This window comes from Acomys minous, assembly GCF_964271855.1.
Source record: "Acomys minous genome assembly, chromosome: 15".
NCBI lineage: Eukaryota > Metazoa > Chordata > Mammalia > Rodentia > Muridae > Acomys > Acomys minous.
In genome coordinates this window covers 56,187,232-56,255,001 of record NC_140497.1, presented here as the reverse complement: position 1 = coordinate 56,255,001, position 67,770 = coordinate 56,187,232, and the positions used below count along the sequence as shown (strand labels likewise).

At 45.4% G+C, this 67,770-nt stretch overlaps 2 protein-coding genes, 1 long non-coding RNA gene and 1 pseudogene across 5 annotated transcripts; 1 reads left to right on the top strand and 3 right to left on the bottom strand.

The window, feature by feature from the left end:
- Nucleotides 1-10,855: 10,855 nt before the first annotated feature.
- On the bottom strand, nucleotides 10,856-12,079 carry LOC311584409 (spermatogenesis-associated protein 31H1-like; the record flags this gene model as incomplete). Its single annotated transcript, XM_084758682.1, has 1 exon — nucleotides 10,856-12,079. One exon carries the CDS (start codon nucleotides 12,077-12,079, stop codon nucleotides 10,856-10,858), a length of 1,224 nt encoding a protein of 407 aa, XP_084614808.1.
- A 93-nt stretch (nucleotides 12,080-12,172) lies between these two features.
- On the bottom strand, nucleotides 12,173-27,748 carry LOC311584408 (uncharacterized protein; the record flags this gene model as incomplete). Of its 2 annotated transcripts, none has more annotated exons than XM_084758680.1 (5): nucleotides 27,561-27,748; nucleotides 23,091-23,121; nucleotides 22,431-22,485; nucleotides 21,733-21,830; nucleotides 12,173-20,751 (listed from the first exon to the last, which is right to left on the bottom strand). In XM_084758680.1, exon 5 carries the CDS (start codon nucleotides 15,704-15,706, stop codon nucleotides 12,173-12,175), a length of 3,534 nt encoding a protein of 1,177 aa, XP_084614806.1. In that variant the 5' UTR covers nucleotides 15,707-20,751; nucleotides 21,733-21,830; nucleotides 22,431-22,485; nucleotides 23,091-23,121; nucleotides 27,561-27,748. The 2 variants fall into 2 exon arrangements, with proteins under 2 accessions (XP_084614806.1, XP_084614807.1); XM_084758681.1 differs by having other exon boundaries at nucleotides 15,538-20,751.
- LOC311584410 lies at nucleotides 27,746-33,620 on the top strand. The gene is made up of 4 exons (XR_014774857.1): nucleotides 27,746-27,982; nucleotides 29,328-29,535; nucleotides 32,578-32,663; nucleotides 33,452-33,620. It is a non-coding gene; the product is annotated as an uncharacterized lncRNA (long non-coding RNA).
- A 1,941-nt stretch (nucleotides 33,621-35,561) lies between these two features.
- Nucleotides 35,562-44,299, bottom strand: LOC311584172 (F-box/LRR-repeat protein 19-like; annotated as a pseudogene). The gene is made up of 6 exons: nucleotides 44,262-44,299; nucleotides 40,698-40,842; nucleotides 37,653-38,311; nucleotides 36,534-37,524; nucleotides 36,248-36,270; nucleotides 35,562-35,812 (listed from the first exon to the last, which is right to left on the bottom strand). The product of its transcript is annotated as an F-box/LRR-repeat protein 19-like (transcript).
- Between the last annotated feature and the right edge of the window lie 23,471 nt (nucleotides 44,300-67,770).

Sequence of the window (67,770 nt, the reverse complement as noted above, 5' to 3'; positions counted from 1 at the left end):
CTACATTTCATGTACGATATAATTGTGTAGAATATAACAAACTATAATAAACAATATTCTTATAGCCACTTTAGATCATTTTCACCCCAAACTGGCCCTGAGTAGACACCCATCCTCACAGTGACCTCTGGAGCTTTCCCTTTTGTATCAATTTCACAGTCTATCTTTGAACTCCTAGCCTTATGGGCCAGTATTTACCCATGGAGGACATTTCCTGTGACATGCTCTGGGAGCCTGCTCCTGAGGGGACTAAACTCCAGGGCATTGACCTGCTACTCTCACTAGCTTTCAAGCCATATGCTTTCTTTATGCTGATTATTTACATAGTGCCTCACACTTACCAGGTGCTCAATATATGGGTTTTTTTCATCATTATTGGGGGGGGGGAATCTTTTGTTTGTCTGTTTGTTTTATTGTTTTTCAAGACATAGAGTCACTGTGTAGCCCTGGTTATCCTGGAACTAGCTCTGTAGACCAGGCTGGCCTCGAACTCACTCACAGAGATCCAGCTGCCTCTGCCTCTGCCTCCCGAATTCTGGGGTTAAAGGTGTGCACCACCACCACCTGGCCCAGGTTGAGGGTGGGGGTTCTTTTTGAGTCAGGATCTTATTTGGTAATCCAGGATGGCCTAAATCTGAGACTCTCCTTCCTCAGTCATCTAAGTGTGCCAACCTTCTTTATGCTATTCTTACAAAAAGGAAATGTAAGTGAATACAGACAGTTCAGTACAGTGTTTATGAAAGACTGAATTAAAAACATTCTCTTTATTCAAAAGCATGCATGCATGCTTGCACTTGGGAAAAACCCAGCACGTGGGAAATATGAGCCAGAGTTCTAGGTCAATGGCTGGAGAGAGAACTCAGTGGTTTCCAGCACCCACATGGTGGCTCACAACTGTCTGTAACTCCAGCTCCAAGTGATCTGATGCCCTCTTCTGGCCTCCTCAGGCACCAGGCACGCGCGCGTGCACACACACACACACACACACACACACACACACACACACACACACACACACACACACAATCATGCAGAGAAAACACGGAGACACATAAATTAAAATAAATATAATAAAAAAAGAGTTCAAAGGTCATCTTTAACACAGCAAATTTGAGAGCTGGGCTGCACTAAGACACTATCTGCACACAATCTAAACAACAACAAAAGTCACGTCTTAGTAAAATCCAAATGCACAAAGTAATGATGGTTTCTTAGGTTTTCACTTAGCCAACTAACCAAACTTCTGAGAAGGCTTCCTACTTACAATCATCTACCATGCTTGTTTAAGATTTATTGATTATCCAGTTCTGTCTCTGTTCTAATAATTGCATTATCTAGTTCTGTCTCTAAGACAAAGTCCTAAAACGGCCAACTTCTCGACTGTCAGAACGGCAAACTCTTTCTCACACAGTACTGCTCTAGTTACGAGTCCACAGAGCAGCTTTGGTGTGTAAGCTGTTACTAAACACAGAAACTCATGTAAGAGTGCTAAAATGCCAAAGCAGTGTGTAAAAACAATGTAAGTCTGATGAATCCAATAAAGAAAAAAAGTAAAGACAAACCTGGTGGCTGATGGGGTTTCTCTTACTTTGTTTTTCTTGTAATTCATTTTTATCATATATACTACAAAAGTACCAGTAAGAAGCTAGATAATTATTTTCAATTCTGCTTTTTCATCAAAAACCTCTGAGAAACATTTACTGACTGTTCTTCAATGCCCACGGTGGTAGGGATATGAAGATGACTTGCTTTTCTTTAACGTCCCCCATCTCTATTCATCTGGCTCTCTCTCTCAAGAATCACAAATGCAATTCCTTTATTTCCCAGTGTTCTCTGGATTCTGCTAAGCTGGCAGCGATATCAGCATAGTCCACAGGACTTACCACTGGATTCTCTGACAGACCCAAATGCAGCCTCCCTCTCAGCACATCAAACACCCTGGCTCCAATGAGAAGACAAGCACTCACTGGTGACCCTATTAGAGGAGTCACCAGACCTTACAGTATGTATGCTGGCATCATTCACTGGAATATGTTGTCAAAAATTCTAAAGCTAGCATAGAATCGTGCAGACCAGGATGGATAGTTTAAACTCAGTGCTTCTACATCTTTCTTAAAATCTTATTAGTCCTCTAAGAAGTCTGTACACTGTGGTGGGATCATCCTCACCTCCTCCCCGAATAGTCCTGAGCCACCTGCCTTTCCCTACCCCCCATACCCGTGTCCTTTCTGTCTGTTGTTTGTGCACCCATCAAGTCCAGCCCGGGCTGCTCATGTGCTCTTGAATATGTCAACGTCACTGGAACATGGTGGCGTTACCAGGGGCTGTACTCTTCAAAACCACTGACCCCACCCAGCAGCTCTAGATTTTCAGTAGCTCCTCAGCAGCAGATGCAGGGAGGCGATGTGTGATTTTGGGCCCATTTCCCCTCTCCATGCTAGGATTTCGTCTGGCTTGAGAACAGCCCCAAAATAAAAAATAACAACGATCATAAAGTAATGGCCTGTGACATCCTGAACTTATGACCAAAAACCTGTTATCTCATCAATTCTGATAATTTAGCTATACTTTTAATTTTCCATTTGAACTATACAAGTGTCCTGATTTACAAATTCCTTTGGTTTATTATACAAGTATGCACAAAACATACATAATAAATATATTTATTGAAAACCTGTCAATGATAATTCTAAAAGGTATATTTATTTCAGAAAAATATAATGAATACTAAGGAAAAATAAAAGATGTGGTACTATGCTCTGACATCACTGTACTAATAACCCGTGACTAGCAAGCCACCCAACTAGTGATATTGTAAGAAATAATTCTACAGTGCTGATAACTACATCATACTTTTAGTTAAGAGCTGCAATAACTTTCACTCTTGTATCTGTTTAGTGACATGTACAATGAAAAAATAATAATTGGGATTTAAAAGAGTAAAATAATAGCAGACATAAAATAAATTTATTTGATTTCTGCCTTAGTTCCAACAATAATATTAAATTCCTTCCCCAATACTGCTTAACTTTTAGACATCTACAAATCCTTGTCAAACAACCTGTTGCTGAGATTTAGCCCAAATGCAGTAAGCTATCGCACCATCATCATCATCATATTACTACTAATAATAATAATAATTTAGCCAGCTACTTCCTTTGAGGTATTCCTTTCTTACATTTCTTTTATTTTAGGGGGTGTGCATGTCACAATGTATGTGTAGAGGTCCGAGGACCACTTGATGGGTCAGTACTCTCCTTCCATCAGGTAGGTCCTCAGGTCTTCTGGCTTCATGCCAGTACCTTAACCCACTGAACCGTCTCCCCAGCCTGTCCTCAAGTCATTTCTAATACTGAGTTAGTCTTGATCTTTTAGTGTAAATCTCCTAACAATTTTCTATTTGCCTTTTAACCAGTTACTCAGTTTTCTTTAAGTGTCTATACCAAGATATGCCTCATAAATGAAGGTGGCTAGAACCCACTGGACAGTGAATCATATTGAGTGATTTCTTGGCCAATGTTTTCCTGTAAATATAAATAAATAAATAAATAAATAAATAAATAAATAAATAAATGATACAGCGTTTGGTAGAGAAGACCTGGGCTCTAGTCCAGGCCTCCACCATTTATCAGCTGAGTAATCTTCAAAAAGTTTCATTAACTTCTTGGAGACTAACGTCCTCCTGTGTTCAAATTTTTTAAAGAGGGGGATTAGATTCTACAGAGATTTATGGGGAGCAAAAATAAGCCTAAGGAAAAGAGATTTATGCTACTTGCAGCACTGAATTCTCTTTATGGAAAAACACACGCACAAGCAATAGATATCGAGTCCACTGACTGCTCTGCCCACTGACAGCCTTGGTCAGCTTCCACTGCCAATTCACAGTAAGATCAATGTTCTTGCCAAGGATGTTCCTCAAGTGTCATCATCTCTTTAACATAAACCGTGTCCTCCTGCATGGATTCCCAGTGTCCAGTGCCAAAGATGCTTTCCTGGAGCTCCAGTCCTCCTCCAGTCTATCTCTTCTACCCAAAATCTGTCATCTTCCTGATTACAACACAAATATCCTTTTCTACTGTCTTTGAATTCTTATAGCTGAATACACTTGCTTTAAGCACAGCCACTTTTTCCACAAATACACAAGTAAAATGTCATGTTCATATCACAGAACTGAAACTTCCTATTAGCGTCACAATGTTCATAGTTTCTTCCTCCCCTGACTTAACCACTGTTTGAAGTTAATAAGGATCTGTCTAAACCTTTCTCCATGCACTCACCCATACATATGTATATAAGTTCCCACACACACATATAAGAGAGGACGTTTCTACACCGTATAATTATTCTATATCTACTATTGTATAACCTGGCCCTGTCTCTTGTCATTAAGACACAATCAACATTACTTTACCTTGCCTCTTTGGAAACCCAGACAGTACATACAGGTGGTAGGAATGAACTCATTCCAGTCAGAACAGTTTCCTAGAGCAACAACTACTTACTGAGTAATGACTGTGTACCATGTATAGGGTGTGCTGTGTGGAAAAAAAACCAGGCAGTGTTCTCAGGGAGTTAAAAGTCTTCAATAAATACTAAAACAAAAACAAAAACATCCAACAGCAGGTGTGATGGCTTCCAAGAGACTAAAACAACATGCTCTGTGTGATTCTGAAACCACATGGCCTACAAAATGCAGTTCTCTCCACATCTCCACAAGAAGGCAATCAGTAAGGTGAAGAAATGAAAGAAATTGAGTAAATATTGCTCATCCTGAGGATACAATCCAAGGCATAAACATCCCAGTGGATGCCTGAAACCCTGGATATAAGTGTTATTGTTATTTAAATTTTTAATATTTTATTAATTCTCTGAGAATTCCACACACTGTATTTTGATCATGTTCACTCCCCACTCTGTCACGTAACTCTTCCCAGATCAATCACTACCCCCGGCTCAACCCTACTTCCAAGTTCCTGTCATCTTTGTTTAAACCCACTGAGTTTAACTTATGCTGCCCATGTACTCATGGGTGTGGGACCATCCACTGAAGCACCGTCGGCCGACCAACGGCCACACCCTTACAGAAGACTGATTGTCTCACCCTCAGAAGCCATCAGCTGTCAACAGTTCCTAGGTTAGAGAGAGGAGGCTGAGGAGTACCTTCCACTTCATGCTTACTGGCTTGCACAAGAACAATAGCTGCTCTAAGTTCCTGAGTCCAGAGGTCCTCCCATGTCCAGAAAACACCGCTTTGATCTGTGCCTCCCTCACCTCTGGCTCTAAGCATCTTTCTACCTCTCTTTTGTGATGCATCCTAAGCCCTGCAGGAGGAGGGAAACACAGATACTCCATCTGTGCCTGAGTCCTCCACTAACACTCTCTGCACTTTGGTTGTAAGTTTCTGCGTTAACCCTCGCCCACTACAAAGAAGCTTCTCTGATGAGGACTAACAGCTGTACTAATCTATGGGGTGGGAAGATAGGAATTTAGAGGGGAGTTTAATACCATGTCCATTTAGCAGAGTAATTGTAATAGGCCCATCCCTGGGAAACGTCAGCTCCTAAACCATAGGTTATTAGATTTACACCACCAGGCATGCATTTTATCATGTGGAGCAGGGCTTAAATTCAAACACAAAGCATAGTCCTATAATATCCATGCCACTACTGTACCCACAGGCATCTTGTCACTCTAGGCATTATTGTGCCTTAGAGTATTCAAGGCTGAAGAAGACTGCGATGACTACAGAGCACCTGGTAGGCCCAGGAAAGCTAAGCCAGCCGGGAGCAAACTTCCCCGATCAGTACTAACTCAAGTTCTCTACTTTGAAACTGAAGCATGTGCTACCTTCAGCAATAAGCCAACACTATTAAATCCTATGGGTACACAGCTATAATAAAGTTCAGTTTACAAAGCAGAGGCTGTAAGAGACTAACCATGACCAAGAATTAGATGGAGCAACTGTAACTACATACAGTCATAAAGGCCATGTGAACAAGGCTGCTTTCTCTTTAGAGTTCCAAGGAATAGTAGTGTTGTTGGACTGTGGGTGGCTTCAAAATAACTGAAACTAGAGAAAGAGAACCTGAAGATAACAAAAGAGTGCTATGTAAAGATTACAATAGAGCCATCGGAGCCTTCATATTGCAAAGGCAGCATTACTCATGGCAGCTACACACGATATCCTTCCTGTAGACCTGATGTTGCTCCAGTTAACCCATGACTTGCCATGACCTACACCCAACTCCATAATCATAACACTCTGATCACTAACAGAACAATGTACTCACTAACCCTCCATGAAAACTCCTCTGCTCTGGAGGGAGCATGTGCATTGGTGAGGTTTTCCTCTCTCTTAGAAAAAATGTCAGTAACATAACAGCCTAGCCCAATTTCAATATAGCTCTTTCTAGTAGTGGGAGGAGGCGGATGTGGGTGTGGTTCTCTGCTTCCATCCTTTTGTGTTGCTTATTTTCGAGATAGGGTCTCACTCTGCAGCCCTGACTAGCCTGGAACGCAGTAGGTAGATTACAGATGTTCAGCATCACACTGGCATCCATCATCTCATGGTTTCCTTTTGCATCTTTTTATCCTCTCCACCTAGTCTGTCTCAGTGCTTTGTTGTTTCGTATCTGCTTCCCTTTCAGACAGAATGAGACTGGTTTCTTTTAGGTACTAGCTTATTTTCACTCTTTTGCTCAGCCTCTATGTTTTCTAGAAGCCACATACCTCTCTAGACTTTGGGTGTTCAACTTGAGTCTTCGAAGAAACATCTGGGAAGAGGCTAAGCCCAAGGAGATTGCCAACTTATACACTGTCACTGCCTTGGCCTGGAAGCAGGATGGCTCACGACTCTGTGCAGTGTGTTATCAGTGGCCCCTATCTGTACTGGTGGTTGCCTCCAACCTAGACTAAAATACTCCATAGGCCACGGCACTCTGCTGTGGCACTAGAGAGGCCCAAATTGCCTTGTGACTTCAACCTAAAAGTCTGCTGCTAGAGGCAAGAAAGGGAAACGTACCTCCAATTATTATTATTAATACCACTACTATACAGCCTTCTGTCTTAATAGGTATGGGAACAAAGTGAATGATTGGTGTTATTCAGTAGAACTTTCAGAATCACATGTACCATGAACAGCAAAAGAGAGATGTGTGAAAGCGTTTCTAGGTAGCGAATCCCTGTGTGAGTGTAAGGTAGTGTCACTATGAACACCATCCTCAGCCAGGTGCAGACACAAGGTATTAGCTGAGATCAGCATCACGGAGGTGTGTGAGGGGCATGGCATCTTTGCAACTCTTGTGCAGTGAAAGCCTGAGGGGCTCGGACTTGTCCCTTACAGGTGATTGTGAAGAACCTATCTTCGGGGACCAAGGTGGTGCTCATGTCACACAGTGGCTATGAGGTAGAAGAGGCGACGATCTGGGGAAGGAGTGTTACTTGGTGGCCCACACGTCAGATACGCTGCTGCTGGGAGACATGAACACTAACCACCTCAGTGAGGTGGGAACCGAGAATGGATGAATGGGTAATGGGACGTGTTGACTTGCTTTCTGGGGACCCAGGACCCCAGGAAGCAAGATTTCCCAAAGGAGGCCCTGCCATTCTGATGCTGTTTCAAGGAGTGAGAGGCCTGGAATCCTGGAGTATGGATTTCCCTAGTCAGACTGTATTTGTGCAGTCATCTCTCAGAAGTGTAGAGATCAGGGCAAGAATCTGATGCAGCGCATCTTTTGTGTGATGTCAGACCTCCCTGAATGCCGTCTCTCTTCCTCCCTACTGACATCCTTCCAGCCTTGTCTTGGGTAATTGGTTCTGTTGTTTTCTCCTCACTTTGCAGATAGTCTGGCAAGGATCTGGTAGCAATGAGAAATATTTCTTTGAAAATGAGAATGTGAGTAGAGCTTGACTTCCAGCCACCATTTCGATAAGCCCCATTCCAGCTCCTAGTCAGAAGGGTGAGTGGCAAACTGGATCTTATGTGGGGCTTACGATGGGCTCTGAAAAATCCAACTCTGAGTACGGGACAAAAGCAAGGGACTGTGTGTTCTTGGCTCCACAGTTGTATCTCTAAAGTATAATGCTCACACCAAGAACATCACAGCGGTGACTGCACTGAGTCTGGACGCTATCACTCCCCCTCCACACCTAACAATTTCAGGCAAGGGCTCCAGCCAGACCAACACCACTTCTGCTCTCCTCCCCTCTACAGGATGTGGTCTAGCCCTGTTCTGAACATCTACTTCAGCCTTGCTTCTTTGGAGGGGGCTGCAGCACGAAGTTGTCACATGATAACTGGGCTTCCTCTTCTAAGGAGACCCTGCCCTCCCATCTCCACAGCAGACTAGGGAGGCCATTGTGTGTGTAAGGGGGGAAGGGTTGCAGCCAATAGGAGAAGTCTGAAATTTTAAGGGGTCTTCATGAACCCTGACCTTGAGTTCCTGTCATTTGCACACCTAGTCCCAGCCATCCCAAAAGTGGTCTTACAGATGCAAATGGAGTTCAGGTACTGCCCCTTATTGATCTCAAATTACAGACCCGTTCTCACCCCCTTCTCTCCTAGATTGCTCTTTCACTGTAGCAGTGGCTGAGCAGGAAGGGGCAGCTAGGATGCACTTACTAGGGGCAGATTTCTCCTATCCACTAACTTCATGCCTGTAAACTTGCCCAGCTTTTGAAAAGTTTGGTGTGGTTGTTAGGATTTTGCTTCAGTCTGCCTGTGATGCCATTGCCTATCTGCCACAGGGGCGTGGCCCTGCCCAAGGCTATATAAAAAGACAGCCCTCCCTCCTCTACCCTCCCTCTCTTTTTCTCCCTCCCTCCCTCCCCTTCTCACTCTTCCTGTCTATCTGTGTCTCTTTCCCTCTCTCTCTGGGGTGCCCCTTCCCCCTTTCTTCCTCCCCCCCCCCATGCTCATTTAATAAACTCCTCTGTAACATAATATCTGGGACCTTATCTTATTGCCTTATATCTTTATTATTAATTATAAAACTGGTGGCCCTGTATGCAAAAGGCTCTTCCATCACTAACAAGTCTGGAATCCTTTATAGTGAACTCCATTCCTCCAAATTTCATTCTAAATCTCCATTCATTCCCCTCTTAACCCCTCTCTGCCTTCCCTTCAGATCACGATTCTAAGCTGAGATAAATTTCTACTGCTTCACTTCCTCCCAAGACCCAGGGCAGAATGCAGACCAAGCTAGCCTCACTTGCTCCAGGCCAGCTGTGGATAACTCTTCCTGACCAGCCTTTCAAGACTGCCCCTGAGGTAAATGGATGCTCTCTTTGTCTAGGTTCACCAACCTTCAGGAGCCTAACCTTGGCCCCAAGAGCACTCAGGCACTGGGCTTCCCATCCCTACTGCCTGCACAGAGGAGTGGTCTGGGAGCTAAGCCTAGCCAGATAAGAAAAAAAAAAAGACACTGCTGCACTGCTACATTACATGGTGTTCATTAGAGAATGCTGGGAACAGACATAATCACATGGGGTGGCCAGATGGCACCTGCTACTGCACTCTCAGCTTCATGGCCACCTTGTGCGTCCAAGTTGTTCCAAAGCCAGCTTCTAACTTTTTCAGTGCGACGGCTCTGGCTCCTCTCAGAATGACTGCTGAAGTGCTCAGGACTGGAGTGAGCCTGTTCAGGACTGCAGATGAGTCTGGAAGAAGGCCTGTGTAGCATGCTATTGCATATAATGTAGGGTGTTCTTTCAGAAGAAGTATGCCTTTTCCTGCCCGAGGGACTGGAAGAGGTTTTTTCCGAGAGACGACCATGGATCCTTTCCAAAGAACTGCCTCCTGTCCTCTGGGTGAGATTAACGTAGAAGCTTTTTGAGGGACTGGGACACCTCTGAGGAGAGGAACTCTGTTGGCTCCTCCCAGAAAGACTGTGTGGACTCTTTGCAGAGGGACTGTGTCCTCTTCTCTCTGGAGGACTACAAAGGCTCCTCTCTGAGGGACTCTGAGAGCGTCTCCTTGAGAAAATCTGAGGGCTTCTCCCTGAGGGACTCTGACGGCTTCCCTGAGAAGGACTAGGATGTCTCCTCTCTGATTGACTGTGACCTCTTTCCTTGAAGAGACTTTGATGGGCAGGACTGAGATGACTCCTGTCAGAGAAACTTCTGAGGCTTCTGTCAGAGGGACTGCTGTGTTTTCTCTGAGAAGGGCTGTAATGATTGTAATGTCTCCTCTCAGAGACATATCGACGAGATCTCTTAGAGGGGCTGCGATAGCGTCTTTCAGAATTATTACATAGGGCTCTCTCCCGGAAGAAGCCATGATGTTCCTCCTGTGTGTGCTTCTCTTTAAAGTGACTCTGCAGGGTTCTCTTCAAGGGGGAGTCAGGTACTGCTCTCCTGGGCCCGAAATTTGGCTCCTACATTAGACTTAGGCTCTGAGCTGGGGATGTCATCACTGTAGTTTTTCTTTGCTCGACTACTGACTTTAGCCTGGATAGAGACGTCTCTTTCAGAGATCATGGTCTTCTGCAACTGCAGAGGTCTGGGTTGGAAAGCGTTCACTTGTTTTGACTGTTGAGCTTGTTTGCATTGGTCACTTGTCTCCTGCAATCTGTCCTCTTGCTTAGGGATCGAACCTGTTGCCCTGTGCTTGACAACTAGCGTGCTGGCCCGTGTTGGGCAAGAGTCCCTGACTTTTTGTTTGGGGTGCGTATTTTTGCTTGAGCATAAATTGTCTGGTCTTGTCCTGTCCCCACGCTTCTGTCTAAAAATACGAAAAATTCTAAGTGATTTTTGGAGTATCTTAGACCTTAGGCCCTGAAAAAGCAGTTGGATAAACTTGGGCTTGGAGGATTTCTCAGGCTGTCTCTTTGAAGAAATGGGGCTTGCTTGAAAAGGTTTAATCCTCCTTTTTTTTTGACAGATCTGTCAGTGTTCCGGAAGAATTCTCTTCTGTCATGCCACTGTTTTTGTAGAGGTTTGTGTTTTCTGTTTTAGGTCCCTTAGTGGTTGTCTTCTTTGGGTATTTTAAGGGAGAGCTCTTTCTAAGCCTCGATTTGGCCCGTGTTCCATCCTGACAAATTTTATAGTCTTTGGCCTCTGTCTTTCCTCCTACACCTCTGCTGCCCCATCGCGTTTGTCTAATGTGGCCTTGGACAGAAGCAGCAGATGGGGATGAACTGGACTGGAAATCTCTTTTAAGAGCAGGACTTCTAGAAGCCACCTTAGAGGTTTTAGGTTTCCGTTGTGGTGGTGATGTAGTGCCCTTCCATGGATCTGCTTGGTTTCTTCCTCGGTACTTTGAGACTTGTCTTTTCCCAGGTTCCACTCTAAAAGCAAGGTGACACTGAACCTCACCATGTCCTTCAGGGGTCCTTAAAAAGTGGAGCTTTGGATAGATAAGAAGATAAGGCCCACAACCAGGCTGGAACCATCGGCCACACTCTCGGCAAATAGGATATTTTAGGACAAGACCTGACGATAGAGGCGGAGGGACGTTGTTGGGTATTTTACTCCTTAGGAGTTTCGCTGCTACTTTTAACTTCAGATCTTTTAGCATTTTGAGCTGTTCTGAGATATCAGGGTTGGCCAGGGGGAGAGAGTTTGCTGTGAGGGGCTCACAAGTCCTTGCCTGTGAATCATTCTGTGAGGTTTTACTTTGCTTCCTGGAAAGAGGATGATCGTCCATATTATAAAGTATCCCAGGAGTAGACACTGGGCTCACTATTGCAGGGAACTGGGGCCCTGTACACGAGGCAGGCTCCTGCTGAGGGACTTCCTGGAATGTGTGACTGAGCTTTGAGTCCGTCTTCTTTATTCCCAATCGAGTGCCAGAGTATTGCCGTATTAAGGAAGAGGTGGAGCCGCGTGTCCACGTTTTCAAAGGTATTCTCTTCTTGTGACAACAAATATGTCTCTGAATATAGTTTTTAACTGAATTCTGTGAAACAGTTCTTGGACCCCTCTCTAGCAGGCTCCGGGAAAATTTCATCAATTCACCTGGAATCCCAAATAAATTCTGGATAGATCGACAGATCTCCATAGTGGATCCTTCTGTTAAAAGTGGCTGACAGCAAAACTTCCTTTCCATCGTGCTTCCCAGAACACTCCCCAGCATCAGCATACTGGAGAGATATTTCCTAGGCAGTCGCTGTTTGCAGACATGGCTTTCCCAGACATTCTGTCGTCTGCCCAGGAAGGATCGGAAAGGGCTTCTTCAAGTCCCTAATCCTGCCTGAAACTCCTCTGGTAGTAATCTCAGTGGATACGGAGAAGCGCTCTGGAGTGAACCCCCAAATTCCTCCATGTGCTTCTTTTCAGCTCCTTCCTTAGATATGAGGTCCCTCTCCCACATCTCAGGATATGGGGCTCCCACGGTGTTCGCTTTTTCATGGGGTTCACTATGGAAAGCCGAGAGAAGAGCTGATAATTTAAAAATGATAGAGTCTGTATAGGGCTCTGCAGGCTGTAAAATACCAACCCTAAGGTTTTTCATAGACAAAGTTCTTGATACTTTTGACATCCCAGATCCCTGAAGGTGCCCAAATTCTGTCAATTTGATAGAGCTTGTAATAAATGGGTTTGAAGGGCTGTGTATGAATCTAGAGAAGTAATTCTCTGCTTGTAGTTTTTCTGATGTGATCGTTTTTTTGTTGCTATTCAGACACACCAGTTCTTCATTCAAATCCTCAATTTCCATTGCCTTAGGAGATTCTGTTTTGAGCCCTAGAGGACTTTCAGCATGAAGCCTTTGCTCGCGAGTTAACACTGTCGGTTCCTCAAGTGGATGTGTTTGCTGTAAGAAGAACTCTGCAGAATTCATTTCAACAGTTGCCCTTGGCATTAATTCCATAGGTGTTTCCTGCTCTTGAAGATGTGGTCTTGGGAGTAAATCCAAACACTCTGTTACTTTAATGCTTGATCTTGGGGTGAGTCCTATTGGTTTGATAACCTGAGGACATGGTCCTGGTGCTAATTCTTCAGATTCTGCCTTCAGAAGCAGTGGTTTGGGAATCAATGCAGAGTTTAACATCTGATCTAGTGGCTTTGGACTAATACTTAGATAATTTATAATTTGATCCCGTGATTCTATTGGAACCGATGGAATTGATGTCGAATGACTCACACTTTGCAAATGTGCTTCAGACTTGCACTCAGCAGAATTTGCACACTGGGAACTTGACCCTAGGGTGCATGCAGAAGAATTTACGTCTTGGAAATGTGGCTCAGAGTTGCACCCAATAGAATCTATACAATGCAATTTTGATCCTGAAAAGGATGTGGAAGAATTCATTCCATGCAAATGTGGTACAGGGGTGCACACTGAATTTATACTCTGTGGCTTTGGCTCTGGAATGCATGCAGATTTACTAGCTTGCCAGTGTGACCCAGGTGTACACCCGCTAGGATTTATATATTGAGAATTTGTATTGGGAGAACATGCAGAATTCACATCTTCGAAGTGTGGCCCAAGGCAGAACACCTTAGATTTTATACCTTGAAGGTCTGGACCAGGGTGCAACTCTGAGGACTCTATATCCACAATCTCAGTGTTGGATGACGTAACATTTTTACAGTGACTCCAGTCACACAATTTCCTACCTTGCAATCTAGGCTCATGCTTGAATTCCAGAGATGAGTCATCTAGAAGCTCGATCTCTGTACACACCTGAGAAGGTTCTATCTTTGTTCCCTGAACCAACTCAGATGGATTTTTATTTAGTGTCTGTGGTTCAAAACTGAAGTTCACTGATGTTCCACTTTGGGATTTTGTCTGTGTTTCCACTTGAGACAATTTTATACTTATAAAGTGTTGTCCCACAGCATCTGCACCTTGAAGTTTTGTGCCCATGACCAGCTCAGGGTATTTTAATTCTTGCAAATGGGGGCGTGAATCAAGCCCTACAGACTTTGTGCCTAAAAACAATTTCTTTGGGGTGGAATCAGGTTTCTCACCTTCTAACTTTAGATTAGGTTTGATTTCATTTTGTATTTTGGTCCCCATGGTTAAGTCAGTAAATGGCTTACCTTTCAGAGGTGAGCTATGACTTAGCTTGACACATTTCATATTTTGGGACTTTGTTACAGGTGTCAAGTCAGGACATCTTGCACTTTGCCACTGGGACCCAGACTGGGTTTCAGGTTTCATACCTTGAGGTTTTGTCTGAAGTGCCAACTCAGAGACTTTTGCACTTTTCAATTCTGTGTTTTTATCGTTTTGCGATTGTGGTACTTGGCTAAACACCCCACATTTCACTTGTGATGACTGTGACTCTGGTTTCAACACTAAAGATGTCACATCTTGAGTTTGTGTTCCTGGGCATGACCCTAGGGGTTTTACTTCCTGTGGCTGTATTCCAGGGGTCAATTCATCAGAGTTCCTATCTTCTAAATGAAACGCTGGTTTTATATTACTGACCTTTGACTTTAAGGCTGGGTCACATGCTTTTATCCTTTTAAATTGTAGCTCAGATGTAAAATCAATACTTTTGCACTTGTGAGATGAATATTCCTGGGCTGGCAGGGAAGGTTGTTTGCCTTGTATCTTGGGCCTTGTAGTCAATGCATCTGATGTCATCTCTTCTACTGGTTGTACTGAGGGTTTTAATTCTTTGTGTGTGATGCCTTCAGATTCTAACCCAAGATTCAGCGTGGATTTCTTAAACTGGAAGTCAGACAGTGGAATACACTCAACAGGTTTCGTATTTTCAAGCTGTGTCCCATGCTGTAATGGCATAGTTTCCACTCCTTGAGGCTGTGGCTCTGAGATTGATGCACAGTTTTCCTCACCTTTTAGCTCTGGTCCTGGTTTAAAATCCACAGATTTTTTCCCTTGAAGTTTTGGCCCCAGAGTCACTTCAGGTGGCTTCCCAACTCCCAACAGTGTGGATTGTTTCCGTTCTGTAGACTTGACACCTTGAGATGGTAAACCACAGTTTAGTCCTAAGAACTTTGCACCATGGAACTCAGGTCCTGGTATCCACTGAATAGATCTTACACTTTCAACCCGTGTCTCCTCGGTTACCTCCACAGTTTTGAGACCCTGAGGCTGTGGCTCTGAAGTTAAGTTAAAAGTTTTTGGTTTGTGAAGCCCTATTGCTAGTGGAGAGGTTCTTACTTGCTGCAACTGTGGCTCAAGATAAAATGCCACAGATTTTTCTCGACCTTCTGACCTGTCAGTCAATTCAGATGACCTCGCGCCTCCCCATTGTGTAGATGGCTCCGGTGCTGGAGGTCCGACACCTTGAGACTGTGACCTCAAGTTTGACCCTCTGCATTTCTCACTTTGAAACTCAGATAATGGTACCCATTGAGTAGACTTTGTGCTCCCGGTCTGTGATTCTGTAGTTAGTAGCACAGTTTTCACCCCTGGCCACTGTGGCTGGAACGTTGACTCCAAGGCTTTCACCTGGTGAATCTGTGCTGCTGGAGTCAACTGGCAAGGTTTCACACTTGGCACCTGTACGTCATGTTGCTGCTTGCTACCTTCTACACTGTGCACAGCTGGTTTAGGAGCCAATTCAAATGACAAATCTTTGAATTGCACCTTAGAGTTAATCTCTGTGGATTTTATATCTGCAGGTTTGGGTTCTTGGTCAGAGTCAAACTGTTTGTTTAGTTGGTTGAAAATCCCACATTTCCTCTCAGATGAGTTTATCAATATCTGGCCATCCAGTCCAGGTACAGGAGTTAAACCGATGGGTCCCATCCCTTGACACTGTTGTCTTGAGGATAGTTCTATAAATTCCATTCCTTGGATCTCTTGTATTTTGGCTACAGCCCCAGGTTTTAGACTCTGCTGTTCCAAACATGAGGTAACCACATGGTTCCTATCTGTAATTTGAGGTTGTGAGGGCCTTGGGCTTTATGCCTTGCAGTTGCGGCCCTTGAGTGCCCTCCATAGGATGCTCTTGAGACAGCAGCCCTGGGACAGAGGTCACAGGATGCTCCCCGTGCTTCTGTAGTTCAAGTCTCAAACCCATGGCATTTGCATCCTGAGCCTGTATATCACCGAACAAACCCACAATTTTCAAGTCTTGAATCCTTGTACATGGAATCCTCACAGTTTTTATATCTACTGCCTGAGAACTGGTTGGGGATACCACCGTAGATTTTATCCTTCCTAGACATTGTCCTGGGGTTAAGATCACAGATTCTCTATCTTCTGACTTTTGCGTTGAAGGTAGAAACTCAGGTTTTACATCTCCTGAGTTGGAGCACGGAGGCAGCTCCTCAAATTTCCTATCTCCTGCTTGCATCCCTGAGGTTGATAGCATACATTTGACTTGTCCCAGCTCTGAACTTGGCCTTAACTGCGTAGATTTCATAGCTCCCAAATTTGGCCCTGATGTTATCTCTACAGCTTTCAGCTTTTCTTGCTTTGAGACCTCCACAGGGCCTTGGATCAATTCAGAAGATCCTATACCTTGGACCTGTGGTCTTCTGATCAACTCAGAATGATCTGCGTGTGCTAAGTGTATCCCTGAAGTCAATCTCATTGATCCTGCATTTTCTATCTGTGGATCACATGCAACTCTATATGGCATTTTGCCTTCAAAGCCAGATACTTGATTCCATGTAACGTGTTTTATGCCTCGAAACAGAGACTCTTGTACTATCAACTCTGGCTTCATCTTTTGCCTCTCTGGCCGTTCGGTCCATTCAGAAAGTTTTACACTTTCTAACGGTGGGCCCGAGTTTAGCTCTGAAGCTTTCACACCTTGAAGTTGAGTTCTTGGTACGTCAAAAAATTTGACATCTTTTAGGCATGGCCCTGAGTTCAAGTTCGCCTGCCTCGTATCTTGTAACCCTGGAGTCATCTTTGTTAGTGTGGGAACATGAGTCACTAACTGTGGAGTCTCAGAAGTTACACCAGTAAGCACCAGTCCTGTGCGTTGCTTCCCAAATTTGATTCCTTCAAGTTTTGGCCTTGGAGCCAAATCAGAAAACTTAGTATCTTGTTGCCACAGTCCTGGGCTTACACCCAGAGACAGCCCACTTGGATACCGCACTTCAGAGGCTTGTGTTGCAGATTTCGTTCTGCTAAGGTCCCATCCTTCTGTAGGCAGAGCAAGCTTCCTGTCCTCCAATGGTGGCTCTTGCCTTTGTGGCCAAAATGATTGTGGTGTAAATCCCTGAGACTTCCTCTCCTGAACCTGAACACCTAGGATGAACTGTGTATTTTTGAAACCATTGAGCTTGGGCTCTGGGGTCAGATCAGAAAACTTCACCATTTGCAAGTGTGGCCCTCGGTTTACCTCCACAGGTGTCACGTGCTGTGGTTGTGCTTCTAGGACCTTTGGATGTGAAATAAAATCTGTTAACCTGATTTCCAGCCTTGGAGGAAGTGATGTCACTTCATCAGGTCTCACAGCATGATATGAGGGGTCTGAGATGAAATTTGCTGCTGTTTCCCCTCGAAGGCTTAACCCTTGATATGAATTTTGAAATCTGACACTTTGTAATTGTGGTCCTGGAATCAATCCTGACTTGACAATTGGCTGTTGTGGGCCTACATTCAAATTCATGGATTTCACTTTTGGAGGTTGTATCCCCTCAATCAATTCCTCTAGTGATGAACCCTGTAGCCCTGTCTCTGGATTTGCCTTTTCAGGCTCCACCATTCCTCTAGATGACGGTTGTGTTAAACTCACAGATTGCTCATTTGGCAACTGTGATTCTGTATCCAGTTGCCTAAATCTTACTTTATGGAGCTGTGGCCCTGGGACCGCATCTTTAATATGAGGTTTGGGTCCTGTAGTTAACTCTGTAGGTTCTACAGCTAGGATAGACGGTTCAGAGGTTAATTCTGAAGATTTCAAATTTTGTGCCAATGACTCTGATCTCTCACATCGTACTCCTGGTTCTAGAGTCAAGCCCAGAGACCCGACTTCAGAATATGTCTCTGCAGTGGTTCCCTGTGTGTCACCAAGTTTAGGTAATGTCAATCTGATATTTACTGGGTTTTCGTATTCTGGTTATTTCTCAGAGTTATTTCTGATGAGTTAGTAACTTCTGAATGTGATTCTAGAGTCACATGAGCAAACTTCACATCTGGGGGCTGTGGTTCTGGGGCCATCCCTTCTGAGTTTATGTTTGGCACTTCTGATTTTGGCAGCAAATCCGGAGTATTTTTTACTGCGTGTCGTGACTCTGGAGTCTCTTTCCTTCCTTTTACAGCTTGGGTTTCAAGAGCCTTTTGGAGTGGTGGCAGGCTCATTTCCATAGATTCTGAGTTTGGGGTCCTTGGTGCTGGAGTCATTGCTAATGACGACCGTGTCAACTCTAAAGAGTCTACTATCTGATGACAGGTAGCAGAGGTCACCCTCACTTTTGAGGCTTGCTGCTGTAGAGTCAGCCCTTCTGGTTCTGGTAAGTGATGACTCGAGTTGGGGATCACTCCTAAAGATTTTACTGCATCAAGGTGTGTGCTTGGGATCAACTCACCAACTTTCCTAGTTTCCACCAGGGCCTCAGGAATTAAACTTGTACCTTCTACCAATGAAGCCTTCATATCTTCAAGCACGGTAATGTGGGCTACCTTATCAGAGTTGGTGTTTTGTGAACATTGTTTTGGAGCCAAGTTTACAGATTTTCTATCTTCTACTGATGGTCTTGGGGTCAACTCCACCATATTGATATCCCCTTGCAAGTCCTGTGGTACTGCTGAATGAATGTGTTCTATACTTTCAGACTGTGAACCAGTAATCAAATTTACTGATTTATTTCTTTGTAACTGTGAATCTGGGGCCGACCCATCAGGTTGTACATGTTGAAGTTGTGCTCCATCTGTCAGCTGGCCCGACTTCACACCTTGAAGCCGAGACTCTGGGGCTGATGGCATAGAACCCGACTTCACATCTTGAAGCTGAGACTCTGGGGCTGATGGCAAAGAACCCGACTTCTCACCTTGAAACCGAGACTCTGGGGTTGATGGCAAAGAACCCAACTTCACATCTTGAAGCTGAGACTCTGGGGCTGATGGCACAGAACCCGACTTCACACCTTGAAGCTGAGACTCTGGGGCTGATGGCAAAGAACCCGACTTCACACCTTGAAGCTGAGACTCTGGGGCTGATGGCAAAGAACCCGACTTCACACCTTGAAGCTGAGACACTGGGGCTGATGGCACAGAACTCAACTTCACACCTTGAAGCTGAGACTCTGGGGCTGATGACACAGAACCCGACTTCACACCTTGAAGCTGAGACTCTGGGGCTGATGACACAGAACCCGACTTCACACCTTGAAGCTGAGTCTCTGGGGCTGATGACACAGAATCTGACTTCACACCTTGAAGCCGAAAGTTTGGGGCTGATGGCATGGAATCCTTACTTTGTGATTGTGGAATGGGGGTTAATTCCTCGGTGTGTACATTCTGCTGATGAAGTTCTGGGGACAAATTGGTAGATACCATCGTTGAGGTCAGCAGTCCATGTTGTGCCCTTTCTGGGACTAAATCTGTGGGTATGTCCACAGAATTCATACTTTGCAATCTTGGATCCAGAACTGGGTTCTCATATTTTATGTCCTGTGAGTCCCAGGGCAAGTTCACTGAATCCATGAGCTTAGGTTGTGGGATTGTGTGACCTCCCAAATATCCCATTTCTTGAAGTGGAGGTGTAGCTGGCACTACTTTGGGTTCTGTAACTGGATGCTGTTGGCTCATTCATATAAGTGCTGCCCCTTTATCTGGTGCCCCTGGGTTTGTTCTCACACCTTGGTGATGTGACGGTGCCATCTCTAGAGTAGTCTTCATTTGTGGCCAGGTCCTGGAGGTCAACACAGTAGTCTCCATCACTTTGTGACTTTGCCTTGAGCTCACCTCTGAATAGCCCAATTCTTTGCGCCATGGGGTGAATTTCGAAGGGTCCATGTCCTGATGAGGCTGTCCTGGAGTTGATGGCTTTGGGGGAAACCTCACAGATTTGGTCACCCTCGAGTGTGCTTCTGGGCTGATTCCCATTAACTCCATAACCTGAAGCAATGGCAGTGGCGTGACCTTTATGCTGGCCTTGGCTGAACACGGCATCTTGGGTGTCAGCTCCACGTTAGGTACTTGTGCCTTTTGTGGTTGTGCCCGTTTTTCTGGAAAACCTATGACCCTCTGTTCTATACTCTGTTCTGGCAGGTGTTTTGGATCCTTTTTCAGTAAATGAAGTGATGAAACACCTGGAGATCTGTATGTATTTTTCCTCATCGCTCTGAGGAATGGGTATAGGCAACTGAGTCTTGGGGCTCTCTTATTCAGAGACCCCTGGTACCTCTGCCAGATCATTGAGCATTTCCCAGGATTTCTTCACTGGCAGAGGTACTAGGTGTTTCCGCAAAACAGAAACCTTCTGAGATATATGCCCTTCCAGGTCTCCTCTGACAGAAGGAGAGAGCTGGAATGGAGACCATACTAGGGGTCCCAGGCTCTCATTCAAAATAGAATTTGGCCCATGTAAGGGATGAAGAACTGACAAATCCTGGAAAAAAATCTGATTTTCAGGATCTGTCATCTTAAAAGTTGTCTGGGGTGTGCCTTGGTTTCTGGACACAGAGGGTGCCTTTGGCGGGAAAACAGGTTCACTACTGCTGTGGGATTGCAAAGTTGTTCCTTCAGAAAGGACAGGGAAATAAGACAGACTTGAGCTGTTGTTGGAGGATCCAGAGGACATGCTGTACTCTCTATAGCACTTTCCCTTTCTACAGTAGCAGCCAGGTGAGACAACCTCCTGAGCCACAAAGTCAAAAACAGAGGAAGAAGACACAGTTTGGGACTCATGTAAACTTTGTTCCACATGTGTCACCCTGAAAAACAAGAGAAATGTTTTCATTTTCTTAGGAGCCAGTAAGGGAAAATTAGGAAGAAGAAAGGGAGTAGTCATTTCAAATCCAAGCTATACTTGGCCTAAGGGAGACGTGAGGGGGATAAGGAGTTGCGATTACAAACATCAATTATGTACATGAAGAATTCCTCCATCAAGAGCAAGATAGACGAGACAGTCAGTCAAGTGCATGCCACACAATTAGAAAAGCTGAGGTCCATGCCCATAACCCACATGATAATGAAAGGACAGTGTGCCCTGGTGTTGGGGAAACAGAGACAAGTGCATCCGTGGGCTCACGAACTGGCCAGTCATGGCCAATCAGTGAATCCAAGTGAGAGACTCTATCTCATTAAGCAAGAAGTGACACACTCATTTTACACACACACACACACACACACACACACACACACACACACACACACACGCTTGCCATTAAGCCAGAAGACCTGAGTTTGATCACTAAGACACACATGTTGGAGAAGAGAACTGACTGCCTTGGCTTGCCCTCTGACTTCCACATGCACGATACGGGACAGATATGCACACATGCACACACACACAAGAAAAAATACAGGTAATATAAATGTACTTTTAACAAACAAACACACAAAACCTCACTGCTGTGGGAGCTGGATAGATGGCTCATCAGTTAAGAGCAATGACTTCTCTTCTAGAGGACCCAAGTTTGATTCCCAACATACACATGTTGGTTCACAAACTTCTGTAACTCCAGTACCAGGAGATACATACACTCTTCTGGATGCTGGGTGCAGCAGGCATGCCTGTGGTGCACAGACATACATACAGGCAAAACATTCATATACATAAAACATAAATACATCTAAAATTTTCTATTATTCAAACATTTCTCTTTATCTCTCCCTTTTGATTCTGTTTTCTTCCTTCCTTTCTTTATTTTAAATCTTTCTCTACCCTCCACCCAGAAACTCTGTTTCCTTACCTTGCATTTTCTAGTTGTCGTAAGAGCCGTTCACAAGATCCTTGTATTTTGCCCACAGTGGGTAATCCTGGGTCCACTTGATATGAAATCCTGTAATACTGGACACAGCGAAGAATGTCAATGGGATTGAAGTGATATTAAAGTACCAGTAAGCTAACCCAGTAGAAATAGTTAATCTAGAAAGGAGAGAATTGTTCTTATAGTAAATGAAGTACAAATATTTTACTTATAGCATTTACAATTAAGATGGTGCCTTCATTAGGGTTTCTATCACTGTGATTAAACACCATGACTATAAACAACTAGTGGGGAAAAGATATGTTTCATCTTACAATTCTCACATCATATTCCACTGCTGAGGGAAGCCAGAGTAGGAACTCAGGTCAGGATCCATGAGTCAGGTGCTGATGCAGAAGCTGTGGAGGAACTCTGCTTACCAGCTTGATTTCATGGCTTGCTCACTCTGCCTTCTTATACCACCTACAACCACCAGTCCAGGGTGGCACCACACACAGTGAGCCGGACCTTACCATACCAGTCATCAATTAAGAAAATGCACCGTCTTACCCACTGGGCAATCTGGAAGGGGCAGTCGAGGGGCCCTCTTCAACACAACACTGGCTTATATCAGGTTGGCATGAACCAAGCCAGCACAGGCATTTTGTCAGTAGAACAGACTGAAGTCAGACTCTGCTTACCCTGTCACTTCGTCACCACTAATAAAACGTAGCCTGGCTTCTTCCACCTGTGAAGCTGGTAACAGGAGTGAAGAAGATGCTATTTAGCATAGTGCCTGCTGACGTCATCTAAGAGAACCCCCTTCATTTAACAATCATGAGGGCAAAGGTGAAGTCGTGCCCATCACGGAGCCAATTAGTGGCACAGCACAGCTATCAAGTCTTTTAATAGTCCGTGCTATGCTCTCTCCATCATGTACTGTAAGAGCCCCATTAGAAGCACAGGACTGGGAAGTACATGGCAGTGGGGGACACAGAGATCCTGATACATTTTCCCTTCAAAGATGTCAACCCCAAATCCATGCTAGAGGAATACAGGTAACAGACCTCCCTCATCAAACTCTTGGGGATTATCTTCATCCATTCTCCTGACCCAACGAATTTCCTTCCCACACTTTGGGCTTTACATAAAAATACATGGACAGAGAAGCATGAGAAAGGGAGGTAAGGGGGGATATGGACTGTTCGCATGACTTTGGAAGGGAAGGTGTTAGAAAGATGGTATACTCTCCAGTCTCATCCCCTTTCCCCACTTTCTTCCACCTGCTGTTAAAGACTAGAATGTTAAAGCAGATCTGCCATCAGCCTTGAGGTAGCAAAAAGGGGTAGAATTGTTCTGACCTGTGAGCTTCTGGGTCTGTTGCTTCAAAGCCTAGCGAAACACAGAAAGAAACATTAAGTCAGGTTTACACTCTAGGTTGGAGATTTTATTGACAACACATTTCATCTCATCTATGGATATTCTTATGTCCCACATCAAGTATCAACTCAGTTGTCTTCTGTAGCCATCTCATTTATTTGTGAATGATTTATTAAATATGCTAAGATACCAGCAAGATAGTATCTGTGACACCATGTCTGATGATCTGAGTTCCATCTTTGGAGCTCACGTAGTAAAAGGAGAGAAGCAATTTCCATATGATGTGCTCTCACCTCCCCATGCATGCCATGGCTTCTGTGCATGCATGCACACTCATACAAATAAGGTGTTTTGTTTTGTTTTTTTTTAAAAACTAAGTTCTAGATTATTGTGTAGGATACTAATTCCAAAGGTAAATATGAGTCATGCACGCTAGAGACTTGCATTAGCAAGGGAAACAGGCACCTAAACAGTGGTCAGTGGGTAAAGGTGCCTGCTGCCAAGCCTTGGCAGCCTACATTGAATTCCTAGCATCTTCAAGGCGGATGGAAAGAACTGACCCTTGCAACTTGTCCTCTACTTCTACCTGCTGCCCCTTGACATGTGCGCATGCTTGTACGTACACACACACACACACACACACACACACACACACACACACACACACACACACACTTTTAATGCGGTAAATGTAATAGAAAGATGTCAGTGAAAGAGAAGACCTTGATTAATTTCCCCATGAGTTGCCATTTGTGCTAGAGATAAAGAGTCATCAGATTTCTGGATGAAAAAGAACAAGGTGAGCAAGTGAGACTGTCACTGAGAATGGCAGATTATGATTTTTGTTGTGGGGTAGTCACTGGAGAAGACTGGACAGACATGGGTTTAAGCCAACAGAAAGTTTTTATTAGTTGGCCAGCAACTACACTGGGGATCCCACTTGTAGCCTCAAGCCTTTTCCAGGATAAGATTTCAAGCACAAAAAAAGCATGTTCTGTGTTGGCAATACTTCAATTAACAAGAACAGTTACCCAGAAGCAGAATTACAGAAGCCAAAAAGCGAGGTTAGTATATGTTGAGGTTTCCACAGAGCTTTACGGACGTTGGTGGATCAGGCCCTTGTCTAAGTCTCGGCAGGAGGCGCTGTCTATGTGCTGAGTTCTACAGCCTGAGTGGCACTTCCATCATGGAGTCAGCTGTGCTAAGGTCTGGGCCCTGTTCCATCATGGAGTCAGCTGTGCTAAGGTCTGGGGCCTGTTATGTTTTTCAGGTGCACTTTTCCTGAGCTGTGGGAGATGGGGCTGGGAAGGTGAGAAGCAGAGTGACGCTTGAAGATAGGGTTTCACTTCTATTCCATAAGTCTTTCTTAGCACATAGCAAACTCCTGGGATTTCACAATGATGCCCTGGTTCAGTTTAAGGGTATTAATGGTATTTGTCGCCATTAAAAATAAAACAAATAAAGTCGGGCATGGTGGCACACACCTTTAATCCCAGCACTTGAGGACAGAGTCAGGTGGATTGCTGTGAATTCAAGTCCAGCCTGTTATACAAAGTGAGTCCAGCACAGCCAAGATTACACAGAGACCCCTATCTCAAAACCCAAATAAGTAAGTAAGTAAGTAAATAAATATAAAAATAAAACAAGTGTTTATTCCTTTTCTTTGAACCAAGGCATCAGTGTCCTGGAGTGCATTTAAAGAGCCTAAATGGTGCCAGGAGTGGTGACGCACCTCTTTAATCCTAGCACTCAGGAGGCAGAGGAAGACAGATTACTGTGAGTTAGAGGCCAGCCTGGTCTACAAAGCGAATTCAGGACAGCCAAGGCTACAGAGAGAAACCCTGTCTGGAAAAAACGAAACAAAACAAAACAAAAACAACAAAAAGCTCAGTTATGTTGTATAAACATGTTTTTGTTTTAATCGCAGGGTTGGGATATAGGTCTGATTCAGAATGTCCACAGCAGCAAACTCTTTGCCTCCTGTGGCTCTGAGAGGTGCTCTTTGCCAGCTACAGATAGTTTAATTCTGAGGACTCTAGAGAGGGGTAGGCTCTGAGAAGGAAGACTGCTGATGCTCCCCCCTCCTCCACCCTGCACTCCCCTCCTCCACCCTTCACTCCTCCTACTCCACTCTGCATTCTCCCTCCTCCACTCTGCACTCTCCCTCCTCCACCCTGCACTCCCCCTCCTCCACCCTGCACTCCCCCTCCTCCACCCTGCATTCCCCCTCCACCACCCTGCACTCCCCCTCCTCCACCCTGCAGTCCCCCTCCTCCACCCTGCAGTCCCCCTCCTCCACCCTGCAGTCCCCCTCCTCCACCCTGCACTCCCCCTCCTCCACCCTGCACTCCCCCTCCTCCACCCTGCACTCTCCCTCCTCCACCCTGCACTCTCCCTCCTCCACCCTGCACTCCCCCTCCTCCACCCTACACTCCCCTCCTCCACCCTGCACTCCCCCTACTCCACCCTGCATTCTCCCTCCTCCACCCTGCACTCGCCCTCCTCCACCCTGCACTCGCCCTCCTCCACCCTGCACTCCCTCTCCTCCACTCTGCATTTTCCCTCCTCTACCCTGCACTCCCCCTCCTCCACCCTGCACTCCCCCTCCTCCACCCTGCACTCCCCTCCTCCACCCTGCACTCGCCCTCCTCCACCCTGCACTCCCTCTCCTCCACTCTGCATTTTCCCTCCTCTACCCTGCACTCCCCCTCCTCCACCCTGCACTCCCCCTCCTCCACCCTGCACTCCCCCTCCTCCACCCTGCACTCGCCCTCCTCCACCCTGCACTCCCTCTCCTCCACTCTGCACTCCCCCTCCTCCACCCTGCACTCCCCCTCCTCCACCCTGCACTCCCTCTCCTCCACTCTGCATTTTCCCTCCTCTACCCTGCACTCCCCCTCCTCCACCCTGCACTCCCCCTCCTCCACCCTGCACTCCCCCTCCTCCACCCTGCACTCTCCCTCCTCCACCCTGCACTCCCCCTCCTCCACCCTGCACTCCCCCTCCTCCACCCTGCACTCCCCCTCCTCCACCCTGCACTCCCTCTCCTCCACTCTGCATTTTCCCTCCTCCACCCTGCACTCGCCCTCCTCCACCCTGCACTCCCCCTCCTCCACTCTGCACTCCCTCTCCTCCACTCTGCATTTTCCCTCCTCTACCCTGCACTCCCCCTCCTCCACCCTGCACTCCCCCTCCTCCACCCTGCACTCGCCCTCCTCCACCCTGCACTCCCTCTCCTCCACTCTGCATTTTCCCTCCTCTACCCTGCACTCCCCCTCCTCCACCCTGCACTCCCCCTCCTCCACCCTGCACTCCCCCTCCTCCACCCTGCACTCTCCCTCCTCCACCCTGCACTCCCCCTCCTCCACCCTGCACTCCCCCTCCTCCACCCTGCACTCCCCCTCCTCCACCCTGCACTCCCTCTCCTCCACTCTGCATTTTCCCTCCTCCACCCTGCACTCGCCCTCCTCCACCCTGCACTCCCCCTCCTCCACTCTGCACTCCCTCTCCTCCACTCTGCATTTTCCCTCCTCCACCCTGCACTCGCCCTCCTCCACTCTGCACTCCCCCTCCTCCACCCTGCACTCCCTCTCCTCCACTCTGCATTTTCCCTCCTCCACCCTGCACTCCCCCTCCTCCACCCTGCACTCCCCCTCCTCCACCCTGCACTCCCTCTCCTCCACTCTGCATTTTCCCTCCTCCACCCTGCACTCCCCCTCCTCCACCCTGCACTCCCCCTCCTCCACTCTGCATTCTCCCTCCTCCACCCTTCACTCTCCACTCTGCTCCTCCTGGTTACTGTTGATGCAGTTTGAAAAGAAGTTGGAGATATCCTGAAACAAAGGTTGGACTTGCCCCACAGATCCCTACAACCCTAACCAGCAGGAGACAGCTAAAGGGAACTACACCCCATCTATCCACTAACCTTTCTCTCCTACCTTGTATTGGGGTGTTGGAAGGTATTAGGAGGGATTTGCAGTAGGAACCAGAATAAGATAGAATTAAAAAGGGTGCTACACATCTCAGTATCTAGTACATTCTTCCTCAGTGTCTTAATATATTCCTAAAGCTTCTGCTGTTGCTATAGCCACCACTACTACCACTCCCTCCTCCTCCTCCTCCTCCTCCTGCTCCTCCTCCTCCTCCTTCCACTTCTTCTTTTCTTCTTGTGTGTGTGTGTGTGTTTTTTAAGACAGTAGTCCTTGCTGCCCTGGATCTCCACATGTTCATCAGGCTGACTTTGATCTCAGAGAGATCCTCCTGCCTCTGTCTCCCAAGTGCTGAGATGAAAGGAGTGTACTACCATGCCCAGCCTAAAGCTTCTAAAGTGAAGAGACATGCTGTCTTAACTCTCACTTCCTCCTACGGCCCAGAGGCTAAGCATTTATACAAACCTATAGGAGTCCAGCATGTTGAGAAGTGAGTTCCAAGATAAAGTGGCTATTACCTACCTCTGTCTTGGGTGTCACCTTCTTCTGGCTCTGACACCAAGAAAACACCTCCAAAATTCCACTAACTAACACAACGAGAATCATAAAGCTGAGACTGGCAGGCAGTGGGATGCTCAGCTCCCAACCTAATGCCATTTCTCAAAACTATGTCTCTCTCAACTGAAGAGTTTGTCTCCAGGCTGAGATTCCATGACATCACAACAGGCACATAGTGTGGCACACTCAGGTCACAGCCACGCCCTTCCATGTGGTTGCCCTCTGTACTGAGATGTCTGAGAGCCAAAGCTCAGGGAAGAATCCATCCAGGAATCTTCTGGGGCCTAGCTACACAAACTGTCATTAAGGGAGGAGTGCACTCTTGGAAGGGACCCCGGCATTTTGTACCATTTTGTAAAGAAAAAACTGCAAACAAATAAAACCAGGTATGTCTTTGCTTTGGAGATGTTAAAAGCAAGGGTGTACCCTAGTACTGATGAAACGAATGAAGACTTCAAGGATGAACACATTTGGGTGGCAGGGACTCGTTTTACATATTGTCACATAGGTTAGGGCTGCACTTGGGTCCTTTTAAACTATGTCATTTCAGGGAATGTGGTTTTTCCTTGAATGGTTCTTTTTATTCATTCTATAAATAGCCAGGTGAAAGCCGAGTGGTGAGCTGACTTTCAGCCATAGTTCAGGGCAGTGAACTAGGTTCCAGCAAGTCTCTTTGCCCTTCCCCACACCAGATGCACACCACCCCTGCAGCCTTCACCTAGCCTCTACCAAATCTGTTCTGCATAAAGGAAGCCCTTGGTGGTCATTGGTAGCCTCCTGTGAATTCTGAGAAGTGTCAAGTTGCTCTGCGACATTTGGTTTGGAAGCCTTTATCTCTAATTATCAGCCAACAATGCTTATCTGCTTAGAGAACTTTCTGGTCTCTGCGCCCTCCCTGTGGAACAGGTGTCTGTGGGGGAGGTTAGGGAGGAGGTACTGGAGATAGCTCCTCCCCTGCCCTGGGAAAGTCTGGGGCAGTTGTGGAGTGTGTCATCCCTTTCGCAGAGCTCTCCCTTGCTCTGTGTTCAGTCTGTAAGAAAGTAGGCTTCCATCTGCGAGGGCTTGGTGACTGAAAAGGAAAACAAGGGTTCCTGACTAATGCTCTTGAATTTTTACCAGTTACAGCTCCTTTGATAGGGTCTGTTGGATTTTAGGAAAACCCTGTGATGTAAAGAAACTAGTTACCTGTTTTCCAAGTATCAGCCAGATTCTGACTGTATGTTTTCCAAGTTTTCTGCAAACGTGCTTACACAGATACGAGCTAGGGAGGTTGTTCTTGGTTAAATAGTGGAGGTTTTCTGTGGGACTGGAGGATGAAAGCAGAACCCGGTCCTTGTGTTTGTGTTACACAAACAGTTGTGAATCTGCTGATACTTTGTAAAGGTTTTTTACATCATTAGTTCCAAGTTTAGAATACCAGACCCAAATATAGAGGCCTATAAAGAAAGCCACCTGCTACCTTTAACTAACACCAAGTGTATAAATAATATCAACATTGCAATGCTTTCATTGCTATACATGCTTTGACATTTTCATGTTAACTTTCATGTCCACTAAGTGTCCTACATTTAAACTTAACACAAGGCAAATATTATATAGTTCTGAATTCTGCATAGCCATGTATTCCTCCATAGTACTCTAAATCTGTTCAGATTGTAGCTTCTAAGTGTGACATGTGCTTGAATCACTCTGACTTTTGATCTTTGCATCTTGGGGTTTGGTTTTCCCTAGGCTGCATCTACTTGGCCTTGGAAGACTACGGCAGCTCGGTGAAGGCGTTCCAGCGCTGTGTGACCCTCCAGCCTGATGAAACTTTGTTGCCCCCTTACTTACTTCAGCTCCTTGTGATCTTTTAAGTTAACTGAGCTGTGCTGTACAGCTCAGAGTAGCAGTTGCTTCTGTGGTGGAAGCACACATTGGATGGAAAGTCACACGCAAGGTATGTGGTGTATAAATCAAAATGCTTTTTCAGGGGAATCATATAATAGCTACGGTTTCATTTAGTAAATAATTTTGGTAAGCATTTTTTTAAGTTAAAACTAGGTATGGCTGACTAGTACAGCAAAGTGTGGTGCGTCTTCTGTCATTCACTAACACGTTGCCTATGTTCATTGCACTGCTAGGTGCTAATTGCTTTAGTGCCATGTCACTTTCTGCTTAACAGCTTTGTAGACATGGTCATTCACACACTGTGAATTTAGTTAAGAGTAATAATTGAGTGCTTTATTTCAGAGTTGCAACCTTAGCATATTCATAGAACATTTTTATAATGCTGAAAAGAAGCCTAGCTCCCATCAGCAGCCACTTCCCATTCCTCCCTCCTAACCTTCTTCCCTTCTCTAGCACCAGACAGCACTATCTCTACAGATTTCCAGTTCTGGGAATTTCCTAAAAGTAGACGTAGAGGTTAGTCCATTTGTGTTTTACAGCTGTCCAGGCTACAGACCTCATCAGTGCTGCAGTAACGTTTTACTGGCAGGTAATGATCCACTGTTTGGGCAGATCAAATGTATCCACTTATCAGTTGATGGCATTGGGATCTCTTCGGGGTTGGCACACTTCTCAGTGCTTCTGCTCTTGACGTTTGTTTGCCAGCTTCGGCTGGACTCGTGTTTCCATTTCTCTTGTGTGCATAGTAGTGGTGGAGCTGCTGGATCCTGCGGTCAAACCTTCGAGGACCTGACAGGCTTTTCCAGGGGACGTTTTACATTCTTGCCAGCAGTGAATAAGGATGCCAGTTTCTCAGCATCCTAGCCAGCACTTGCCACTTTCTGTTTTTGCTCCAGCCGCCCTGGTGGGTGGGATCTCATTGCTTCAGTGTGTTTCTTTGATGACTAATCTGTTGAGTATCTTTGCATTTGCTTATTAGTTGATTACGTGTCTTCTTTGCGGAGAGTGTTTATTTGCATAAATGCCCACTTAAAAGTTTGATTTTGACTGTTGAGTTGTAAATTCTTTATGTATTCTAACTCTAAGGCCTTTATGAGTTGTATATAATGCTCTCCCTTTCCTTATGTTTCCCCCCTTTCTTTGAAGATTTTATTTATTTTATTATACAAATGCAAGTACTTTGCCTGCATATGTTTGTGTGTGTGTGTGTGTGTGTGTGTGTGTGTGTGTGTGTGAGAGAGAGAGAGAGAGAGAGAGAGAGAGAGAGAGAGAGAGAGAGAGAGAGAACCATGTGTGTTCCTGGTGCTTGAAGCAGAAGAGGTCACAGGAGAGGGCATCAGTCCCCTTCCTGCTCTGGAGTTACAGATGGTTGTGAGCCACCGCAGTGAATCAAACCTGAGTTCTCTGCAGGAGCGATAAGAGGTGGGCTGTCCCTCCAGCCTCGTTACACTTTCTTAATGGTGCCCTTTAAAGCACAAAAACTGTCAATTTTATGTGTATGGATGTCTTGCCTGTACATATGTCTGTGTATCACGTGCCTGCCTGTTGCCCAATGAGGGACCAGAACTGGCATTACAGTAGTGAGCTGCCATGTGGGTGTTGGAGATGGAACCTGGGTCTTCTGCAAGAGCAACAGTTGTTCTTAACTGCTGAGCCACCTACCCAGCCTATTATTTCACTTTTAAGACCAATTTAGTGTGCATGGTGTGTGTGTGGGGGGGTAGGGGTAGGGATTGAATGAAAACCATGACCTGTGTGGAGGTCATATGACTGCTCAGTTCTCTTCTTCCACCACATGGATCCAGGGGTCAAACTGATGTTGTCAGGCATGGCACCAGGTGCCTTTACCTGCTGACAGCTCTCTGGCCCTTACGTTTATTAATGTGTTTGAGTGTGCTGTATGTGTTGCATGTGTGAAGACCAGAGGACAGCTTTCTAGAGTTGGTTCCCTCCTTCCCTGAGTCCTGGCGATCCAGCTCAGGACCTCAGGGGTGTACAGCAAGTGCCTTTACCTACTGAGCCATCTTGCTGGCCCCAAGGCTTAAACGTTTTGTATTTGTTTGGTTTGGATTTGTTATTGTCTGTGCTCACCTGGATCTCACTATGTGGCTCAGGCTGGCTGGCCTTGAGCCCATGGTTCAGCTGAATGCTGAGATCACCACACTGCCGTGCCCAGTCATGATGTCTACCTCATCTGCCTTTTCCCTTTGTTTCTAATCCATTGGCCAAAGTATGATCTGATGACTGACCCTCCCTGCCCTTTTTTCTTTCATTATGCGAGATTGACCTCAGAGTTTTGTGTGTGCTAGGCAACTGCTCCACCACTGAGCTATATTCCCAGTGCCATTCCTACCTCTTCTTCTAAGAGTTTGTGTAGTTCATAACTGGTATGAAACTATAATGATTGGCAGTTCTACAGCATAGCTCAGGGGTTAAGAGCAGTGATTGCTCTTCCAGAGGACCCTGGTTCAATTCCCAGCACCCACATGCAGCTCACAACTGTCTGTAACTCAAAGATCTAACACCTTCACACAGACATATATGCAGACAAAACACCAATGCACACTGAAATAAAAATAAATAAGTTATTAAAAAGATTACTTTTTTAGATAATTGATCGTTTCTTTGTAATCACGAATTGCAGTCTGTCAGTAAAAAGAAGCAACTGGCTGAAAAATTACCTTGCTTGCTTACACTTTGTTGATCTATAAGACATTGCTTAGTTGTGAATGTATGTGGGTTTTTGGGCATAATTTGTTTTCTTCACTAATAATACATAAAAAGTTTTTCATGTAAAAACATTGGGGTATATACTGTTTTTCAATGACCATTCACTAAAAGAAAAATAGAATGTAATCAAATTGTAGTTTTTATACTGCTTGGAAGGTGTTTGTTGGGATATGTAAGCTATGAGAAAAAATAAAGTTGTTGGATCTTGCCTTGCTTCATCCACCAACTGTATGTGTGGGGTGTGTGTGTGTGTGTGTGTGTGTGTGTGTGTGTGTGACAGAGAGAGAGAGAGAGAGAGAGAGAGAGAGAGAGAGAGAGAGAGAGAGAATATTCCCTCCTTTTTATTTTTCTTCTTTGCTAGTCACAAGCAATATTGGCCCTCAGCTGCTGGCCAAAGGGAGAAGTGGCTCCAGAAAATCAAGCCTCATCCCATCAGAGAAATGTCTGGTGAGTGTTCAGTCACCAACTCTATCTCCTGCCTCAGTTTACCCTGTAGTGTTCAAGCTGACCTTCAGTAGAAATGTACAGAGGCTTCACCTTATTAAATATATTTGTACAGTTTCTCTCCAGTATGAATTCTTTCACAATGATGAAGACTACAGAAACATGCAAAGGCTTCACAGTATTAAATATATTCACAGAGTTTCTCTCCATTATGAACTTTTTCATGCCTTCGAAGATGACGGGGACATGTGAAGGCTTTACTATATTCATTAAACTCATAGGGATCTCTCTAGTATGTGTTCTTTTATGATATTGGAAACTACTGTGAAGTGCAAAGGTTTCACCATATTAAATACCTTTAGAGTCTCTCTCCACAGTGAATTACTTCATACCTTTGAGGATGACTCTGATGTGCGAAGGCTTCACCACATTGAGTATATTCAGAGTGTTTCTTTCCCGTGTGACTTCATGCCTGCAAAGATAATTAGAGCATGTGAAAGCTTTCCCACATTCATTACACTGCATTAATTTTTCTCTGTGAATTAATTTTACAATTGGGTCTAATGGTAAAGAGGAACCAGATCTTAAGGCTTTATCATTTTGTTTACATTCATGGTGTTCCCCTTCTTTATGTGTTGAGTCTCTGAGGATAACTATGGTAGTGAGAGCATTTATTACATGGCTCACATTTATAGCATCGTTTTTCTATATGATGTTTTTCATATATTTAAAGAGAACTGGAAGAACTCAGAGCTTTACCACACTGACTGCATTCACAAATTTTTCTACAGTGTGAGTGATACCACATTTGAAAAGTGAACCAAGACAAACAGAAGAATTAGTATTCATAGAGACTTTCTGCAGTGTGAGTTTGTGGATGTTCACAATGACGTTGGAATACTAATTAATTGTAAACTTGTATCACATTCATAAAGTCTAATCAAAGTGGGAACTCCGACATATCTTCTCATGGTTCTGGAGAGAGGTATGTTGCTTCTTTCAATATCCCTATGCTCACATGCCTTGTATCCATTGTGACATAGGATACACTCATTAAGAATAAAATATGAAAGGTTTCTACATTGTTTCAGCTTGATTCTTGTTATGAGATTAAGGCTTTTCCACAACAACAGTCATGATTATCATAAACTGTCCTCTCACTGATCTTAGCAACATTACTACAAGTCTATGTCTAACACTAGTAATGCTGTGGACTTTTTGTTTATGCAAGGTTTTGGACATATACCTGACACATATTCAATGTGTATTCCTTTTGCAATACATAAGTGGTATGAAACTAAACTGACTGGCAGTTCGACAGCACAGCTCTAATGGGGCTATGATTCAAATGATGACATCTGTTGTCATTGTTTCCTTGTTTCCGTTCTTAGATGAACACCTTAAGAACACAAATCAGATTCTTGACTTTGAGATAAGTGGTTCTGTGAGAATGTAATAATCATCACTGAACTTAAAGTAATGGGGTTTGTTTTTGTTTTTGTTTTTTTTAGAAGATCCTGAGTTTTATAGCAAACCGTATTTTGCAGACTTGGGGGTTTAGGGATCCAATCAGGCTGGGTCCCACACTTACCCCTTGCTGGAGTGCTTTCTTCCCTCCCTCAAGCAGCCTCATGGTCAAGCCTTTCTCCAATCCCAGGCACCCCTGCCCCATCTGCCTTTGGTCTGCCCAGCCCCCACTCCCAACCTTCCTGTTACCTGAGGTAAGTAGATAGATTTCTCCTCTTCCCACCACCATGTGATAGAATCCAGTTCCATCTGGTCTAAATTGAGTGGGGTCTCGACCCGATTCCTCCCTCAGACTCTAGAGACCCCATCCCCACACTGGAAAAAGGAAAGGGGTGGGGAGAGGGGAGGTGCCAAGAGTCCTTTTAACTAAGTTCCCAGAGGTGTCCATTGGCTGCTATTTCCATGGCAACCAAGAGTGGCAGTTCCCTGGGCAAATGAGACACAAGCTTCCATGAAGATGAAAGAATGGGATGAGCCAAGTTGGAAGAGTCCCATCTTGCCCATCTTTAATCTGACATCCCCCCCACCAGGTCGGAGTGGTGGAGCTGTTTGAGACAGTAATGCACGAGAGCTGGGGGGTGGGAGAGTCCAAACTGGGTACCCACTAGCCCAGTTTAGGTCAAGCTGCCGCCTCACATCACAGTCCCCTAGGTCTGAGAGTCCCTGGGTTCAAGTACAGATGAATGTTCAAGCATTGTGTTGAGAGCCAGGCAGCGGTCTGGGCTATCCCTCACCACTCTCCCGGGCCATGAGCTGAACAGCAAGCAGGTTGACTCACAGCCCCTCACTCCTTGCAATAGCTGCCATTTTCAATGACATTCAAGGAGTCAGGGTCAGAGAAAGAACTGGAATCTGGGCAGAGGGAAGGGAGAAGGGTAACCCCTGAGAGGGAATGAGTCCCAGGCCCCAGTCCTGGCATTTCCTAGCTTGTAGAGGACCCTATCTTACACCTGGATCCCCAACTGCTCCTCTTGTTTCCTCTTTTCCAACCCCCATCCCACCCAACTGGTCTTTGTTCCCTGAGCCCTTGTTGGTCTGTTCTCTGCCCTACCCACAACCATCCATCACCTCCCACTGGGAGCACTGTGGCTCCCAGTATCCTGCCTGCTCACCCTTCCCTGCTCAAGACTTGCACTTTTACCACCCTTCCCACCATCCATTTGGCTTAGCACTTCCCCCGTACCTCTTGACCCACCCCCCCCCCCCCAAAGGGATGGACAATGAAGCAGGTGGAAGGCAGAGGTGGGAAGCAAAGATCTCCAAAGACATCAGTGGAGGTGGGAAAGGGGAAGGCTGGCTCATATCCCTGGGCAGAAACTCCAAGATATTAAACTAAGGAGTGTCAAGTCATGAAGAAAATAACCTGGACTCCCATCAGGGGGCGAAAAGAAGACAAGAGGTCCAGGAGCTGTCCTTGAGAAGTAGTTTCTATTCTGGACAACAGAAGGGGCCAGGGGGCCCAGCGGCTGCCAAATGGAACAAGCTTCGGGTGAGAGCAGGCAGCAGGAGCCTAGGTCCAGGTGGCGAAGTCCTGGGCAGCAATGAAACAGTGGAAGGTAGTGGTCTGTGAGGCGGTGGCGGCAGTGGTCCATGAGGCGGTGGCATCCAGACAGATCGAGGTGCATCTGAAAGAGAATTTTTAATTAGCATTAAAGCAACCAGAACAGCAGAGCTCGTTAACTCATAAGCCCAAATAGTTGAGAGTGCAGGTCGGCAGGTATGCTAGCCCAAGGCCCCAGATGATAAGTCACAAAGAATGCGGAGATAGGAGACAAAGGCCTATTGAGTGTTCCAGGGACCGGCTGGCCATAAAAGATAGGGAGGATACACAAGGACAAATTCCTGAGAGAAACAGGTACCGGACATGGTCGAGTGAGTAATGAGCCAAGACCCCTCATCCGATCTTATGGTGTTTGCTTAATCCCCCCTTGAGGCCCGCACACAATGTTCCAGGTTTGAGTTTAACCAGATGTGTCGTTAGCTCAGATAAACATCTACCCTTGGGTTCCGAGAAAAACAGGAACCAAGGACTGTTCCCATGTGATTAAGTCTGACCTTACCCTAGATCTGCCTACGTAATTTGCTGATGTTCAAATGTTTGAAACAACCAATCGTGTGTGGCAGCACCAAAACTTTTCGCTCCCCCCCCTCCCCCCGACCCTTGCCCATATAAACCCTACGCTCCTGGGCTTCTGGGTCGACCCCTCTGTCTCCTGCGTGAGATACGTGTCGACCCGGAGCTCCGCCAATAAACTGCCTCATGTGTTTGAAGCAAGATGGTTGTTTGAGTGTGCACCATCCCGAGGCTTGAGTGAGTGTCTCCCTTCGGGGGTCTTTCACATCAGCATCTCCTGGAGAGTGGTGTGGGCACTGTAATGAGGTGGACACTGGGGTCTCCATCATAGGCATAGTTACTCAAGTTGAGGGCACTGACTTGGGAAGCATGACACAATAGGAGAATCAAGGAGGCATCGGTGAGCTCCAGGCCTGTGGGGAGAAGTTATGCCACCCACTGCAGGTGGCCTCAGCTCTTGGTTTTCCCAGTCTGGTGGAGGCAGCAGCAGCTCTCGAGGCTGGGAGTCTTTAACATCCTCAATCCAGTGGAGGTCCAAGAGTCACAGTGAGGGCAGTGGGGTGGAGCCCACAGCAGAGACATAGAGCCAGGAGCACCCAGAAAGCACCAACTCCTGCAAGCCTTGAAGTTGGTTCAGAAGCCACATGAGCTGCTCTTTTTGAAGACACCTGTCCAGTTGAGGTCCAGAGCACATGGCTTGCAGTGAACCACTCCATTAAGCATGGGTGGGGTCAGTGACTTCCTCTGGCTTAGGTCCATCCAAGGCCACAGACACTTGTTGAAGCACCAGCAGCTCCAAGTCCAGCAGAATAGCATGCAGACACATCGCTCTTGGGGTCCAAGGTACTGGAAGACATGGAGACAAGAAGCCCGAGGCAGCAGCAAAAGCAGAGTGTCAGGCTTGGGGCTTCAAGGAGAGGGGGGCGTACCACGTGCCACTCCAACTGTGGAGGCCGTGGTGGTGGGGCAGGGCCCAGGGGACAATTGAGCAGTGGTCCCCCACTGCCAGGGCATATAGCCCACTGCGTCCCACAGTTCTCCTTCAGCTGGCCTAGGCTGGCTGAAGGCCGTTCCAGGCCTCTCCAGGAGCTTTGTCCTCACTAAGCGATGTGCTTGCTAAGTCTGAGTCTGAGGAGGAAGAAGAGATATCAGGCACCTGCTCCAGCAGCTGGCACATAAGCTTGAAACATTCAAGTTTCTCCCTCTGTGGTGATGGAATGGCACTGCCAGGCCCTCAGCAGAAGCCATAGGTGGCTTGGGTTTCTCCCAGTTCTCGGAGGGAGCCCAGGGTGGCAGGATGAGAATGCCAGGCTTGGATTCAGAAGCCTGGGGGACAGAAGGCCAGGGCAGCCTGGGTCTACTCCTTCGAGGAGGTAGGCATATCCACCCACCTTCTTCAAGTGCCTCTCTTGGCCTCCTTTCACCTTTTCCCTTGGGGTGGGGGTCTTATTCCCTGCCTCCCACTCCCTCCGTTTGGGGGCCCAGACACATCAGGGTTAGGGTTAGGGTTAGGGCCCATCAGCAGGGAGAGGGCCAGCAAGCAAGCGTCCCTTTCTTCTGAGTAGAGGTGGAGGTGGTGGCTCCACTGTCAGCTTCCATCCACCCCCTCACCATTGTCAGCCCCATGGTGCCCTGGACCCTCACCTGCATCCTCGCTTGTCCGCCCTTCCTGGGTACATTGGGGGCACTCCCAGCAGTTGCGGATCTCCGAATTGATAGCACCCTCAGCCTTTCCCATCTTCAGGCAGCCAGGGTGGACAATCTCGTTACAGATTGTACACTCCATGAGGCTCAAACCAAACTTCTCTTCCTCTCCTTCCACCTTATTCTGCTTCCCAGCTTCCCCACACAGAAGGCATACAGCTGTGTGTGGGAGCACAGGCATAGTGCACTGCTTAAGCAGGAATGACTGCTTAATGTGCCCGCCATCCCATTTCATGTCTCCACAGAAATGGCAGTCCCCACACTCAGTGTGCACACAGGCCTGGCAGTGGCAGCAGCGGGTTCCAAGTCTGCGCGCTCCAGTCCTGCCCTCAGATGCTCGACGACACTGGGGGGCAACAGCAAAACCAAGGGTTCACACGTGTCCCAGGAGCCATCTCTCCCGTCTTGGTAGCTCCCGACAGGCATGGTACGGGGCACTCAGAATGCTGGGGTTCACAACCCTCTCACCCCAGGGTGCTCAGCCCCTCCCTCCAGCAAAGGCCGGGACAACAGCAAGTGGAGGTTGGGAGTGCCGGGGGCAAGGCCCTCTCACCAGCTGCCCTGAGGGACAACTGGGGCTCCTTGGGCACAAGGTGCTTGCTCAGTTTCTGCCAGGGCCCCACTCAGTCCCAGGTACGAGTCACATCTTTGTCGAGACTCTACTGTGAAGGATCCAGCAAAGCCCACTCTTCCCGAGTGAAGTTCACATGCACATCATCATAGGTCACTGCATCCTAAAGTAGGCTGTGCCCCGGCCCGCAGGGTCTTCCAACAAAACTAGAAGGGGGTGTCAGAGTGAAAGATGGACAGGAGACATGAAGAAATGAGGGCAAGTCTGAATTTTGATCAAGCCCCGTTTATTGAAAATTTTCACAGGGTGTTTATAGAATCTCAGAAGGGCAAGGGCAGGGCTGCTATGGAAACCTAATGGCAGCTGTTCTGCTCTCTAGCCCACTAGTAAAATCTTCATGATAAGAAAGTAAGTGAAGGTGACAAGCAAGCGGGTTCCTAGGACCTAATGAGGTTGTTCTGCTATATATCTCAGTAGTGAAAACTTCAAGGATAGGGAGGTTAGTTCTGAAGAATGCAGCTGCAGAAATAAGGTAAGCAAGCAGCTTCCTGGGACTGGGATCGGGTGGTGTGGCCTCGGGCTGACCCTCAGCTTGCTATGTGCCAAGCGGAGGTGTAGAAAATGGAGCCTACAGGTAAGGTGGAATTGCCTATGTTTTAAGCCAAGAGCCACTAAGGGTGCCCCCCCACAGGTCCCCCTTTTCTAATATATATATAGATAGATAGAGATATATATCTATAAATATATACTGGATGGGTGGTTCAGGCCTGTCTTAGGCTGCATCAATCTCGTCAGACCGTCCCTTACCCATCATCGAGAGGCCAACAGCTTGATGTTTTTGAAAATTGGTTGACATCTCTGTCTTAGGTTTGATACGGTCCCGGTTGTACATAATCCTGTCACTAGCTCTGAATCCCCTGCTGCCCTCTATAGCCCGTCACTGGGTCCAAGGGTAGCATTTTGACTCCTGGCCCTGTCTTAGGTGGGGTCACTCTGGGTATTGCCTGCTATTCATCTGAACAGCCTTGGTCTGTAAGCTTCAGCCTGTGATGAGGGACCTGTATGCCATCCACTTGCTGTTTGACAAAGGCCATGAGTTTGCTAAAGAGAAAGGGTCTTAGTGATAGTAGTATTAGTAAACCAAGGAAGGAGCCCAAAACGGGGAGAAGATATGGGAGAAACCTGGGGAGCCCACTCCAAAAGGGATTATCGAAGATTTCCTGTGGCCACTTTTCCAGGTCTTCTTGTAGCCTTTTAAAATCTTATCTCGAACGATCCCAGACTTGCTAGCATAGAAACAGCACTTTTCTTGTAGAGCCAAACAGATACCTCCCTGTTCTGTTGTTAGCAAATCCAAGCTCCTGTGGTTTTGAAGAACGACCTCAGCCAGGGAGTCGACCGGATCCTGTAGATCCTGGATAGTGCTGGGCAAGGTTTGAACATCGTCTGTGAGTTGTTTTGAGAATTCTGCATATTTATGAATGGAAACACTCAGGCCTGCTGAACTTGTAGCAAGGGCTGAAGTAATTTCCAGTCCTACTAAAAGGGGAATTAGCTGGACAGCCCTTTTGTGTTGTCTAGCAATGTAATCAAAGCTAGGGACTGGCACCGGATCATCACCAGGAGTAATGCTGACATCAGGGAGAAGCGTAGCCAGGGCATAGCTCCCTGTCCAATTCTGAGGCAGGTAGGTGTAAGCAAGGTTGGAGCCACAAACAAACACTGTGGCGTTATCAGTACATAGTGCAGAAGAAGCATTAATATAACTTTTACAGTTGGCAAAGGCTACAGTACCCACATCTACATCATACACACACACACACACACACACACACACACACACACACACACAGAGCCAGCAGCCCTGTGTCAGAGAAAGGGGAACGAAAGTACATCAGTGTTCAAGCACATCATGGACTTGGTCTGTCAAGTCAAGGCTATGATAATGCACCTGTATAACTCCGGCATCTCGAGCACCTAGCTGTTCTTTTACAAAGGTAGTAAGGCGTCTAAAAGCCCAGGGGCCAAAAGAGATAAGGAGGAGAAATCTTACCAGGGGGCCCAGAATGGAGGGCAACAAGGTAGTAAGCCAAGGGGAGGTGGAGAACCAATTCTCTTTCTGTTCTCATTGTCTTTTTCCCTTTTCTAAGCCTTCTCTAACCTTGGCCATGCTATCTTTGACCACCCTAGAGTGGTCAATATAAAAGCAACACTTCTTTGAGGGCAGCGCAAAGTCTGCCTTTTTGGAGGAATAGTAGGTCTGAATCTTAGCAGCTTGTAATTTACAGGTGACCTCTGCATGGAGTCTGTTAATCAGGTAAAAATCTGTTGAGACAAATACAGACTGGAGACAGAAGTTAAAATTGTATCCATAAAGCAGTTAGAGTAGGCTTACATTTTTGAAACACAGTAAAAGCATAAACAATTTCTTTTTCCAGAAGACTTGATATACAGATTTGACAGACTCGTTTTTAATAAGAAGCCAGTACTTTACCAGTTTAGTATAACCACTGATCTTATTTTAAATCTGTAATTTGTACTTACCAACATTTAAAACACATTTTTAGGGCCTCAAATATTAAACATTTTTTAGACCTTTAATCATAGGAAATCACTGTTAGGATGTGTTAATCTCTGTTTTAATTAGTTTAAATATAATTAATGCTATATTTAGCAGATCTCTGATAAGCTTGAAGACCAGCATATCTGTGCTCAATCCTCGTCTGTCTTTAGTTGTCTGTCCTAACCTATATTTTATAAACATAAAACAGAATGTTATAATCTATAGTTTGTAGTCAAGTGCTAGAGGACCATATCCGTTTACTTTTAGTGTATCTGAATTGCTTGTTTCTAGCTATATATTGGCTGATTACTTTTAGAAAACACCTGTGATTAACTGAGCTAGTACCTAACAAAACCATAAGCTTTAATTATTTTAAATAGTTTGTGATAGTAGCTCTTAACTTTACATACCAGTTGTAGTTAAAGTACCAGTATGGCTTAAGAATGTTTATTATTATGTCTATAATTATTATTACTGTTGTATTTTAAACCCTTTTTTTTTTTTACTGGAACTGCTTTGCTCTTAATGTAGGGAAACAGTAATAGCTGAGCAAGTTTATGCCCAGCATTAATTTGTATCTCCTGTTTTACACACCATGATTTTAACGTACAATAAGACCCTGAGAAGTTACATAACAGTTAATAATAAAATGATAACCATTAAATTAGAGTTTCTTTAGTTTAGCATCAAGACCTAAAGGGTTTGGAAACATTTTTGGTTTCCATATGGCATATCATTATAGAATACAACAGTTTTTTAAAGAAAATTTATCAGTGTTACTAATATATTTAATTTATTGACTGCAATGTAATTAATACAAACGAGTCCTGTTAAGTTTGCTTAAGAATGAAGTCATAGCGTACAACTATAACTTTTAGAACTTAAAACCAGATTTTTACAGTGCTTTGAACTAGGACTGAATCACATAGTATCTGTGTTACAAACGCATATGCACTCATATATTTTAAACAAGAGTTTGAACTTAAAATTTAAACATTATATTTAGTAAGCAAATCATTAACCTTTAGATAAAAGTTCAGATATATGCTGGAGATGCAGTTTTAATACCTTTAAAGTCAATAAGAAACAAACATGTAGTAAAACTGACAAAAAGTTTCTTTAACTTTATAGCATAATTTAAAAGGATCTTACACCTACATGTTAAATGCTTAAAGGCAGAACCTGTGAAAGATAAGCGAGAAACTAGGAGTATCCGAGTTTGCATCCTGCCCAGGATGCTGTAGTGGATACATAGATAAGAGATGTTTAGATTTTAAACATATAACCTGTTATATTTTAGAATTCATCTGCTTTTGTGATTAATTGTACTATGAGGTAATTCACTTTTCTCAGAAGTATAAAGTACGGTCTCCTACAACAAACGCGGTGGGGAGAATTGAGAAGCTTAACTTCAGTTGAAGCTAAGATGCCTGACTTCATCTACCTTTTCTCCTGATCCTCTCCTCTTGAATGTATGTGTGTGAGTGGTTTATTTTCTCTCTCTCTTACTTCTTATTTCTCTGTAGATTCGCAAATAAGGTAGCTGACTGAGGGCCATCAGCCTTCTATGGCTAATAAGCCTAAGTTTACACCAACTTATTGGAGATCTCTGCAAAGAGGCCTATCTACAGATCAAAGAGCCTCCTTTTATGACCCCCATGCAGTTTCCAGCCAGAAGCCGCTTTTACAGCCTCAGCCATAGGAAAAATGTGGCCAGTTTAAGTTCTCCTCGGCCTCAGTTACAGCCAGTCCCTAGAGAAGAAACCTTGGGCTCTCATTCCCTTTCCTTTTTGTTCTTTTTAATTTTGATCGGTTGTCTGAGTCATCAGTTCTGGCCACCCAAGAGGTGAAGCACACTGGAAGGGCACCCTCATCCAGCACCAGAGGCCCCACCCTGGCCTCCCCCCACCCCAGAGCACCAGCCGGGCACCAACAGACAGAGCTAGTTTATCAGTTTTTGTTGTTTCTTTTTCTTGAGAATCAATGAAATGAGTTAGAGCTAATGGCCAGTAGATGAAACTTTGTTCTTTTTTCTCCAACAGAATATAATATATAAACCAACATTTAAACACCAAAGACAAAAAAAGTAACAGATTTGTTTTTCACTATGAGGGACAAGTCATGTGCCCCAGTCCTTCTGTATATCCAGTGGTCTAAGACAACAGTCAAGGGGGTTTGATTTTTTTTGTCTCATAGTGAGAAAGTCCACACAAATAGACAAAAATAAACGAAACCAGAAAACCACAATAGTCAAAAAGCCACAATAGTCTGGACTACACCAAAACCAGAACCAAGTGAGCAATCGGACCTGGTGATCAGGCTTGCGGAGAGCACTCCCCAAGTGGAGGGGGATTGACTCCCCCTCCTAGAGGTCAAGAATGTCTTCCAGCTTCCCTGTCAGGAGGTACACTATCTCCTGGCACAGGCGAAGAGCAACCTTGACATTGTGACCTAAATGCTCCAGCTTTAAAGCGAAACTAAAGAAGTGGAGCTGGAGAGATGGCTCAGCGGTTAAGAGACTGTCTGCTCTTCCAGAGGTCGTGAGTTCAATTCCCAGCAACCACATGGTGGCTCACAACCACCCACACCCTCAAATGCTCTCTCCTGGCCTGCAGGTGTACAGGCAGATAGAGCACTCATGTACATGAAATAAATAAAATATTAAAAAAAAAGAAAAAAAGAAAGAAAGTGGAGTGACAGAGAGACAGACAAAGAAGACAGACAAGGAAGAGTGGCAGCGCCCAGGTCTGGGAGGGGACTCTTCAGGCAGAGGAGATTTACAGCCTTTGGATTTAATAGGGGTCCTTAATGGAGGACTGGGTAGGCCGACTTTTACATTTTTCCAGACCTTTTCTAAGTTCTTCTTTAAGAAAATTTTCACCTTCATCTAACACATTTTTAATATCCTCATGAAAGTATCTTACACAGAAGATATCACTAATCAAATTTCATCATTTAAACCATCGCCCACTCTTTTCCATCTTTTTTCATCTATGGTTCCTTCCTGTGGGAACCAGAGACAAATGTCCTTAAGGAAGAGAAAAAAATAAACAAAATCTTTTTTTAACGCTAGTTCTTCATGCCTTGAGAGAATCTTTAAGTCCACCTATGACTTGTTCATGTACACTAATTCCTTGTCCCATAATATCACCATCTGCTTACCTCTCAGGTCTTCTCTCACGGAGTGGATGTTTCTCCATGGCAATCTGTATGCGAGTCTTCACTCAGACAGTGGGCGTTTCTCCACAGCGACCTCTTTGAGGGGCTTCACTCACGGAGTGGACTTTCTCTGCCGGGACCTCATTGTATGATGCGACTGTAGTCTTAAGATGGCGCTCCTTGCATGCTCCCCGGTGCCTCAGGCCACACATCTGGGCACCAAACTGCCCCGCCCGTGGGATCTTCAGACGAAACCTAGGAGGGGGTGTCGGAGTGAAAGGACAGGAAACACGAAGAATTGAGGCCAAGTCTGAATTTTGATCAAGCCCCATTTATAGAAAAATTTCACAAGGTTTTTTATAGAATTTCAGAGGGGCAAGAGCAGGGTTGCTATGGAAACCTAATGGCAGCTATTCTGCTCTCTAACCCCCCTAGTAAAAACTTTAAGATAAGAAAGTAAGCAAAGGTGACAAGTAAGCGGGTTCCTAGGGCCTAATGAGGTTGTTCTGCTATATACCGCAGTAGTAAAAACTTCGAGGACAGGGAGGTTAGTTCTGAGGAATGCAGCTGCAGAGATAAGGTAAGCAAGCAGCTTCCTGGGACCGGGACCAGGTGGTGTGGCCTCAGGCTGACCCTCAGCTTGCTATGTGCCAAGCAGAAGTCTAGAAAATGGAGCCTACAGGTAAGGTGGAATTGCCTGTGTTTTAAGCCAAGAGCCACTAAGGGTGCCCGCCCCCCCGCACAGTTATGCATAGTTACACGGTAGCTGTCTAAGCCTAACATCAGTAGGTATTTTCCATACTCAATCGATTCTAATGTATCATGTCCTTACTACTCTCTAGTGCTTTACAGGTCTGATGCCTGTGACTGTGCTGGCTGTTTGAACAACTGTTTTGGCCAGATAAAGAAAGTCAACCACCAAGTGATGAGAAAATATATAAAGTTGTAGACATAACTTTTTTGGTTAGTGAAATAGGACTGAGTAGCAACTTTAGATAAGTGAGATGGTAGATATTAGTATTCTTTTAACATAATAATTAGTTCAAAATTGATATTGGAAAAAATGAGGGAAAACTTGAGCCTGTATCTTGTTCCTCTGTGTTCCCACAAGGCCTCTCTGCCAAGGGGCAATGATCAAAGCCAGGGCACCAGGGTTCATGTCAGAGGCAGTCCCCCACTTCCCCCCGTTGAGAATGAGCTGTCCATTGGTTATATCTGAACAGGGGGTCTAGGTTCTCTGTTTGCAATGTCCGTGGTTGGTGCATCAGTTTGTGCAGGTCCCCCTGGGTCCAGATCCCTCAGCCTTGATAGTCCTGTGGAGCTCCTGACAACCTCGGCCCCATTCCCGCTCTACCATCCCCCAACCCTTCCATACAGCTTATACGACTTGCAGTGCTTCGCCCATAGTCCGGCTGCGAATCTCACTATCTGTCCCGATGCCCTGCTGGGTGGAGTCTCTTAGAGGACATTATGTTGGGCTAATACCCACTTACAAGTGAGTACATACTATGCATGTCTTTCTGGGTCTACTTCCATCCATTTGTTCTAGGATGGCCAAGGTTACACAGAGAAACCCTTCACTCCTCCCCACACAAAAAGAAAAATCACAAACAAACCAAACTGAAACCTACTAGACAGCAAAAAATAACAATCAAAGCTGAAATTTTAAATGCAGAAGAATTCTTTCATGAAGTCAAGCATGACTTCATGATCGAAGTTCTACAGGTAACAGAAATAGAGAGAACATGTCTCTATAAAGTAAAAGCTAGAATCTTAAAGCCTAAAACAAGTAAGCCTAATTTTTGAACTGTGTACTGAAGTCATTTCTTTCTAGTAGGTTTGTGTTTGTTTGTATTTTTCCTAATTTTTTACTTTATACTGAAGTCAATTATTTGTACTTATATACATTTTTAAAGGTAGGCAATTAAGCCAGGTGGAGTAGTGCACGCCTTTAGTCCCAGCACTCAGAAGGCAGAGGTGGGTGGATCTTTGTGAGTTTGAGGCCAGCCTGGTTTACAAAGTGACTTCCAGGACAGCCAGAGCTGTTACATGGAGAAACCCTGTGTCAACCCCCTTCCCCCCCAAAAAAAGGTAGGCAATTAAAGCTATAAATTTCCTTATATGATAGACTGTACTGTACTTCATGGGTTGAGTAGTATTATGTGTTTTTATTTTCATTTAGTTGAGGAACTATTACTTCCTTCCTTTTTCTTCCTTTCTGCTATCTGTTTTCTCCCTTTCATCACATAGTGATTTATGAGTTCTTGACTCTCCAGTCCCATAGACCCTAATGACTTCATCTGTCCTCTGAGGGCAACTGGCAGGTTGTTAGACACAGAGTTACAGGCCAGAAAAATACTCATTCCCATAAAAATGAAGTACCCATTCAGCATATCAAAGCGGACCTGGCCTTGAGATTCTCCCGGCATTCCTCTGTTCCTACCTGAACTTTCCTCCAGAGGATCTCCACTGAATAATCCAGACACTTTGGACTGTCGGTGTTTGTCTGTCTCTGTCTCTCTCTCTGCATTTCTTCTATCCTCTTTCTCTGCCCCCTGCCACTTTGTCGTCTGCATGGAGACTTCACTGACCTCCCCATTGTAATAAACATGTCAGGGCTTGTTTCAAAGCCCAGTGTAGGAAGCAGCTACATGTCAGGGCTTGTTTCAGAGCCCAGCGTAGAAAATAGCTGACAGCCCAAAAAGCTGACGTCTGACCAGATGTGTGAGTGATAGATAAAACCTTAATAGTAAGTTCTGACCTAGGAGCAGCCACGACTGCAAGTTGGTGATAAGAGTGACGCAGAAAGCTAGATGTGTGAATTAGAGAGGATAAAGTTAAGTTAAGTATAAAAACCCTGAGAAGAAGCAGCCAGCTCTCGCTCTCTCGCTCTCTCTCTCTCTCTCTCTCTCTCTCTCTCTCTCTCTCTCTCTCTGTCACCATGATTACCTAAAATGCTACCAGCCAACAGGCGCTCTCCCCGAACAGAGCAGACAGACATGCTGTCAGAAAACAACCCGAGAACTGAATCAAGTCGCAGCAGCGAACCTGTTCGGCAGAACTTCGCGATATCAGGTCGTATACCCTAATGGCATAAGCTCCCAGAACATTGATATTATAAGATGCTAAATGCTACTCCTATTAGAATTAAGATAGTTTTAAGAGTATAATGAAATGGTATTTGGTGGCTTGGCCTTGGAGCCTTAGCTGCTGCCTTTTGTTGTAGTTGCCTTTGTATTGCTAATAAACCTCTCTTGCTAAATCGTACCACTTGCTCTTGGCCTGACTCTTTTGTTCCGGATTCTGAGTGTAAACTCTCTGCTCTCGACACCCATATGAGATCAGTAAACCTGCCTGAGAGCTGCCCCCAATAAAGCTGTCTTTCCCCTCTAATTTGTCTTGAATTGGCTCATTTCATTAGCAGAGAATACCTACCAAGAATTTGACAGCCATCATCCTCCTAAATTGAGAAAAACTTGAAGCAATTCAGCAGAAGATAAAATTTGTGTGACAGTCCCTGAGGATCTCTGGAACAAGGCAAAAAATGCTAATTATTTTTTCATGCACTTGATTCCCCCTGAGGACACATAGAAGTTTGAAACAATATCAGTAGCCTTCCATGAATGTCTCTGTATGCTGACCATGGAGCAAAGCCTGAGGGAAACTGTAACAGTGGGTACTACAGAACCATGGCGAGTCAGGAACCAGACTGACTTACTATACTGGTAGGCATTTCATTACAGATGTCTATACCTATACCTATATCTGTGTGTGTGTGTGTGTGTGTGTGTGTGTGTGTGTGTGTGTGTGTGCGCATGCGCGCGTGTGTGTCCTCCTTGCCCCCTTCCACTGTATTTCTCCTTGCCAAACCTCCAAAACAATAGACTAAACCTATAGAACACCCCATTCATTCTAATGATTCTCACAATTAAAATTACCTTTTAGTATTAATAAAATTTAAACATGAATCTACATTAATTAGTTCAAAACTCATTTTCTTTAAAAAAAATCTCTTAAATATAATTTACCTATTTGTTGGCTCTGTTTATTAACAATTAAACTTTATTATACAACCCAACTAGCATATACAAGAAGGAAAAAAAAGGTTAAAGGGACAGAAGATTAAAACCTCCTGGAATCTGTTCGGCAGGACGGGTCCTTAGGTGTCTCAGTCCCACGAGCTGGTCCGGTCCCTTCCTCTCTCTTCGCGCTCTCCCCTCGCCTTCTCTCAACCTGTTGTTTTTCTCTCACCCTCTTCCCAGTCACATGCAAAGGGCGGTCTCCTCCTCCCTTCGAGGGTCAATTAGGAAAACAATAGCCACGGTGGGGTTCCCAGGTAGGCTTCCTGAATTCCAAGCCCAGGAAGGCTCCAAACAGTCTCTCACAAGGTATTCATGGTGTGCCCCAAGGGTAAAGCCCGCCAAGACTGCTTCCACCTGTGACAAAGCTTAATCTTTCCCACACCTATTAACAAATTAGTTAATGTAGCTTAACACAAAGTGAAGCACAGAAAATGCTTAGCTGGATCTTCTCTTATTCCATAAACATAAAATCTTGGTCCTAGGAGGTAAGATTATGCATGCAAATCTCCATAACCCAGTGTCAAATCCCTTAGAACTTCTTACAAACCCTAAGAAGAGGGTATCAAGCACATTAAAAATAGCTTAAGACAGGGAAGAATGGGAGGATACAAGGGATGGGATAACCATTGAGATGTAACAAGAATAAATTAATAAAAAAAGGAAAAAAATAGCTTAAGACATCTTACCTTGCCACATCCCCATGGGATCTAGCAGTGATTAAAAATTAAGCAATGAGGACTGGCCCTACAGCATATGGGCTCCTGGGCCCGCCAGGCCAAGATGCCCAAGCAAAAGGTTAGCCTGGATGGAGCGGCGAAGGCGGAGCCCAAGCCCGCCCCTGCTAAGGTGGACAGGAAGCCAAAAAAGGGGAAACAGACACAAGTGGCTGACCAGCAAGCTATAGATCTGCCTGCAGAAAATGGAGAGACAGAAAACCAGAGTCCAGCCTCTGAAGTAGAAGAGAAAGACGCCAAGTCTGACTAACCCTCCATCCTGTCTGTCAGTGGTCCCTGCCTCCCTTCTTGTACAATCCAGAGGAATATTTTTATCAATTATTTTGTAAATGCGAGTGTTTTAGAAGCTCTAGAAACATTTTAAAGAGGTGGGGGAATCCTACCTCATCCCATTTTTAAAGTGTAAATGATTTTTAAGAGGTTAAATCACTTGCTGGTTGTTTATTTTTTGGCACAACCAGAAAATAGCAGGATACTGAATGAGGAGAGGCTGGGACTGTCTCGGGGTCACCATAACATTCCGCAGAGGGGCTAGTTTTATATCCTACAACACAGCGTGCTAAACAGCAATATGGAGTCTGTCGTGCATTCCTGTCTGGAATATTAATATTTTCAGTTAGATCTGGTCTCCTGTTTCTAGTAGAGCTGTTTCCTAAGAAAACCACTCCTCGGTCCTTGCCCTGTCACAATTGTAACGTCTCTGGTCATGGCAGTCCATTTTTCTAATAATTGTGATAATGTGCTGTGAAAGGTGGAAATTTTGAGTATGTACTGTCTGTAGGATAAAATTGCGAGTCAGTGGAATTGAGGTTATTGTGTGAGGTCTTAAGGAAAACCTGTCAAATTTGACTCTGGAACGTCACTGGAATAAGCTCAAAGAGGGACAACTCATGGCTCTTCATGTGGGCACGTGAACGCAATGTATGTGTGACTTCAGAGTCTGGGTACTTTTGTTAAGAATTGAAATGTCTGTATTCTGTTCCTCAGCCAATAAAATCTCAGCTGTGAAAGAGGAAAAAAACGTAAGCAATGAATGAAAGCTATACCTCTAAGGGTTAGTAAATATTGTGCCAGCCTCCATGGTGGTATGATTAACCCAAACTAATTATTCTCAGCATAAAACATTTCATTTATACTCATGAGTAGAATCAAAATCCAACTTTATGTGAAACTCATTGTTTGGGCTTAAACTCAATCATGAAAGTAATTCTAATTTATTAAATACATGATAGCTACTATCCAAACTGCGATTAGATACCAACTATGCTTAGCCCTAAACTTCAATAATTTTCCAACAAAATTATTCGCCAGAGAATTACTAGCCACAGCTTACAACTTAGAAGACTTGGCGGCACTTTACATCCATCTAGAGGAGCCTGTTCTATATTCAGAATCTCAGCATCTCTTGCTAATTTAGCTCATATACCACCATCTTCAGCAAACCCTAAAAAGGAATTAAAGTAAGCAAAAGGACAAACATAAAATGTTAGGTCATGATATAGCCAATGAGATGGAAAGTAACGGGCTACATTTTCTTAAAAAGAACATTTTATGAAATCCTTTATGAAACTAAAGGACTAAGAAAGATTTGGCAGTAAATTAAGAATAGAGAGCTTAATAAAATAGAGCAACGAAGTACATACACACCACCTGTCTCCCTCCTCCAATTAATATTCATCAACTAATTTGTGAGAGAAAATAAGTCAAAATATTGAGTCTGTGGTTGTGCAAATGAAAACATCAAGTGTCCCATGAGAGGGGTGAGAAAAAAAAAACAACTTTATTTCCAGGCAGAAAGAGATACTGATGTCATGGACACTGTCCAATGTAAGAGCATTGGAACTGTAACAACCAGTCTCTGCCAGAGTTAGTTTATATAGGCAAAAACCACAATTTGGTCAAGCAAGGGGTTACCGAGGGAATAGGGTGGTTAGCAGGGTGGATGACTTGACACCCTTAGACCAATGCACATAAAATAAAAATAACTAAATTTTTAAAAATGAAACATATTCTGGTTCACAGAGGACAGTGGCCTCTTCTGACCACCAACATTTGGGTGACCTTACAGTTACCTTTAGCTTCAAGAACGGTCCTTGCCTCTTGGAGCCATCACACTCCCGTGCTTGGGGGTCAGTGTGAGTTCTCTATGTAAGTAGTCTGGCAGGAACAGGCCCCTCACACTGCGTGTGCCACCTCTGCTTCTCAGGTGCATCTCTTTGAACTTCATTTACAAAGCATAGGGCCAAAGAGAAAAGAAGGAACTCCATGACGGTGGGCCGGGGAGACAGCTCAAGTCACTTGAAGGTGTGCCGCACAAGCCTGAGGGTCCAAGCTGACATCCCCAACACCATGTAAAGAGTGAGACATCCCAGCACACGACTGCAATCCTAGACCTGAGGAGGTAGAGACAGAAAGATCCCTGAAGCTTACTGGACAGCCAAATTAATAAGCTCTGAGTTCAGTGAGAGGCGCTATCTCAAAAGTAAAACAAGGTGGAGAGAGACTGAGGAAAGCATCTACACACACACACACACACACACACACACACACACACACACACATACACACAAAACAGATAAAATAAATGTTTTTTAAAAGTAATTGTGTGATGATAAGAGCAGAGCATTAAGCCCAGAATTTACAAAAGCTATCTGTCCACAACTCCAGGTCTACATTAGGGGGTAATAATAATAATAATAATAATAATAATAATAATAATAATAATAATAATAATAATAATAATAATACACATAAGGTATACACACAATAATGTACACACGTAAATGTACACATGGGCAGACATATGCTTGCACTTCCATGCAGACACACACCCACAGGAATTTTAAAAGATCATAGCCGCACACTGCAAGGTTTTGTAAATGCCTTTTATTCTTTGTTCTGGGCTCTGCTGTGACTCTGTGGAAAAGCTGTTTGTATAATGGTGAAAGATAATACATTCGTACTACTCTCGCTTGGGAAGTCATCTTCACGCAGGCTCAGTAAGAAGGTCAGAGGGTGAACAGGTCTCCCTGTGCATCATCAAGGCAGGAGCCACGCCCACTCAAGCACCCTCCTCCCCTCCTCCCTTGTCACACCAGGATGGAGACAACGTGCCAGATGTTAAGTTTTTTTGTGGTCCTTTTAAGATGACTTCATCTATTGTTGAGACACTTAAAGCACCTAAAGGTGCTGCCTTCTACTGTTTGCCAGACATGCCACTTGACAGGAAAGGCACGTGCTATTAAAATAGGAACTGTTTTCTAAAAATGCTGAGCGGGTTGCTCTGACAGAAGCATTGTTCTTGCTTTTCCAATCCTCTTCTCCTTGAGTCACAGCCATTTAGGTGCATGGATTACAGTCGAGTGCTCACTGTATTACATCTTCCCCTTTCTTTCTGTTCCCTGTTTTGATGGATGGCATAGGGTTGGCAAGTGTTCCTGGTCTAGCACAAGTCATCATTTTAGCTCTGGCCGTCATTTTTCACTACCTGCCATACTGCCCCATTAATCACCCACATCCTGGGCATTCCTTGTAGCCTGCAACAGAGTAGGTGTTTAGTTAATGCTTCTTTTATGAGCAAGCAATGCCTGTGGGATTTTATGAATGAATGAAGTTGATAATCGACGCCATTGATCCAAAGCCAAAACTCACTTTTCTTAGAGATAAGAAGACACACACACACACACACACACACACACACTGAACCACAGAAACAGTTAAAATATTTCTATCATGATAGCCAGATTTCTACCAAATGAGATTTACTCCTTTGAGTTCATTAAGTTCTGAAGTCCCCTTTTAAATTTCAAAGATCTATAGGAGATAAATACACATTTACTGTGTGTGTGTGTGTGTGTGTGTGTGTGTGTGTGTGTGTGTGTGTTTGTGTGTGTGTGTGTGTGTTTTGTTCTGTTTGTTTCGAGACAGGGTTTCTCTGTGTAGCCTTGACTGTCATGGACTCAATTTATAGACCAGGCTGGCCTCGAACTCACAGAGATCCTCTGCTTCCCTGAGTTCTGGGATTAAAGCATGTACCACCACACTGGCTTTTTTTCTAAACCATATTTTAGCTCATAAGTTAAGTAGTGTTTGCCTGGGAAATTAGAGACAGCCAGTGGGGTCACATGTACCCAAATGAGAAGAAATTTCAGGCTTCCTCCTGGGTGAAGCTACACAGAGGGTATATACATATTTCACACATATGCACACACATGAACATATGGCAGGATGGTAACATGTGTGGTCTGTGACTTGAAAAGAGAAGATGGTATTCACATAAGGACGCACACAAGGGGAAAGAAGTGTGGATGGAAAAAGAGAAATATAAATACATTTCATGCATTTGAAATTTTTCTTTGACTGGCGTTCCTCTCTGGCATTTATCTCTGGTAATGTCCCACACTATCGATATACCCAGAACCCAGCCTCCTAAGAGGTCGCATCTCACTTACTCCAGGTTGGCAAATGTTAGAAAGGGTGGGGGAGGGCTTGGTAATAGAATGATTAAAGCAATTGCACCCTTACAAAGATTTGACCAAAGTACCATGATGGAGCCTTGGGGAGCCTTCCAGACAGGATTCTGACACCTTCCAGAATGAAGTGGAAGAAGAAAACCAAATGGAATGGAATGGAGTTGACCAAGAGCGGCTAAGCTTTCACAAGGAAGATGTGTCATTTCAACAGTTCTCACTGTGATGCAAAATCCATGAGAATAAATTTGGGAGAAGGATCAAACATTTGAAGAAAAGATGAATAAGCTGTCTGGACATTCATGGATGTTATAGCTTTGTGAATATTGAACAATGTGGCTCTCCTTTAATTTATATTGCTCCATCCATGCTGCACCTGTCACCATCCATGTTGTACCTGTCTCTCTCCACCCGTGCTGCATCCATCGCTCAGCCATGAAAAGGCTGCTTCCTGACCTTACTTTCCCCATTGTGCCTCCTTAGGCAAGAGTGAGAAATGTTCACCTTGTTTATCCAAGTCATTATCAGAGTAACTAGAGCTAGGCACGCTGCATGTCAAAGGGCTGGCTTAACAAATAAATGATTTTCAGTTGGGCTAGCAACAATTAAGCAGACGTAAGGCTGATTCCAAGGTGGCATCAGTGTCTTTGTACCCACAGAGTGTCCTCATCGCCAAACTGAGACCAGCAGTTCTCTTCTCCAGAACTTGTAATACATGATCCATGGCTGTTGCGTGCACACACACACGTGCACTCATGCACACACATGCATGCACATACACACACACATTCACACGTGCACACTGCTCATATTCATTCTATCTAAAGATAACTTGGCCATCATAGTCTCCACAAATGTCCTAGGAGCAGACAGGCACTAAGGGAACATGGCAGAAAAGCCACATCTTAGTCACACACTTCTTACCTATCTGTCTTCCCTTCAAGGTTCCTGGGTATTTATTTCCTGAGGATATTTTTTCCATCTGTCTCACCATTCCTTTCTGTTCCCCTAACCCTCACTGACTCTCTGCCTAAAGAGTGATCTCACCAACACTTCAAGTGAGTGGATTCTGTCTTTGAGTTGTCTGCTGTGCCTCTCACTCCTGCTGTCTCCCTTGAGCTGCTCAGGGCCCTCCAGCTTCCCCCTATTTATCAAGGCTAAATTAACAAAGGGCTCATGCCTGTTGGTAATTCACTACTGTGATGATTTCCATTCCAGCTCTCAGACCCATCAGAAGTCTTCCCTGTGTGCCTCACAAGGACATCTGGAGCACTAGTGGTGAGATGAACAAAAGGAAGGAACGAACGAACGAAGTAAAGAAGGAGAAAGCCGGGTATCTCTGTGATCCTAAGTCTCCCCACTCCCCTGCAGTGTTGTGAAGTGGATCACTCTGCCCCTCCAGAGTACCCAGTGCAGAGTTGGCACAAGTGATCAACTGCTTCTCCCAATGGAAAGCATGTGTCAGGGTGAGCAGAGATGCACAGGGGTAAAGCATTCTTGAGTACTGTGGCAGTGGGGCTGGAGGACCTGGTAAAGCTTGGATCAGAATCTGCAGCTTTGCCAGATCCGCCAGCCCCACTGCCACATGACTCAAGCTACTGCATGACTCACCAAGGGATATACAAGTACCCAGAACAGAGAGCCTCCACTGGACTCCCCAAACAGAACTTGATACCATGCCGCTCCCAACTCAAAATGACGACTCTAAAAGCAACTGGGCCCGCCTCTCAGCTTAAGACCAGTGTAGGAAATGAATGGCAAGAGCCTGCTCAAGACAAGAGTTCAAAGCTGTCTAAAACCAGAACATTGCTCCTCCTTCTTCAAATCATAGGCAAGCAAGTGTCCTGACTGAGTGATCAGATGGAGGTCTTGGCAGCAATCCTAACTTTCCACATAGTAGTGGCACGCTTCAAGAGCTGCTTTATTAAATATTACTACTTACATAAATAAAACTGATGAGCTCCTTCCTCTGGCCTAGCACTTTTCAACAGGATGAAACATCCCACAGTACCCTTCTTCTGTGTGAGAGGGGTTGAAGTTGGTGTTAATGCCATTAAGCGGGCATACGGAAGTAGCATGGGCTGTGACCTCAGAGGTCAAGAAAAGAAAAGGAAACAAAAACATGGTATTGGCGATTACAAAGGCTTTGTCTACACAGCCAGTGATTAATGACCTCTCATCAAACCTAAACACATCCACCTCTCTCAGTGAGAAGGACCAGTGTCCCATCTGAGGCTGACTCGCTGACCCATCCTGATGACGGCCCAGATCAGTGACTGAGACTCTAGCAAGCACATCTCATCTCTGAGTCTTCCAGCTCCCATAGAGTCAATCCTCCCACGGACCTGCTGAGAACAGGAAGTGGGATGGAGCAGAAATCAAAAGACTCAGAGCTCAGGGATGAGGAGAGACCATCCTGCCTGCGCGCTGATGAGCAACCCAGGATGTGTGAACTCGGGTATGGCCCTACTATGGCCCCAAACTGAGTACTGAATTTAACACGCCTTCTTAAGACAACGACTGAACTTTAAGAATCTTAGGGACTAGCTCAGCACACTCCTACGACCTCAAACAAGCAAGCAGCAGGTTTTCTGAGCAATGAGATGCACGTTTACGCCACCGTGGATGGTGATCACTTTAACTCCACAGGTGCAGAGTAACTGGAGCTCTTTGGGCACCTGAGATGCTTGCAGCTGGACCTGTTTCCATCGCTGGCTGTCTCCAGCTGTTCAGATTTAGATGGTGACTTCTAAGAAGGAGGTTTCAAGTGGAAGCTCTCAACTGGTATCCTGCTAAAATGTACTGCTGTTCAGTTTTGTTGCTCCGAGGTTCAAAAGGAGAAAGTCAGTTGGCGAGGAGTAAACCTGGCTGAGATTTCTTAGCAGAAGTTCCAAATAAGGTAGTTAGAAGCCCCAGATAGGCAGGACTGAAAGAGGGATGCTACCAAGAGAGTGAGGCAGAGTTGCTAATGCTTGGAAGCTTCTGTTCTGGAAAGGCATCCTGTCGAGAGGGTGAACAGTACCAGGCCTTGTGGACTGAGAGCCGGATAACGACTGCCCATATTTGCTTCCCATGCTACGTCTGTAGCTCTACCTTCAAACCTGCACTTGCCTTCCCTTCTTGTCTCGCCTGTGGCTGAAAGTGGTTTTATGTGAACACAGGTTCTGAAGTGATAGCCTCAAGGGGTAGAATGCAGGAAGAAATGTTGCATGTGTCTATGTTTAATAAAAGAGTTCTACTGGGGAGGGGGGCAATTGGAACCCCTTTGTTTTCTTAAGGCAGGAAAAAATGGAGCAAGAGTCTCAGTATGGTGTGGGCTATCAAGTCCACCTCAGCGTTAGTGAGACAGGATAGGTGAGTGCTTTGGTAATGTTCTTTACACATGAGGCAGTTTTAATACCAATCATTAACCCTTGAAAAGGGCTTCTAATCATTAAAGAATTTCTCAATTCAGGGTCCAGTGCTCTGTAAGATAGTCTTTTACCTAATCTCATATATATGTGAACAGACTATGTGTGTTTGTGTGTGTATGTGTGTGTATATATGTTCATAAGTGTTGACCAAGGAATGCCTTGTGTAACACAAATGCAATACAGTGACCTAAGGAGGTTGCTATCATAGTGTGGCATCCACCTATATTTCCTCAAAGACACAAAAGACTAGTTTCTCCTTGTACATACTATCTGACCTCACTTCTGACATCAAGAGCACACAGAGAGCTCTGGATTTTTTGTCTGGGTGAGGCTTTTGTAGGAAGGATGAACATTCACCCTTGGCATACGGATCCTCTCCTTTGTACATGAACTGAACAGAACTGGGGGGTTGTAACAGATTACTCTGGATCTAAGAAACAGAATATAGTCTCTTACCCCAAAGAAACCTCTAGAAAATATTACTAACCTAAAAATACAATCATATTCAGAGACAGACTTGCCTCTCAATATTTCAGCTGCTTGGCAAAATAAGAACCATCTCTACACAATCTCGACCATACCATGATCTAACATTCAGAAGATACATTTAGGAGCCTGTGAGGGGGGGAAGCTGAACACCCAGACACTGGTCAACACCATACGCAGCTGAAGTGCCGGCATTTAGAGCAATCTGGATAATAATCCACACTTTTCCTCCTGTCTCCCTAAGAGGAAAGCACATTTTAAAAACTAACTGTAAATCATCCTACACATATGAAGTACTGTCCTCAGTGAGATATTTGCTCTTAAATATTGATGTCACACTTCTAGAAGTATCTGGGGGTAAGAAGCATTATTCTGGATGTAAATCACCAGGGCTCCATATCCCCACCCCTTCCATGCAGAAAGGTGCAGTGGCAGTTTAGGGAATAAGGAAGAGCGAACGGTAGCACAGCACTGACATTAAGTGAAGGCAAATGGTAGCAGCACAGCACTGACGTTAAGTGAGGGCAAACGGTAGCACAGCACTGACATTAAGAGAGAAATGCTAGGAGGGGCGGATGGGAAGGAACACACCCAGAGAGAATGCTTTCTGTCCAAATCAGTTCATAATATGCGAAGTGCAGAATGGGAGCAGGCAGCAGGAGTGGAGGTTAGCTGCTCAAACGGCATCCCTATAAACACAGATGCAAAGGAAATCAGCTTGGGAGATGGGGCAGCCGAGCCTGAGTAATGCCACTCCACCAATCAGCCATAAAAAGAGGAGAATACGTGGAGTGCATGATTGTTCCTGTGAGCCCAAAGATGGGGGCGTGGAGGAGTGAAAGAACGCCTGAGCTATTCTTTAGTTGGCTATTTCTACTACACTGCATACTTCTTCCAGGTTTCAACAACTCATAAAGCATCTCTCTACCTGGCTATATGCTATGCGAATCTCCATCTCAGTGTGAAGATGTGCCAACATGCATCAGTCTTGGGAAATATGAAATATGGAGATGTGGTTTGGGTCTGTCTTCAGCCCAGTTCTCAGCTCTTGCACTAATTATTAAAAACCACACAATGTGTAGGCAGACAGAGGCAGGGAGCTCTCCTCACGTGTTAATTGGCCTCTGCACTAACCACACTACACTCTACAGAAGCTTTCCTCGTCAGCACTGGCCTAACTGTGCCATCACGAGGGTCTGCGTGGGCTGCAAAGTAATATTTATAAGCTATGATAGAAAGAGCAACTACTCCTACTGACACATTTTAATATTCTACTGCCCATACCAGAATCTTTTGACAGAATCTGTAGAGTAACTACAGTGATAACTGCTGAGTGAACTAAGACAGTAACCTGAAGGCACCTTTCACGAACATTGTCTATGCCCTGCCATTGCTGAATCCTCAGAGCAGGCTATGAAGTACACTGATTGGCTCCAATTCACAGACAGAGAAATAAAGGCTCAGAGAGGTTTGATGTGAACAGTGTCACAGTTCTTAAGAGGAGTCTCCCTCACCAGTTCCCACCAGCTGTCCTCATTCCCTAGAGAGACGCCTTTTCTTACTCACATGACATTGCTTGAGAGCGTACAAAGCTCACCCTGACCTCAGACTCCCTTTAGTTTCCTGAAAGTGTTATCAACAACTAAACATTTTGTATTCAGCACCACCCTCCTCATGAAGGGTCATTTTGCAAGGGACCAATTTCTTCAGGGGAGAAACAGATCTGTATCCTCTCCTCTGTGGCAGCTAATCCCCAGAAAGCCCCGAGGATAGGAAGAGCAGCGGACACATCAAGGAAAAAAGACAAGAAGGCAATCATAAATGCTTATTTACTTTATTGCCCTTGTGTGGGTAAGCTGCTGCAAGAGTGGTGAGGATGGAAAAAGCCCTCCCGGGGGTGCCCAGCCGCTGTCCAATATGCCAGTGCTATGAAGGGCACATGGTTCACTTCACGTCTCTTCTGGAAGGAGAAGCAGCTCTCCTCTGTGAGCAGTCTTGATGTGTGATCCAATTCCTGAGGGGTGACAAGTCTGGTGGTCCTTCTGTACAACTGTCCTAGCAGTGTCCTCTGACAATGGCACACAGGTTGGATGTGCTCAGACACAGCAGTTTCTTTGCCAAATTAAAACACTATTTTCGCCTACCAGTTGCAACTGGCAGTTCAATGAACAATGGCAGGATTTTATGTTAAATTATATTTCCTGCCATTTGGAAGCCATTAGGACACTCAGATCTCAGCTCTACACATATAAACTTATGTTTTAAGTGAAGCCAGAAAATTGGGATGAAAAACAAATCATAGAAACCTCTTTAGTCCACTAGACAGCAGACTTGCTGGGAACTGTGGTCCATTCGTTCCCCCTCCCTGTGTGGGTCTCACAGCCTGCTGGATCTAACCTCCCTGGAGCCCTGGGACGTTGTGGCTCTGGGCTGCATGTTTGGCCTGATCCTCTTTGGACTGAGCATCACATGACTGTGTGCTGCAGCCCCTGGTTCTGACATGATAATGGTGTGGCTGAGCAGCACTTTGAGGTGACATCTGGCTAGTTGTTCCCTTCACTCCTTGTGACTACCCTTGTTCCATCTGTTGACAAAGCCACTTCTCGTCCCACAGCAAAAGAACAAAGGTGGGGCACTGTCACCTTCTAAAACAGAATGCAAAGGTTCTAGGGAAGGAAAGGGAATTTACAACAGGGACTTCTTTGTGTAGAGCCCTCTCTACCTGATAGCCTCCTTAAACAGTGGAGGGGGGAGGGTCAGAAGGAATACAAAATGTAGATTTGGGTCGACCATTGTACCATGTCTCTGCCACTCTCTGGCAGTCTCACAGAGGAAGTTAACCAGAGTCACTGGTTTCTGGGAACGAGAACTGTGCCTCACTGGGCCCACATGCCAGTGCAGACCTTAGCATTCCGTTCACAAGCCTTTGCCTCTGGGCATGTGACCAAGTAGGGAAAAGGCTGCGTGGGTGTGCTGAGGTGCCACGAAGACCCCTGATGGCCCCCTGGTCTTTCTAGGGTCCCAGAAAGCCTGTCCACTCGCATGAGAAGGACGACGAATGGAGGGGAAGGACTGATAGGCACAGAAACAGGAGAATGAGAATGAGGCAACTGAAGGGTGATTTATGAGCTGAACCACGAACTTCAGAGAGCAAGACTGGCACCAAGGGGAACCATAATTAAATGTGGCTGAGCACCCTGAAGCTCTGTGAAAGGAACCCTATGCAGGACCTCTACAGGTGCAGCCTAGGACCAAGACAGGTGGTCTCTGTGCCGTGGACAGCGCCTCTCCAGAATCTTGTGGCAGGAACCTTTGTCATACCTGCCCCTTCTAAGAGTCATTTACAATACAACTGAGTCTCGACCTCATTTTTCTTAGCTGATACTACATTGTCTGAAAGTGACTAGATTAAGTTTCTATACCAAGTATAATGAGGTTTCAGACATAGAAAATTAAATCTCCATTTAGGAAAATGAACTAACTTATTTTTGCTCACTGGAGCCTATGTTGGTGAAAATTCATACCCAACAAATTGGTTCTGCCCCCACAGAGACACTCATGTTAAATATTGTTAAGCAACGGCATAAGTAAGAACTTCCCATAGAACACGCCCTCTCTGTGCCCACAGGGATCTGAGTGGCTTAGATAAACTCCCCACTTGGGCCAGGACTGCAGCAGGAGATAGCAGTTCTAGCCTGAGAGAAGCTAGCAGCAAGCACCATCCCACTAGGATTCTTTTCCCAATTAATTATGCAAATGGTTACTGATTACTAATTAGAACATTTAGTGATATTATTAAGAACTGGGAAGATAAATCTTTTTGACAGTATCCTAGATTATGAGTTTCTCTTAAACACAGGAAGAGACTGTTTCTTAATGTTTTGTTCATACTTCAACTGGTGGCTTGAGCCCCAAGTGTCATCTGGCTCACTCAGTCAAATATTAGCCACATGCAGAAGCACCCAGAACATTTTCTCTAGTGCACAGTGCCCGTGGCCCAGTCATGCTGACATCTCATAGAGCTCTCTAGAACTCTTCCTGTAGATAGGAGCTCTGTGAGTATTTATGCCCTCTCCTGTTCACTTTTCTGTTTTCCTGTTGCAGTGTTAGAAGCTAAACACAGGGTGTTGAGTCCCATACAAGAAATCAACCATTGAGCCACATCCCCAGCCTGCTCACCTCCCTCTGAATTCCTTCTTGCAGCACAGGTAACCATGGGAAAACAGGCAAGAGGTGACCCAGCAGAGATCAAACAATGGTTTTCAGAGCTGTACCTGGGATAGCCTGGATTTACCTTAGTAAAATTGTTTTTTCTTTCCATGCCCTTTTTTCTTCACCTCTTATGAAGAAAGCCTCAGAGCTCAGGGAGAAATAAGCATTAATTTTAACTATTTGACTGCTTAAAACTGGAAATGTAGTGACTCCAGGGTATAGTACAATGCTGTGTCTAAAAAATCATCCCTCATCCATCATAACTGTGGCTACATCTCCGCTCCATTGGTTTGTGCCCCTGGGAAGTCAATTCCTTAACCTCTGTGAGACTCACAGGATGATTGCAAACATGGGTAAAACAATAAAGATGTGAACAATGCCTATGATAATGCTTCCAGGCTTTCCATAGGTTATCCTTGTTGTGACACCAAGCAAGAGGCAGACCCATTTCCCCCTGTATCAGTCACTGCCAATCAGTGGACCGTCCAAGAGGGCCTCTGTTGCCACCCAGTGGCCACTGATCACACTATGAGCCTAGGTCTACAACCCAAAGGCAACTCAGTGCTGATGAACAGAGACTTTAGAAGAGACAGAGAAAAGAAACTACAACCTCCAGTCGTTGCCTCTTCACAGGTGACAGTAGCTACTCCTCAAGCAAGCACCAATGATACACAACTGGCAGAAGAAGGTATCTGTTGTCAGATTGGAAATTTGTTGTTTCTGTCTTAAATTGACATTGCATAAATTCGTTGTATGTGGAACTATGTTATAAAAGGTCATTTTCATGGGAGCACATGCTGACATTGAGCATATTTCCTCCATTTGTGGTATCTTAGGAGCCTATTCTCAGGTTCGTGTGCATGCTTGTACAGGGGGTGGAGTTCAGCGCGTGTTCTGACCACATGTGGATCCAGACAGTGCAGCTGGGAGGGAACTGCACTGCCTCTGGCTGCCTGGAGCCACACAGGCATCCCAATCAAACCAGGTCAGAGTGTCATAGGCACGGCGTGTCCAAAGCTCAGTACACTCAGCAGAGAGCAGGCTTCAAACTCCTTCCCTGGCCTTCTTTCCTCTTTGGCTCCCAAACCCCACAGAGACACCATTTAGGGGTACCTGGGAGGCAGAATGGTTGGCAGTCTCCTTCTATTTCTCCAAAAGTCAAATGAAGTCCAAGTGAAAGCAATCAACAGATGTCTGCCCAGCAGACTGTAGGAGTCCCCACAGAAAAGAGAGAGGCATCTCTTAGCATCTCACAGGGCTGCTTCCTTAGCCCTCTATCTTCATTAGCATCTGTCCCAACAGGTTAGGTCTCCCTCCCTTGAAAGCCTTTTTAAACAAGGAGCAAGGGAGGAAAACTAAATTCAGACTCTGCTGCAGTGAAAATTTCCCAAGGGAAAAATGTCTCCTTGCTCTTTGGGGGTGACCTACCACCAAACAGTCCCAAAGTGTAACCCCAGCCAGCACCCATCCCACTGACAGGAAAACAGCCAATGTCTCCCTGGGGAGAGACAAGGAGTCTGTAAGTAAAAGATGCTGTGTGATTAGGAAGCACAGTCTTATTTGTATCATTAAATGGGCAAATCATGAAGCATCTCAAATGATTAATTTCTCACTAGGGTTGTCAGTAAGCTGTCACCAGCTGACAGTTCTGTCACAGTGTCATTTATACTAACCCCATCAATGCCATTAAACAATTATACTTGGTTTAGAAAAGGAAAGGGGGAGTATGTGGAGCAGGACACACCCACAGCCATGTGAGGGGCTGGGGCAATTAGATACTCTGCCACTGCTGGGTAGCAATCCCAGCCAACAGTTAAATCTTACTTGACTTGTTCATTTAGGCAAATTATCAATTACTTGGAAGCATCAACCTGGGTAATTTATTTTTCTCCACTGGCAGCACCATCACAGCCTGCCAGGATTGTTATCATGTGGCTGGGGGCAACTTTGATAATTACCTCACTGTGTAAGACCCCCCACCAAGAACCAGCGAGACCAAGGTTTCGGTTGCAACACGCAAGAGGCTTTATTAAGGGGACGGGTACCCGGGCGTTTCAGTCTCTGGAGAGGCTGGCGCGCCGAGCGAGTCTTTCGGGGGCCTTTTATAAGGATTTTAGCGGGAAGCGCGGTTACAGAAGCGAGAAGCATAGTTACAGGGTTCTGATTGGTAAATTTAAATGAGGCGAGGTTATGGCCCGGTCATCAGATGGGCTCTGGGAACAGGGGAGTTTGCCTGTTCCCTGGGCCAGAGGGCCGACCATAAATATCTTGTTTTACAAGGACAAACTGTTTCTGTTATTTTAGCACGCTTTTGTCTTTCTCCTCTGGGCCCCCGGCCTCCTCTTATCTCGGGAACCTGTTATTTTAGTCTGGCCTTGCAAGATAGCGTTACTGCTGCTATGCTTGCTATGGCGGGTGCACAGGGGCGGGGGTCTTACAACTGCTCTGGCTCTTGGACTCTATCTTGTGTTTTCTTCATCAGCGCTGGATATATATATAGTTGACGCCACTAAAGATTGCTCTTGTAATGAATAAGTATTCTTTTTCTTCCTTCCTTTGAAATAGTTTGGTTCTTCCTTTTTCTACGTGCAACTTTCTTCCTAATCCACTGGGCCACTTTGCTGGGCTCCCTCCCACTCAAGTCACAGGGTCTTGTGTCTCCTTTTACAAAATGAGGTTGTTTTCATGGGCATGGTCAGCAGATAGGAACACAAGTGCTCTTTTCTTTTCTTTCTTTCTTTTTTGGGAGGGTTGGTTTTTTTCGAGACAGGGTTTCTCTGTGTAGCCTTGGCTGTCCTGGACTAACTTTGCAGACCAGGCCGGCCTCAAACTCACAGCGATCGCCTGCCTCTGACTCCCGAGTGCTGGGATTAAAGGTGTGCGCCACCACGCCTGGCACAAGAGCGCTTTTCTAATGAGTATGTAGCACAAAAGGAGAATACGTAGGACGCCAGGAGCCAGGTAGTGAGGTGAGAATATGACCAGAGCCTGTAAGGATGGAAAAGGTAGTTAGGACATTCTTGGTGCTAGAGAAGAATTGTCTTCTGGAACAGGCTGCCTGGGGCAAGCCCTGGCTGGTGAGAGTCAGATTCTTTCAGTGTCCCAGGAAAGCAAGATTCTCCTGTAGAATGTGCTCAGAATGCTGTCATTTAAGCACTGCTGCCTTGGGTAGATGTGACTCTCTCCTGGAGCATTCCAGAAACTACTGCATAGCTACAGTTGGTTCATTTTTATGATTTTGACATTTTGTTGGCATCTTGGGTAGACATTGTTGTTTTTGCTTTCCAGTATCTTTCCTAGTCTGAAAATAAGATTTCCATTTTTTTTTGAGGCACATTGGTCCTTGCTCACTCTCGATCTTTGAGTAGGCCTGACTCCACTCCCGCTTCCAAGAGTGAGCATCTAACTAACACCCAAGCAGTGAACAAATTTTGTGGCCTGGAATGGCAGCCAATCCAGAAAGGGCTGTAACAGGACCTCACCCCAAGCCTTTCCTGACATCAAAAGTCTGAGTCAGGCAATGCTGGGGACTCTCCTGCCATCCCAAGAGAAAGCAAGACCGAGAACAAGGTTAGGGCCAATAGGCACTGGGAGTCATCAGCATGCTTTCTACAGGGTATGTGGCGGTTATCTTCGATTGACAACTTGATGGATTGAGGAGCACCTAGGAAACTCACAGAGCACATTTCTGGGTATGTCTGTGAAGATGGGAGAATTAGCTGACAAAGAACACCCATTCCATGTAGGCAGCACCATTTCAGAGTCTGGAGGCACCAATGGAATCAAAGAGGAAGATGGAAATAAGAAGAAAGTGTTCTCCCACCTCATCTCAGCCACCATGGTATAACCAACTCTGCTCTGACACTCTGTCCCTGCCATATGACAGACTGAAACCCTAAGCCAAAGTAAGCCTTCCTCCATAAAGTTATTATGCTTGGCATGAGTTGTCACTGAGAAACTGTCCCTGTCTGCAGTCTAGGTAGGTGTCTTGGGAATTGGTTTGTGAGAAGAGTTTGGAAAAGTCTGGAGATGTGTGCTAGACAAGTCCTCCAAGACTGTAGCCAGATCCATGGCCTAGTGGGAGTTCAGATCAGAATATGAGGAGGATGCAAATACTCCCGTCAGGTGGAAAAGAGGACACCATGAGAACTCGGCCTGGCAGCATTCACATATATGCGTTTATATTTGCCTGTGTCCTGAGAAGCTGTCAGAAGTGGAGTTTAAAGTCAATAAGATGATTGGCCCAAGGCTGCTCATCCTTCAGACTGCAGCATGGCTTTTGCTAGCTCTGTTTAGTGAGGTTGAGAGCAAAAATTGTGAACAAGAACAGAGCAGAGGGGTCTGAACAACTTGTAACCTGTCCAGAAGAAAAAAAATTAAGTTAAGCCCAAGGAAACTACAGCTGAGATGTAAGGGGCCAACCTTAGTGGCTCTTGGCCTGTGGGAAAGATTAAGCTTTGTCGCAGGTGGAAGCAATCTTGACGGGCTTTACGCTTGGGGCACCCCATGAATACCTTGTGACAGACTGTTTGGAGCCTTCCTGGGCTTGGAATTCAGGAAGCCGACCTGGGAACCCCACCGTGGCTATTGTTTTCCTAATTGACACTCGATGGGAGAAGGAGACCGCCCTTTGCATGTGACTGGGAAGGTGGGGAGGAGAGAACAACTAGTGCAGCCCAGGCGAGAGCGCGAAGGGAGCAGCAACCGGGCCAGACCAGCACGCGGACAGAGAGACACCTAAGGACCCGTCCCGTGGAACGGATACCGAAAGGTTCACTCTTTTGTCCCTTTAACCTTTTTTCCTTCTTGTGTATGCTAGTTGGGTTGTATAATAAAGTTTAATTGTTAAGAAACAGAGCCAACACAATTCTACCTTGCCCGTAGGCTCCATTTTCTACACCTCTGTTTGGCACGTAGCAAGCTGAGGGTCAGCCCGAGGCCACACCACTCTGTCACAGTCCCCAGAAGCTGCTTGTCTACCTTATCTCTGCAGATGCATTCCTCAGAACCTATCTCCCTATCCTTGAAGTTTTCACTACTGAGAAATACAGCAGAGCATCCTCATTAGCTCCTAGGAACCCACTTGCTTATCAGCTACATTCTCTCAAAGTTTACTCCCTTATCTTAAAAGTTTTTACTACCGGGCTAGAGAGCAGAATAGCTGTCATTAGGTTTCCATAGCAACCCTGCCCTTGCCTCTCTGAGACCCTACAAAAACACTGAAATTTTTCAATAAACAGGGTTTGATCAGTATCCAGACTTGCCCCCATTTCTTCATGTCTCCTTGTCCTGTCTCTTTTTCAGCCTTGCATCCCCCTCCCAGGTTCCGTTTGAAGACCCCACGGGCCAGGGCACTGAGAGAGATATTAGGGATGTTCAAAATGCTCATAGCTTAGGAAGGAGACCTTGAGGACATCTCAGGAGATAGCCTCAGGGTGGAACAGGCTTTACTTTTTAAAAGAGAGCTCTGGCTACCTCTGGAGCACTCCGGCTTCTGCTGAATCTGGAAACACATCATCATAAGTCCCACATCATGTTTTGCAGCCATGCAGAATGAACGAGTCACTAGGTCCTGGTCACAAAAAGCTCTGGAGGCCGGGCAATGACAGGCAGGGCTGGGACCCCACACGCAGCCCCAAGAACAGCAATGCATGAAGTATAGCAAAGACACTGGAGCTGTAACAGTGAATGCAGGAGCTAAATCAGGATCTGGACCGTCTGCCAAGGAATGCTGCAGGCACTCCACAGAGCTGGATGAAAAGATCAATGGAGGCCCTGTGGGCTATAACTGGCAAGGACTGTGGGTGTAGGGCTGCCCGGCCCCAGTGGAGCCCATATGATGACACCCAGGGCCCCAGACGCATGATATGGAACTGAAGGATTTACTGTCGTTCTGTTGGGTTTGCGTCCTGTTTGGTCTCCCAGACTTGCTATTTTTCTGTCCCCACTCCCCCTTTAGAATAGGAAGGTTTACTCTAAACTAATGTATTCTCCTTTCACAGAGAACTCATTTCTCACAGCTAAGACATTATCTTAAGTCTCAGAGGAGACTTTGGACTTGAACATGTGAATAACATTTGATGTTTTAGGATCCTTGAGATGGAGTGAACTCATTG